Below are 72,089 nucleotides of genomic sequence, written 5' to 3' on the forward strand. Positions count from 1 at the left end.
TGATGATTAACCTCCTCGTCTGGCTCAGACTCTGAGAAAGTCAGAGTCACGAGAAGAAGCTTTGATAGAAGGAGGAACATCAGAGGTTGATGCCATTGTGAAGTCTCACCACATATGACAGCTGTTTCACGTCAACCAGCACATAGTGCACATGACTGTCTGATCTGTACTGATGGCTTCATTACTGTATTACACCGTTTTTGCTTTCTGTTTGTAAAAATTGGGGATTTTCATGACACTCTGCTGAAGAAAAGAAAAAAGGGATTAAATATACCCTCTGATAATTTCTTCAACATTGAGGGAGGACTTGGGTTTGGTATCAAAAGAATGAGCCTTTAACAACAGGATGTCCAGATTTCTCCAATCCCGGTGTCCACTTCAACATTTTCAGAAATTTCTGGTAGCTGTTGTTAGTGTATTTTGTGTGGAGCGAATGATCCTATGATTGATATGATCCTGGATTACACAAGGAATAACAGAAAACACTGTGCAACAGCTCTGTTTTTACTGGACAGCTGACAACAGAGAAATTACAGGAAATGAGAGGAAAGAGGCGGGTTCAGATTAATGTGTGTATACGTTCCTTGGGTGAAAATAAACTGTGGAATCCTTCTGTTTCTCCCACTCTCTCTCCATGCACTTTACATGTATCATCTGGTATCAATTAGCTGGTATCAAGAGGCTATTAAGGTTTTGTCATTTAGTAATTTTATTTAGGAATCAGTGCCATTTAAGCACATTATAGATTGTATTAAAGGGCTTTTATAATTTGTGCGCCTTTACAAAATCGGGGTCTTTTAATGTAAGGTAGTTAGGTAGGCCTAAAAAGTGTCCCACTATAACAGTGGTTCCCAACCTTTTTTGGCTCATGACCCAATTTTGACATCACAAATTTCTGGTGACCCCTCAATCAAGATGTGCAAGCTCAGATATTTATATGCTGCATTTTATTTGATCTCGATTTATATTTGAGAAAGTGAAAGTATCGAATATAGTTATTTAAGATTGTCTGTGGTGTTTTTAATCATAATTTAGTTAATAATACTGTAATTAGTTTTAAAAAGTATTTTTATCAGAATTTTTTAATCAATTACTAGACCTTCAGGTGACCCTATTTGAATTCCAGGCGACCCCACATGGGGTCCCGACCCCAAGGTTGAAAAACACTGCACTATAATTACCGCAGTATATCAGTTCTATTGAATTTATTGAGTTATTTCATGAACCTTTAACCATCTGTCCATTACATATGTGAGCAGAAGAAGATTTTACTAGGCCTATTACTTTTTTTAATTTACCAATATTGGCCTGCCTTAATAGAAAATACCTCAACCAACCTGCAGCAGAATGGAGAACAGGTATATTTTACTCCCTTACTTACAAAGAAAGATGCACTTTCACTTCTATTTCATTTGTGTGTTCCTCATTTTATCATGCAGGAAGGGAAGTCAGGGAGTCCTTCAGTTCCCACAGCTATATGTTCCCCCTCTGTTTGACCTACACTGCTCATCAAACTAATGAGTTAAGTAACTCCATAAGATACAGCTTTGATGTTAAAGGGTCATATGGAGGAAGGTTTTCTTTTCTTTGGTCCTGCGAGAGAAGAAGAAGAAGAAGAAGATGAGCTTTCATTTCCACATTTTCAACAGTATTTGATCTAAAAGTGAGAAGAGGGCAATATACCAAGCATGATGATACGATGAGTGGATCATCAAAGTACATCAGCCTTTCTCTTCTGTTTTTGAGCTAATCGCCAAGCATGAGATCATTTTAAGCTGCATTTAAATCAGCTGTTACTAGGTTACAGAAGGGTACATTTTACCATGCCAATCAAAGTGGTAGACTTCATTTGCTGTTATAGAATGTGCTACACCTTAAACCACAAAGAAAGGCCAAAAAGATACTTCCAAGGCCATGACATTGTTGTAAAATCCACAGCCCTATGACCATAATCATATTAAGCCTGTGTTTTTTACTTTTTTGTCTTAAATCTGAAGCATGATAAACAAATGTTTAACAAAATGATATCAATCCATGCAAGAGAAAGAGGATGAAAGATGCAGAAGCTGAAAGGGTCTGACACTCTTGGACTTTGCTCAGTCACACCTATTAAAAACAATTATTCCCTTCACTCCCACTCCCTATAACAGCACAAAAATCAACTCTGACCCACTGCTGGATCTTGGCTCCAGAAACGCCCACAGATGAACCTTTCAGCTTTCCTCAGTGAGATACTTGGTCTTAATCTGCATTTCAGAGGGGGATTTCATGCATGGTACCATCATGGGAATTTTCCCAAGACTATTAAAGAATAGACCAACACAGCATCCACCATAGAGGCTCAGTTAGGAAATGGCAGGATGGAATGCACATACATCAATGTAAGCACTTTGTTTGATCCAATTAAAACATGCGAATTCAATATAAATTGACTGCTGTACAGGAAAAATAGTAGTGTATATTGCCATCATAAATTAATAGTTAAACTTGTGACCGTAAAAGTGAGTGCAATTTCCGAAATGATTTATCCCTCATGAGATTTACATGAAAACATCAGACAGAAGTTCCTGCATGGTGAGACTGGTGTGCAGCTGAAGATGTTGGCATGTGTAACAATATCAAAACTTACAAATATTTTTGAGACACTGCCAGGAAGTTGTGTTATGATATTTTATTTCCTCTATCATTCCAATGGAACAAGGGCCGCTGGTCTTCCCCTATAAAATAGCCCAGAAAGAAACACAAAACTACCAAAATGAGACACAAAACAATTACAAACAAAGTCAGTAAGAGACACATAAAGATGCACAGAAAACTCCATTAAAGACCAGATATGACCACAGAGAGACACAAAAAGTCACACAAATACCAGTGAGATGCAAGATGGTGCAAAACAACCACGATCAGATGCAAAATTATAAGACACAACCTGACCACAGCTGACATGAGCGTGTGATTTATAGTTGTTTTGTGTCTCTTCCTGTCTGGGGGCCTCTCACTGAAGAAGGAATTGTGTGAGGCGCCTTTACACATCATGGGCCCATTGTGTCATGGGAACACATAAGGTAGGTCACTGTTAAATGTGACACCAATAGCCAAAATTACCTCTTGGGAATTTTACATTAAAATGTCTTTACCAGTACGTTTAATTAAATGCAGCATATTAACTAGCTCCTTTTGTTTCCATGGTAATATATTGACCTCAGTGTGGGTTGTTTTCCCCTTTCATCAACAGCGGGACGCACGGGGGGCGTGGCTACAATTAAAATCCAGGCTGCGATTGGCGGAGAGCAGAGGTGCACGTGCTCCCGCTCTACGCCAGCCGCCTGGGAGTTTAGAGCCGCACAACAAGCCCGAGCCTCGGTAGCAACAGCGTCCAGAGCGCCGCCGCAACCGTCCTCCAACCGTCCGCTCGTCCTCACAACTACAGTAAACCAAGTACAGCTACTGAACTGCTGAGAGAAACCAGCAGCTATGAAGGAGCAGACGCGTTTTTTCCTTTGGCTGCAACTTTTCACAGCTTGTGCGGTGTTCGTGGTGAACGGTAAGCTGCGTCTTCGTGTTTGTTTACAGTTAAACCCGCCGCCGTTTAAGTTCCCCGGGGCCGTTGCCGTTTGAGTTTGAGTTGAGTTGAGTTGTGGTGGTTTAGCTGTGAAGTGAGCCCCTCACTCACTCCTGTCTCCCCTCTTTTTCACTTGAAATGTATCTGTTCATTCTCTGGACACGTTGTTTACTTTGCTCTGTGATGATTTCATCTCAGCCTGCTGCTCCTCTCTGGCAGCGTCAGTCCATCGCCGGAGTAACGGAGCTGCTGACATTTCTAGGTGCACAAGTTGAAGCGATCCTTGAGTTAAGTGGACAGGACGTGTGGGAATGTGAGGACTGACAACTGGATCGTTGCTTGGCTCTAAATCTGCAACATGTTTAGTCTAGAGACAGAAATGAGGAGAGATATAAAGGTTAAGATACAGTATGCGTGTTTTTGCAGTTCTGTTGGCCACATGATCTAAGTGTTACCTGAGGGCAGTTTTTATGCAGAGGCACGATAACAGAGGCTGGGTTATTATTACTCATGTGTTAACCTCATGGCCATTGGCACTTGGCTTTGTTTGCATCTACATGCATCAAACAAATTTAGGCCGCTGGACAAAGGATAAAGTGGCCTGATTTCCGCCTGCCTTCATTTCTGCTCACAGACCTCAGGGGAAGGCATCTCATGTCACACAAATGTTTTCCGTGGTATGATGATGAATTTTCCAAATGTGAAAATACCCCTGTTCCACTCCTTGCACATTTACAAAGAGGAGAATTCATAACTTCATTCGGCGCTATGTGAAAGACAGATGTGTATTTCATCATGAAATATTTGGACTTTTGACTCTTTTCAGTAGACAGTCGACCTTTGATATTCCCTCCCTGCTTCAGGGATCAATGCACTGCATTCTTTAGGCTTTAACATGTAGAGGCTGTTAGAAAAGTGTTGTTAACTACAGCAGTGGACCTGTGGTTAAAGTCATCTAGGTATTAATCATTGTACTGAATCTGAATGCAGCTTCACATCTCAACGCTGCTTTCAATGTGTAGATCCTAAATGCACTAGGCTACAGGCTGCAGATGCAAGCATGTGACTATGGGCTGCAATCACGGATAATTTTCATCAGTGATTCATCTGCCAATTACTTTAATTAATCATTCAGTCTTTAGATTGCCAGGAAATAGTGGGAAAAGCCTGTTACATTTCCTAATGCCAAATACATTCACTTCATTTTCACAAGACAGAATTTCTTATTCATATTCATACATGGCAATTAACTAATTGATTAGTCAGATAATTGTTTCAGCTCTACATGTTACCTCTGGGTTTTTTAAAATATATAATAAGCAGTCTATACTTCCTTTGCGGGCAAAAATGATGAGTACTACTTTAAAACTGTTCCGCTCAACCTAAATTTCTAGTCTCGCCACATCCTTTTTTAAGACCTGCGTGACAAACAAACTGCTGCGTTTTCCTTCGTGCATCACATGCATAAATGTTTGATAGAGTCCTTTAAATATCTGTTTTTGTTTGAATTGACACTGAAAACATTTGCAGCGCGAGGAGAAGCATAAATCCCAGCATGTTTACTCCCTGAGGCTCAGGGAGGGGACAGTCATGGAGAATAGGTGTGGTTGCCCTGACCACAACGTTGAGTCAGTTTTCCGGATGCACTCGCCAACACAGGCATGCCAGTGAACTTCCACCCACAACACAGCTCACTGAGACCTTTCAGCACAGTCAGGGAGTTTTTTTTATGGAGGGCGGGGGGGGGGGGGGGGGGACTTGTTGCTGCTGTGTCATGCAATATGTCTACAGGACAGAATAAAAGCCAAAAGGAGGAGTTTTTTTTATATACCCCTGTGTTTTACCTGATTCGGCTCACCTTAGCAGTTTGTAGTTCACTTGTCCTATCTGTTAGCGACGGAGAGGAGAGAAGTGGAAAGTGGTGTTCTGTGTCAGGGCTGAGGCTGTCTTTACTCACAAGACCACTTAGGGCAGCTGAGTGAACCAGGGCTAAATATAGACAGATGCTGGGCCAATGGGATGGCAGGAGTGTGTGTGTGTATGTGTATAATTTGTGGATGTAGGCAGGTGCATAGGAACACTAAGGTTTGGTGCAAATTCACTAGTGGGAGTAAGATAGAGCTTAATTGCCAATATATCAAGCAGATATTGGACTGACTTAATCAGGAATTCAATTTCCTGATGATGTGCCTCCTCCACATTTCCACAGCAACGTCAGATCACGCAGTGGCTTTTGCATGTTTTAGTCAGGGTGCCTTTAGGGTGATTTGATGGGTGATTATACTGTGGGCAGATTTGTTCTTCTCATAGCAGGTCTTCAGACTAATGTGTTTCCCTTATCAACAGGTGCCATCTGTGCTTAGCTGCAGAAATGTCAGTGATGTAGGTTTCTAAATCCACCCATTTACATTTGAACCCCGAAGAGGACGAGATTCTAGAAAACAGTGAATATAACAAATCTTGTGGGTTATGTAGGACGGCTGCTGCTCAACCCAGCTCAGGATTAGTAAGACGCTTGAGAATGAGGAGGTCAAACAAAGGATATCCGAACAATTGTGCAATTTTTCACTTTATTGCCAAGCATTCAGTCAATTAGACCTTACATGGGACAACAATGAACGGACAGGCTTAGATCAGGTCACATGGATCATTAGCAGGGTTGGGAGTAACGGCGTTATAATAAATAGACCTACTACTTTTTTCAGTAACAAGTAATCAAAAAAGTTACTTGACTCAAGAAGTACCATCAGAAAATAATACACCTGTTTAAGTGTACGTTATATCATTTTCAGTTCGTCAACTGGTCAGAAAAAAGCTGTGTATCTGGAATTCCTCCACACAGGCAGGCTCTGTGAAGCGCTGTATCACTCCGCCTATCAGCTTTTTCGATCAGCAGCCTGTGTGGAGGAATAGTGAGTGAGTTGGTTAGTTCCAGATAAACGAGGGTTAGGGAGAGAAGTCCAAGTAATTTGACATATTTGAGCAATACATTTAAAAAAAGTAACGCAATAGTGACATTTCCTGGTAATAAATTACATTGATCATGTAGTCATGTGCAAAATAATTTCCCTAGAGGGACAATAAATGTCTAAAGTCTAACTCTGTAACTAACTCAGTTACTTTTTGGGGAAAGTAACTAGTAACTAACTAATTACTTCTTTTAAAGTAACGTTCCCAACACTGATCATTAGCGGTGGTACAGAGCACGCCCATTTAGTTTTAGCTTTGTAGTTCCAGATGCAAGGAAAACAAAATGAAAGCCTAAAAGGATAATAGGGAAAAATGGGGCGGGGGGTGACAAATAACGTGTTGTGGGTTGAAAATGCTGGAATTAGATTAGATATAATTTATCGGTGTCAGATAATGTACTTAACCTATCAGAGTCCGACTTTATAGCCTCACATGAACCAAATGGAAGAGTCTATCTAGACTAGAGCGCTATCACCCTGAGCTCTTGTGTGAGAAAGTTTTGTGAATGTGTGTGTGTGTGCTGTGCTGCTCTCACAATCTGCCGTGGTCCTCCCTTCAGGCGACTGTCTTCTTCAGCACTGATGACTTTATTATTGTTCTTCCCGCTGCGTCCCCCAGGACAGGACGGGCTCTTTTTCCTTCCATCTGAATTTTGAATAGCTTCCTTAATTAATGTTTCATTGCAATATGGAGTGCCTTCTAATTTGGGCTACTTTATTAGCGTCTCTCGACCCACTTTCCAATCTGCCACGTTGAATATTTTACACGCTATCATGGGAGATTAACATTGTGCCAAGGACAAAATCATCATTACTTGAATCCAAGAACAAGATTGTTTACACAATATTTTTGTGTTTATATAAACAGAAACAACTTGGTGACGGTGTTGACATGTAGCCGCGCAACTCCATTCAGTTCACACCGCCGTTGTGACGTGATACTGTACCAGGCTCTGTTGCAGTTACACCTCTTCTGAGTAATGCTTGTTGTTCTGCGGAGGGTGCATGACACTTGAGTGTATTTTTAGCAGCTGGTTATTGTTTTTTTCTTTTTTCTTCCAGCAGCAGCAGCAGCAGCAGATGGCTGTGCTGCTCTGGACCGGCACTTACAGATTACAGAAGGCTCACCTGCAGCTAGAGTCCTGCTGATCTTCATACCGAAAAAGATTTGGGTTATTTCAGGACACGAATAAGCCCAGCCTTGATAAACCTACTAACTGTTACTCATGTCCAGGTCCCCTTGTGCTCACATCCAGTAGTCAGTTGCACAGTTTGGCAGGAGCAGGTCATCAAACTTGATAACCACTCTACAGGCCTCAAGCCTTTTTTATTATGCTTAGTAACCAGTTTTTAAAAAGGACAGTGTGTTCATGTGTGTGTGTGTGTGTGTGTGTCTGACCACATGGGTCTGACCAGTGGCTTGCCTTCTAGCCTATATTCTCCAGTGTGCCACTGTGTGCGTGACAGAAGAGAGGGATGTGTGTGTTCGCAGGCCTCAGGACACAGAACAGTGATGTAACCACACAGACACACACAGTATATTCACATCCATTCATATATTTCCTTTCCTGTGTGCTTCTACAGTCTCTACACACTGAGTGTGTAGAGACTGAGTGAACATACATGGAACAAACCGGCCACATAGTTCAGTCTCCTAAGCTAGTTTCTTCAACTGTCTTAGTCGTTTATGTTCTAATGCTGCTGATCTCCATGTCATCTTTGATAAAAGTAATTGAGAGGTTTTTTTTGCCCATGTCCATGCGCTGTGTGTGTGTGTACTTCCCAGCCTTGCCACCGAATCCTCTCGAAAACGCAGCATCCCGGAGAAATGATTTAGTTTCAGATCAAACTGATTAGATTTCCCTGCTCACTCATGTCAAAGCAATTTTTCCCCCAAAGTGCTTTTTTATCTTTTTAAGCAGAAACTGTCTCTCTAATACGGACCGCAGTGAGTGTCCTTGGACAGTCCACTCCCAGTTCTCGTGTCCTGAAATGCCTCCTCTCAACAAGCGGCCTTAAATGACTTCCTTAGAGAGGAGGCTTATTAAATGTTTTCTGCTTGTCCATTCAGCTGGGATCTAATAAGGTCAGAGGGCAAACGTGTTCAGTCAGATCATCTCAGCAACAACAGGTTAACTTGTAGGACTCCTGTGAGACGTCCACAGGGAACATGTCGTGTTGCCGCCCGTCTGTTTCTAAGAAGTAAACACAGAATCAGCCCTCTGCATACACTTGTCAGTACAGGGTTGTTCTGTTGGTAGAGATGTGTGTACCTCAGACCTCTCTATGACGCAATGAGATAGAATATGTAGATTCAGTGACGCATGCCCTCATATCTGAGGCTCTAGCACATCCACCCTCTTGTTGGCGGGACTGACTGGGGTCAGAATTGTTGTGTGTGCAGGCTTTAAAGGAATAATATGTAGGAATTCCCCCCATCTAGCGGTGCGGTTGCATATCGGAACGTATTCCTGATGTTGCATTCACGTGAAATCGGGCAGAAGTCAGACAGACAACAGACTCTACATGTAACAGGATAAACAAGCATCTATGTAAACAAGTGGTCCGCCAGCACGAGGCAAAACAATACAGGCCTGACAATATGTTGTCATGGTGATGTTGTATTGTTTACCTGACCCACGTTTTACCGTCTTTCTCTCGTCAAGTAAAATGACATCCGGTTGGTTTGCCGACGGCCGTCTGCCTGACTGCACCTGAATGCAACACCAGTGCCTCCGTCCTTCCTCACACTACACATTGGTGACAGTTTTAACAGGCGCTACCTGGAAAACTTTCTCCCCGAGCCGACAGCTCCGGTGAGTTTCCATGGTTACCTACAGTCACGCTGCCACTGAACGTAAAAACATGGCAGCCTCGGTTCGGTGCGTCGCCCACTTATGTGTTTGTAACGACTTGTAACGACTTGAAAGCTTTCATTTGTATGCGGGAGTGATTCGACTTCAGTGAAATACGTATTTATGAAAGCAATATTTGATTTTTGCTAATAAAAAGCCAAATAAGTTACACACTGGGGCTTTAACTGCTCTGTCTTTTAGTCTGGTATTTGAACCTCATTCTTGAGTTTAAGCATCATGGGAAAGGCACAGACCATGACTCATAAGGAGCGAGAAAAACACAATGCTCTGTGGAAATGGCTGGTGAGGCCAAACATAACTCCACATACCTTCCTAATCTGTCACTGCGGTCAAAGTGGGGCACTGTGATGGATACTACATGGGGCATTGGTGTGTGATTTTTAAGTTGGGCGGACATATTTTTAAATAGATCGAACTGTGTTTCTATCATTGAATGATTTATGGCTTTAGAAGTTATTTGGATTTCAGAGAGGCAAAGTTAGTGTGTTTTTATATAATGAAAAAACGAATACAATGTAATAGGTCACATTTAATCAAGTTCAGGCGACATGCCAAGGTCTAAACAGAGTCAATACAGAGGCAGTGAGACCTCTGGACAAACAGCACTGAAGCGTTACGGCCACATTGATGCGTTTCTGGATCACTTATTCCTCACACAGGAAGCTGCATCCGCTTCAAGAGTTGGTTTAAATAACCAAAAGCATTTCTCCCATCTGTGGTTTCCAGCCGTCAGGATAGTTTGGGTTTTGTTGTCCAGGTTGTTAGATACACATCCCGTTAGATTTCCGCTGCTTCGGACGAATGGGTTTTTATGTGTGGTGCTCACAGCATGTAAAAGTGGCGTTTTAAGAATTCAACAGCAACATTTATGTTTCTCTCAACATGTTTTCATGGGGACTATCATATGTTGAATGGAAAGTATTATTCCAATGAAACGTGCACCGGAGATGGGGATTCTGGGAAGAAATGTCACTGTTGAATTTAGAGAGAGACAGTCATCTCATATATGTGGGCTGGATATAACTAAAGGTTTGTTAGGAAATACAAATGTCTCTTTGCCTCTTTTCCTTCTCGTATTTCTCGATAAACTAAACTGAAACTCCCGTCACACATTTCCTCTGGAGCACACATGCTGATGTGGAGCAGTATTTGCCTGTCAGCGGTTCATGTCGATAATGAAGAAGAAGAAGTCTCCGGTTTCCTCTGAAACAGCAGCACAGCTTACCGTTAATGTGGAGAAGAAACCACATAATGACTGTAGGTTTTCTTTAACTGGTGAAAGTCAATGTCAGTGTTAGTCTTAAGTGTGTGTCTCATGGCCTGACCTGATCAAACCATTATATTCTAAGTATACACACTGTAGATGAGGACAGCTCTAAAGGATTGTGCTGTGGTTTTTACTGACAGTCGCGTCTCTCGGGGGGTTTTCATTGAGGCTCTTGTGGTTTGAACGCTGACTCTTCTCTGACCACCTCGACTAATAGATCAATCATTTTATTTCCTCTTTAAACTCAGACAGTCTGACTGAGTTCCTCCTCAGTCAGGGCAGACCACAAGCAGTGCTGGCAAACAGATACATGAAGTGGGGTTTTTCTCCTCTTCCTCTATTTATCAGTATCTTCAACATTGTATATTCGTCATTCAGAGAAGGTCATTTGTTCAACGGTTTATGAAGGAGGTTTCCTGAAGGGAGCAGCCTGCCAGTGGAGGAAAGGAGGCCGTGTTCCTTCCCTTAAGATAAACAGGCAGTAACTTTTGGATAAGGATGTGTTGGCGGCGGTGCCCGGCATGCCTATCGCCTAACAAGCCCGTGAGATGTGAAAGCATTTGAAGGCTGTGACACTGGATGCAGCACTGATAACACTGGACGTCCATGGGAAGTACAGTTCAGAGGATAAACAATCTAAACAGGATGTTGGCAAAGAAGATCTCTGGCTTTCTGCTTCTCCCTCCCCCACAGTGGATAATTAACGGGGGCCTGATTTTTGTACGTTAGTGGTCAAAAATAGAAGTGCGGTCCACTAACTACATTTATTTGTAATATCATTTTTTAAATTCTTAATCTCTCTCAAGACCAATTAGTTTTCCACGATTGGCCAGAGATCATACTGAATAAACCGCTCAGTGCTCAAATTCTTTATTGTTTTAAAGTGGACATATTATGGAAATATCACTTTTTGAAGGCTCTTTAAAGGTTGAATATGGAGAATTACCAGAATACCACCATCTATTGATATTTAACAAATAATAATAATAATTTAGATAAATGAAATGACCTGACTACCCTTGGTCACATGATCCACCTACTGTAGACGTGCCCCTGCCGCTGCGAGAGACGAAAACCCAACAGACACAATGTAACATGAGAATTATTGCTGATTGCATTTTCGCTGTAAAACGGGAGTGCTGGTGTAGTACAACTGGTGGCCCAGTTAGTAGGTTTTGCAGTGGTTTTGGTTTTCGTGCACAATATTAGGTGTATGGTAAGATGACCTGACGAAGTAAACATCCTGTGCATGTGACGGCAACACACCTGTAGCCGCCAGCCGACCACACAGTGTGCTGCTCGAGGGGGAAAAGTATGTCAGGCTTCTTGTTTCTGTTTTTGTATGTCTCTATATATTTTTTTTTACTCTGTCCCTCCGAGGGTCTCTTCACGTGCCTGCTCTGAAGTGCCATTTTCAGATGCATCCCTGTAGTCTCTCACAGACCCACCAGCAACAGTACTAAATCAGCACTTTTCTTTACTGTGATAGTCTAAAAAAAACATTTATCTACTCCCATGGGTATCGTATCTCACTGCTGGTTATTTTTAGCCTGTTTAGCAGACACAGTGGCTCTTAAGCCACCAATTTCACACTTGGGGTCCAACCTCAACTCTCCTAATGATATGTATGAACCCCGTCTCCTCTGTTGTTAAAGGGTTCACCAGTGTTGACCCCCTCCATATTGTAAGTGTCAAAATGAGTATAACGGTATACTTAAAAAGTTAATGTGAGATGTATGGTTCAAACCACACCATGTATAGAACCTTAAGTAGCTATAATGATCATATAGTTTTGAATTTGTAGTATTTATAATTTTATTCGATGTTGCCATAGTTTCCAAAGTGAAAAGGAAAGCCAGTGCATGCCTCTGGATTCTGTTTTTGTTCTTCGTTGCTCACTGCCATGATTCCCCTCGTGCCCAGAGAGCTGCCAGATTGTCAGGCGCTGGCCGTCCAGTGGTGAGGCTTGTGGAAGCATCCAGTGTTTGTGTTGTGTTTACAGTGTAGTGATGGCTTACTCAGCTGTTCAGTCCATAACATCCAACCTGCTGCAAGCTGTTTACTCAGCAGCACAACAAGGGAATGGAAAACTTAATGAAGAAACAATACGTGGTTTTAGTGGATACACTTTTAAAACATTTTTCATTCTTATTGAAAACCTTTAGATAATCAGTTTTAATGCTTAAAAAACGACTACACTAATCTGTTAAAACCACTTTCAAGCTACAATTGCTGCAGTATCTGATTGTCCTCTACCTGTCCTGAAATATGGGCCAGGGAATATCTGATGTTTGTTGATGAGAAGTGCTGAGCTATCAGACATTTATGAATGTGAAAGAAAGACTGCAAACCGCAGCTGAATCAAACAGGGTTCACATGCTCTTTCTTTTTTCCCCCTACCCTATCTCTCTTTGCTCCTGTTATTTAATTTGCCACACTAGAAAACTCAATGGAAGTGGATAAAAAAAAATCAATCAAAAACAAATTTACTCCAGTTAAGTTGATTGAATAGTGTGAGAGATTCTTAGTTGTTGTGCCATCTTTGAAGACAGAAGAGGCTGGATTTCACGGTGTCTGAGACTTGGATCAGAGCCAGGGATGTGTTATATGAACAGAGCTGTGTTAATCACACACAGTCTCTTCTAATGTGGCTGTTTTTGATGAGGAAATATGTATAATAGTTACATTGTGTATGGTGTATATGAAAGAAGGGGTGGGGTAAAAAATTTAGCATATTTTGCATGGCAATATTGTATACGAACACCAAGTATGAATCTGAACAGACTAAGAAGTTCATCCTACTAGAAAAACAGATGTTAACAAAGTTTTCATTTGGAGACATCATTTGCAGTTGAGAAAAGCCAATAAATTGCAATACAGCACAGCATATTGCAATATTTTTAATATCGTAATGATATTGTATTGTGATAGTATTGTATTGTAGAGCATCTGGGGATTCCCACCCCTATCTGAAAGTATGAAGTTCTATGTGAAAGCAACAAGTCTGAATTATCTCTCAAACGGCCGTTCATAGCCACTCACTCTCTCTGCCATGTTCCAGACAGTTGTTGAATTGTTTGTGGTTGACTGACGTGTCCTGTATCCCTCATCCTGTCATCCTCTCCTCTGCCTGCAGCTGATTACTGTGAGGTGAACGTGTGCAGTAACGGTGGAACCTGTGTGACTGGAGCCGGAGTCCCTTTCATCTGCATCTGCCCTGATGGCTTCACTGGAGAAAACTGCAATGAGACTGAGACTGGTACGGCTAGGGTCAACATGAGTCTCAGATCTGAGTTACTTTATATCACTTTGCTGATCAGACAGTGACAATGTACAGGTGTATCTCAATGAATTAGAATATCAATTCAGTTCAGTTCAAATATAGATTACACACAGACTGAAATATTTCATGTCTTTATTTCTTTTAATTGTAATGATTATGGATTACATTTAATGAAAACCCAATATTCAGTATGGCAAAAAATAGAATATAGTAAAAAGTCCACTATTGTAACCTAATGGTGTCACAATCTATAATGGGGAAGACGGCTGACCAGACAGGTGTATTCTCATTTATTGAGATGCACCTACAGGTAATGCAATCACCTACCGGTGCTGATTTGTTAAAGCTCAAAAGTTAAATAGTCAGTTTAAATGAAAGCTAGTTAAACTTTAACAAATAAACATCTAGTCCGTGTTTTTCCTAAATATCAGTGGGTCACCCCTGTCTCTCACCCTATATACGTTTCTGAAAAATAAATATTTATTAGCTGTACAGCAGCACTGCTCAGTCTGTTTAACTTGGCTTTCACCTCCTTCCTCCCATGTGTCTTTTTTATCCCCCTGAAGGGCCCTGCAATCCCAACCCATGCAAGAATGACGCAATCTGCGAGGTGACGGGCCACTCCCGCCGAGGAGATGTGTTCAGCGAGTACGTCTGCAAGTGTCAGCCAGGCTTTGATGGAGTCCACTGTCAGAACAGTAAGTCTCTGCCCCCTCTTCATGCTAGCTAGGATTGCTGTGGAGTTGTGTTTTAGTTAATATTCTGCTTCTGGTCATTTATATTTGGATAATATTCAAGTGTACCATGGAAAGTTGTTCAGGTTTTCTGTGTATTCACACTTCGGCTGACTTTTCATGATCCTGACCCTCCACTGTAAAATCTGTAGTGTTAAAAACATGAGAATTGAAAGAAACTTTTGACAACATTTGTATTTTTTTTTTAATCAAGTGAAATTGTTTGATTGTTTTTTGAGTTGGTACCCTGCATTTGTCTTCAACATTAGAAGAAAACTCTGAACACAGTTTCAGCTATGGTACGTCTTTCCAACTTTTAGCTTTAACAGTGCATCAAATCAAGTGACAGTGCTGCTGATAAACCAGCGTCATTCTTTCACCGAATACAGAAACCCACTCCTAAAGTACAATTAAGTCCCAGTTTAAGTGTCCATCAGGACACACTAACATGGAGACAGCTGCTGTGACTACTCACCACTAGACAGACAGCTGTCAGCCTTATGGGAGCTCCATTCACACGCCACTAAGACCAGGTTGGTTCAGTCAGGGTCAGCCCTGAGAGGGAAGCAACATGTGCTGCGCTCCTCCAACTGCCTCCAGCTGTGCAGACAGGGACAGATGGCTACTGTTTTCCCAAGCAGGCAGATTAACAGTGACCAAGTGTGCACAAAGATCTGATCTGGCAGGAAACAACTGGGACTTTTTGGGAAAAGCCTAAGAGCATTGTGTGTTTGATCATATGTGCCTTTTTATCCTATAGGTGTCCAAGGGGCAGATTTAAGTTTGGAAACAGGTAACAGTAAAACTGGGGTTCGACAAGAGAGTGAATGAAGTGTGTGTGTGTGTGTGTTGTGCTTTGTTCTCTTTTCCGTCTTGGATCCAGGTGCTCTCTGTTCCTTTGGCTGCATGTGGAGGCAGAGGAATTCAACACACACACACACACACACACACACACACACACAGAAAACTGCTGTGGTCAGCACTATCTCTCCTTGTTTCTGAGTCAAGGCCAGAAGCAAAGGCAGCACTGAGATCAGATCAGCTTTAGATCTGTTGCCTTTTTTTTTATCAGTTTAGCCACACTGACAGAAGGATGTCCATTCATACATAAAGACATGTTAAACTCCATCATACCTCCAATCTTAGTCGAACTCTACATTTGTCCCCTGGGCCAGTTTTTTCAAGTTGTTTCAAGTTTGCATCTGATTCTCATTGGCCTCATGAAAGATACAGTTCAAGTTATCCTTTGAGTCAGAGCCCTCTGCAGCGCAGGCATTTAACTAATTAGATAACGCCTCAAGAATAATTAAGAGAGGAATTTATTTGACCGTGATATGAGAACCCCTCTGAGGACTCCCGTCAGGGAGGAGCCTCTCCATTCACAGCTACTGATGACTGTGTTGTGACAGCTTAATTGTCACTAATTTGTGTGCGTGTGTGTGTGTGGGGGGTGAATGAGGATCATGGCGGCCAGCTCCTGTGGTTTGTGTGAAACAGAGGAGGAGATGGACTGTAGAAAAGCAGTGACTGTGGGGAACCTGTGGAAGCTGAACTACCGTCCTCACACTCACTTACCATGTGGAATTTCATAGTGAGACAGATTTGATTTGAAGCACTGGATCAAAAAGTTAATAGTCCTCTCACTGGTCAATTGTTAGGAAACAAAGGAGCCTGTGATTAGAGGATGAACTGGTTTATGATCAGAAAACAACCAAGAGCACAGACAAGTAGGTGTTGTGAAATTGGAGCCAGATGTAGAAATATATGTTGTCCCTACACAAACGACTGCATCCAGAAAAATAAAAATAGAAAATGCCACAGCAAACAAATGGTAGACTACGTGGGGACAGAATAGAGTTGAGAATAGCAGCTTCCTCTCCTTTAATATGTACTGTCAGATGTCAGGAAGAGGTCAAAACCCATGAACCGACATTTTAATCAATCTGTACTTTTATTTCATATGTTTTATTTCATATTTCCACTGACTCAAAGGACTAAAATTCCTCTGAGGAGCAAAAGCCTCTCCACTGGCTTAAAATCTTCATCACGTGTTTGCCGCACATCCCACATAAACAACAGCCACTCGCAGCTCATGATCTCATATACAGACTGTTTAGCATACACATACACACATGGTTTGTCCCTCATGCCAGTGTAGCCAACAGAAAGTGGCGGTCCGTGCTGAGCGCTCGCAAACGTCAGCACCGCTACTGTTGCCGGGCGAAAAAGCGAACACGGAGGCGGAACAATGAAATAAGTCTGCCCTCCTTGACAATGTCACACTCAGTACTCAGGTCTGGCTGCAGCAGTTTCTAACTGTCCTGTCAAATTGGCCTAAAAGCCTTTTATAGGCTGCAGAGAAAGCGTGTGTATGTGTGGGAGGGGGAACCGGGGGTACGGAGATTCAGGGAAGAGAGCAGATGGACGGAAACAGTGAGGGAAGGTGTTTGTCTCATGCTTACAATGTCTAAATCCCAGATTTTCATAACAGATTATGGCAGTTATTTGCTTGGCCAGAGGGTGTGTGTATGAGTGTGCAGCTCTCTGTTGACTTCTCAGCTCCTCCCAGGATGTGGTAGCGTGGGCAGACTTGGCTCCGTGCCCCCTGTGGAGTACATATATAAAAAAATCTGTAATTTACTGTATAGGTCTATTGACTGTTTGTCATAGCCCTGACTAGCCTGCCCCTGACGTGCATTTCCTAGATTACTTCTGTTTGCCTTAGACATCTAACACCTGTCCATTAGGTCAGCTTACCTTGAGTCATGTTATCTTAAGAAACAGTAGCAGCTGTTGACTGTTGTGACTGGAGAGGCTGATCTTCACAGGTAAACAGCAACAGACTAGATTACTAAAGGCTGTAATCTCAGTGAACTTCACTGAACTCCATCACAGGGATATTTGATGATCCACATTAAGATTTGCTAAGAAGTCGATTTCTTGTAGAAATCAAAGTTTAAAATGCCTGCTGAGTTTTAGCACTGCTACTGTACTAGAACAGTATTATCTTAAAGGGATAGGTCAACATTTAGTTAAATTCTCCTATCACCATAATCCCTATAGTCATAGTTATAGGTTCATTACCTTTAATTATCGGTGCATGTTGTTTTGAGATCCACGTGGCAGAGACGCGAGCTGCTCAGTGAACACAATGGAGGTGAATGGTACAGGTCCCCTGTCCCTCATCAAACTTAATAGACAATCCAACAACTGTAATTATGTAACATTACGACACATGAACCAAATACTCAGAACTACTTGCGCTTTTGAAATCACTCCACCTAGCAGCCGTGTCTGGAATGTAGTTCTGGCTACGCATTTGCCCCGAAAACAACTCAATTATTTCATAGTGTGGTGAATGTGCAGGTCACAACTTGTCCACCAGAGCATTTTGGAGTTGTTGGATTGTGTATTTGGTGAGTTTGATGAGGGACAGGGGACGTGTACCATTCACCATTGTGTTCACTGAGCCCTGCAGATCTCAAAACAACATGCACCAATAATGAAATGTAATGAACCTACTCCTATGACGATAGGGATTATGGCGATGGGAGAATCTGCCAAAATGAATAGTAAATTAAGAAGGCTCTTTTTTTTAAATCCTCATTCTACAGTAGTATTTACTCCTTGCTCCTCTTCTTTTGGCCACACTGGGAGTTGAGCACTTTGCCAGAGATCCTCTAGAACCTGCAGTAACCACATTTATATAAATATCTAACCATGAAAAAGGGCAATTACAATTATGTTAACTTCCAAGATTCCCTTTTATTCATCCAAGTCATAGGGGTCAGTGATCCATGTCAGTTAAACACTGGGTCCAATTAATGTCCATTTAAATGGTGAAAACAGCTTTCTTACTGCAGTAGTGAAATCATTAACATATTTAAATGCTTCAGATATCTCAACCTGAAGGACCACAGCTCTCATGTACCAGCGCACAGGATGTGATGTCATCACAGCTAAACCTATTCAGAGGGAGTGCTTAGAAACAGGGCTTTAAATAATATTCTCAGTAAATAGACTCTATGACATCAGACGCTTCAATTCAGAGCTACAGCAGAGTGGCACCCTGGCAGAGATCCGGTTTACAGCTATTCTGGGTCCTGCTGTGGTGCTCCCTGCTCTACTTCTAGTTCATTCCACAGTGCACAGCAAATTACACATCTGGAAACCTTTCAGTCTTTTTTTTCTCCATTTAATAATGCCATTGTGGCTTTTGTCCGCTGACCATTTTGCCTTTAGAGTGCCTCCTAGGTTGTTGTGCCATGGCAACTTTGGCGATAGTGATAATTAGTAATATGTAATTTTCTTGCTTCATGTTGTCATTAGAAAGAAAGTTGAGTCCAAAAGGTGGAAGGTTGATAAAATGTATTCTGTATTTATTTACTCTGTCCGTCCCATATTTAAAGCAGATATCAGCTTCACGGCCGTTTCGGCTAATGCTGCGTTCAAGGCAGGCTTTTGAAACCGTAAGTTACAGCTTCAAGTCACAACTACGACTTGGTAGCGTTCCAGGTAACCCGTAGCTCGTGTTTTTACCATCCTGTTGTCTGTGAAAGTTCCCTATAACGGCCACTCGTAACTTCCGACCCGTGAACTCGTACCAGATCGAACTGGTATGACTTCACAGGAAGGAAAAACACAAAGTACGAGTTTCTTTGAACGCACCATGAGTTAGCAGCCCCCGCCCTTGTCAGGCATCAATTGGTCCTCGTGCTACGTCACCACATTCACGCGCATCCCTTGGCTGCACACACAGCCCTTCATGCCGTTCTCTCTCCTCATTGGATAACACTTGTATCCCACAAGGAAAATTTTCTCCTCGGGTTACAGCAGAGCAGAGTGACGGAGAGACTCGTGTTTAGGCTGAAATACTTCATGTAAGTGATTGCTGACGGAAAATAGGACTATTTAGGACTTATATTAACAAAAACATTCCACTGATATCTGCTTTAAATGAAACTTCTTGTATAGCCTTTCTTAGTTTCACTCTTTAGTTCCCATTTTTGACTTAAAGGGGAATTCCGGCCATTTTTGACCCCTAAATCATTTTCCTGATGGTCACCCAGTGTTGGGGGGAGCAAAAAATGCGACTAAAATTGATGCAGGCAAACCGGAGTTACACCATGGTGAGACGGCACTAGGGATAGTGACAACGCTAACCTATGGGGGCAATTCTTTCAACCACAACAAACACTCAAAAAACAATCAAATATCTATGGTACATGACTGGAATCCTTATGACACACCACTGAACTCATATAGCGTACAGTATAAACAGAATAAATTTGTGCCTAACTCTGAAACGTCCTGGAAAGACATTACTATACGATCACAGAGCGCCTGCTCTCCCCGCCACAGAAACAAACACTTTTTCCTTGTTGCCTGCATCAATTTTAGTCGCGTTTTTTGCTCCCCCCAACACTGGGTGACCATCAGGAAAACGATTTAGGGGTCAAAAATGGCTGGAATTCTCCTTTTAATAGAGAAATGTCATTGTCCAACCATAAAAAACACACAAGGTCTTCTTTAAAAAACATTTTGTGTCCCTTGTGGGCCAGGGCCAAGGTGTCCCACTGTGAGGTTTGTAGAATAGACCATATTCTACCTCAGCAGGTTTGGGCCGACACACGCAGCCTTGTACCTTCATTTAGGCCTGAATCGTGCTGGCTGCAGCACGGATCCTGGACTGAGATCGCTTTACTGATCGCCATACACACTGCCTAGTCGACCTTGGCTCTGCATTGATTAGGGTCTGGTTTCAAATAAGCTGCATGAGATTTGTATTGGCTTTCGCTTCACGCTGAGACAGATATTGACACTGTAAATATTGTGCTAGTGTGCTGTTTCTGTATAGTAGGGTTCACTGGACACAGGCCATGCACATGCTCTGATAAACAAAATCTATATATATATGCGAACAGCGTGCTGATAGCAGATACTGCTGCACATGCAACAGCTAATTAGATGTCTGTTGTTTCTCCATGTTGACATTTTATTTACGAGGTGTTTACACTGAATCATCTGTACGTCTGTCCTGGTTACAGTTGATCAGAGTGTATATACATTTGAGGCATTTGGATCCTGAGCAGTAAACAAAGTGACGAGCCTCTGCAGCGTTGGTGCACCTGTTCCTCTCCCTGTCCCAGAGATGCTGCGTGTCCCCCTACCCCCTCAGATAAATGGATTAGAGCCTGACCTGAAACTGACTGGACTGTATGGTCCTTCTGATGCCCAATCCTCTTACTTGAGAAAGGGCCACCAGCTGACGCACAACAGGACTTGACCAGAGTTTCCATCAGTCTGTTATTAATTACTCATTTAAGTCTATGAGTGATACTGTCTAAAACGTGTGGTTGTGGCCTGTTGTGACATAGTTTATTATAGAGATGGAGCCATTTTGCCCAGTCAGCCTCTAAACTCACCTTGAAGTCTGGATTCAGGGATGGTTAATAAACTACTACTGTCCATGTGCATCTTGCACTACCATTTGCACTACCACCACTGCTGTACATAGGTTGTTTTTATACATTATATTATGTTTTATCTTATTTTAGTTTTATTTATTATTTTATATTCTCTACTGTTTAATTTTAAGGGGAGAAAGAAACAACTTTTCAGTTCTTTTGTGTGTCCTGGAAACAAGGAAAGATGGAGAATTGACAATAAAACATCTTGAATTATGAATCTTAACTCTGCCTACAAAGTTTTAGTCCTCCGTACAGCAGATGAATGATATATCTCTTAAAATATATATATATATATATATATACAGGTAATACTCAGAAAATTAGAATATCGTGAAAACGTTCATTCATTTAAGTAATTCAACTTAAAAGGTGAAATGAATATATTATTTAGACTCATAACAGGCATTGCAAGATATTTCAAGCTTTTATTTGTTAGAATTTTGATTATTATGGCTTACAGCTTATGAAAACCCCAAAATCAGAATCTCAAAAAATTTGAATATCGTGAAAAAGTTCAATGTTGTAGCTCAAATTGTCAGCCAATTAATCCAAAACACCTGCAAAGGGTTCCTGAGCCTTTAAAAGCTCTCTGTCTGGTTCAGTACAGTTCGCAATCATGGGGAAGTGAATGAACTTTTTCACGATATTCTAATTTTCTGAGTATTACCTGTATATGTATATATATATATATATATATATCTTAAAACAACTGTCTTTATTTCACTGTAAGAAGTAATTATGTGCAAAAACAACTTTTAATGTCACATCTTTATCCACCAGCAGGTCACTAAACACACATTTTAATACCAGCTAGTGTGATACTATATTCATTCTTTGTTGTCTGTTATATATTCAATGCCTGTTACCTGATTTGATTTTAATCCTTAAAAAGTTCGATTTAGGTGCAAATAGCTCTAAAACCAGGCCTTGACACACTGTCCCAGTAAAACCTGAAGATGTTCCAGTGAATGTATCAGATCTGGATACAGACCCAGGTAGCCGCTGTCAAACGGTGCCACAGTAGTAAATTCACTGAGCTTATTTATTTACAACGTGACGAGAGCTTGGTGTTGAAAATCTTCAGCTGCTGTTGCTGTTAGAAATAGTCTATTTTAGGTAATTTAGTGTGAGCTCCCAGAGCCAGATGTGTCACTACTGTGTGCGGACCTCATTATCCAGATTGTGTGGAAGCGCATCTCAGAATTACTGTACTCCTCATGTGTCCGTGTGAAAATGGATGTTTAGACACAGAGCTATTTATAGAACGAGCATGTGGGTAGGGAGATAGTGCCATGTGTGTGTTTGTTGGGTAGAAAAAATCACATCGGCGTGTCCAAAGCTTCAAAGATGGACTGAAATTCCCCTTTTGCTATGCAGTCATCTGTATATCAAGCTAAACAGGAAAGTCGCTCCTGGGGTGTGTGTGTGTGTGTGTTGTTGTTGAATTTGTTCAGTGTAGGTTTAGTCACATTGACAGATGAAAAGCAGTTTTAGTTTATTCCTGTTTCTTTCTGCAGCCGGCTCCTCTCACACAGACTGAGCTGGACAGATAGTGTTGGGCGCCATCAAGAGGAAGTACAAAGAATTACAACAAGATTAAACAGACATTAGACGTGCATGGTCCTTCATCATAACCAACTCATCGTTAAACTAACATGATACATTTAAACACATTTACCACCTGGTATCCAGATCTTCTGTTCTGATGCTGTTGGGTCTTTGTCTCATTTTACTGTCTAATGTGAAGTAACAGTCTCCAGCCCTCTCTCTGCCGCAGGTCCAGTTGGCATGGCTTCAGCTAGGGATGCACCGATCTGATATCGGCCCAGGTGTTGACTAAATATCTAGATCAGGTCTCGGATAATGGGACTGATCCATCATGCCAATCTGTTCACTTCAATTCTATGTTTGTGACTCGTGCTACATCAGGTGTCAGCAGCAGGAGCAGCATGACGGTAGACAACCAACATAGAGCAATAAGGGTTTACAAAGTCAGGAAAGTAATGTTAAAGTCAAGTGATGCCTTCAATGTCTTCCACATGGCATGGTATACAGCAGTGTTTTTCAACCTTGGGGTCGCAACCCCACATGGGGTCGTCTGGAATTCAAATGGGGTCGCCTGAAATGTCTAGTAATTGATAAAAAAAAATCTAATCCTGATAAAAATATAGTTTTAACTAATTATTCTTTTTACAATTATGATTAAAAACACCACACACAATCTTAAACAACTGTATTCTATAATTTCACTTTCTCAAATATCAATCGAGTTCAAATTAAATGCAGCAGATAAAAATATCTGCAGTGGCGCATCTTGATTGACGGCCGCGATCATGTGACTGCACAAGTGGCCGCTTGGGATACTGTAGACTGTGATACTTTTCATCTTTCAAACATCACTCTGCTGCGGTGACTCTTTATTCTAATTCATTGTTTGAGAGATTGTTTGTTCAGTATTAATTTTCAGCCTTGTAAATACATGCTTGCCTAACTGTACATGTATATCCTGATCAGGAAAAATAAAATATCACTTTATGCACTAATCTGGCTACTCTGTATTTGCAACACAGTGTAACAAACAATAAATTCTAGAAAAAAAACTTCTCTAGTGCTGCCAGAAAGTTGTGATGTCAAAATGGGGTCACGAGCCAAAAAAGGTTGGGAACTACTGGTATACCGTTTATTAATTCAACAGTGGTATGGGATCGGTATCGAGTATTGGCCGATACACTAAGCCCAGGTGTCGGTGTTGGCAATGGGACGGAAAAAGCTGGATCGGTGCATCCCTAGCTTCAACTAACCTCAGTGTGAAACACCTCAAGAAACCTCATTGTTTAGTTCTCAGGCATGATGTGTGATCCTCACTCACACTTATAACGGCAATCTAACCTCCAGGACAGGCTGATTGACGTTGACCAGTGAGCTACAGGAAGTCATCATGTTGGTTTGTCTTTCTGCAGACGTCAACGACTGTGCCGGCCAGCCGTGTCAGAACGGGGGCACCTGCAGGGACCTGGATGGAGATTTCAAATGCAACTGCCCTTCCCCTTATGTGGGCAAACTATGCCAACTGCGTAAGTGTACCGGGCCAGCACCCCACTGTAGCGTGCGCTCACACACGGGCCAGATAGCTAAAAACAACCATAATGGATCAGTTCGTCCTCTCGAGACTGGAGTTCTAAAGTACTTAATAGTGTATAGGGCTCCAACAATATGAGACTACTTTCTCCTTGGCTTGAATGGGAAATTAGATGTTTAAACCCCCTCAGGAAAGTTTATTGAATAAATGAAGTGATGTGCTATTACCGGTGTCATACATAGTAATTGAAGGAAGACATTTAAGGTGATGGGTTTGGGAGAGCGGCCAAGCTGCTGTGTTTTAGGATGATCAATAAGCAGCGAGTGCCTGGGTCCAAATGAAGAATCAATACTTTATTCAATGAAGCTGATTCAGGGCTCTGCATTCGTAATGACTTAATGGTTTACACAGCACAATTTAGCAGGTTTAGCACAGACCGGAGATTTGAGCGAATGCACATTAGATGATGACTTTCTTTGTCTTGAGTATCAGTTCAGGATTTCATGATGTAGGTAACTATGTTTTTACATAAACCTACATAAACAAACTCAGGTTTCTTGAAGGTTCTGATTTGCATCACAGTCAGAGATCTCGTTCTAATTTTAAGAGTCTGTCTCCCCACCCTCTCCTCTGCAGGCTGTATTTCTCTGCTGGGTATGGAGGGAGGGGGCATCGCTGAGTCCCAGATCTCTGCCTCATCAGTCCGCTACAGCCTCCTGGGCCTGCAGCGCTGGGGCTCTGAGCTCTCCCGCCTTAACCACAAGGGACTGGTGAACGCCTGGAGTGCTGCTGCACATGACAGAAACCCATGGATAGAGGTGAGATCAGTGTTATATTTGATAAGTCCAAAATGAATGAAGCCAATTGAAGCCGGGTTTACATTCAGTAGGTACTGTACATTTGGATCTTTTTACATTCTGCATTTTATTTTATTTTTTGCTGTTTTGAAAACCTAACCAATTGTTACCTTGCCTTGATTTAACGACACTTTCAGATATTTCAGTTGATCATTTGAATAGAAGATCTCTTTAAAAAGAAACTTAATGAACTCATGAATGTTATTTTTTCCACATCTTCAGATCAACATGCAGAGGAAAATGCGTTTCACAGGCATTGTGACTCAGGGTGCCAGTCGCATGGGAACAGCTGAGTTCATTAAGGCCTTCAAGGTGGCCTCCAGCCTGGACGGAAAGACCTACACCATGTACAGAACAGAGGGCCAGAGAAAGGACCAAGTGAGAGACACATCAGTTCACCGACTGCTGCACAACAGAGCACAGAACAGCCCACAGCCCTTCACTTACTGAAATATGTGGCAGTCAAAACACATCCGTGTCAATTCAGAAACCACAACACCATACAGGTGCATCTCAATAAGTTAGAATATAATGGAAAATTTAATTTAGTTCAATTCAGATTCATTACATTGAATTATTTCATGTCTTTATTTCTTTACATTTAATGAAAACCCAAATTCTGAATCTCAAATAGTTAGAATATAGTGAAACGGTTCACTATTGTAACCTAATGGTGTCACACTGGTCAGCTGATTAACTCCAAACACCTGCAAAGTTTTCCTGAACCTTTAACCTTTAGTCAGGTTCAGTAGATCCACTATCACAGAGAAGACAGCTCCATCTGTTCTACTTTATTGAAATGCACCTGCATATTCAAATATAGAAATGAAAAGAGATAGATATGAACCACTAGAGGGAGCAGTGGATTTCTACACCACCAAACCCACTATAAGATTGTGTGAAATACATTCTTTTCTTCTTTGAGATAAACAGCCAAGGAAAAAAAATGTAAATATATGTTTGATGTTGAACACAATCTCCCACTTACCACTTCTTCTCTTGTAGGTGTTCGTGGGAAACGTAGACAATGACGGCACAAAGACCAACCTGTTCGACCCTCCGATCATCGCCCAGTACATCCGCATCGTCCCTGTGGTGTGTCGCAAGGCCTGCACCCTGCGCATGGAGCTGGTGGGCTGCGAGCTAAACGGTATACTCACGCAGAACATACTCACCCAGCATGCACATCCACAAACGGTTGGTTTTCAGTGCAGAGATGTCCATTAGGTACTGATACAAGGTGGTATCACCATAAAACTTATTGAGAGCTACAAGAAGGGAAACAACATATTTTTTCCCTGCATTCACCTCATGTTTCCTCACTAATTGTTTTCAGTCCTTCACTCAGCGACTGATCACATTTCAAAGGATGTTACTCAGAGGATTTCACTACCCAGTAACTTTGAACACAGATGCAGAATGTGTCATGACTCAATTCCATGATGATCCCTCAATCTCTCATCAGAACCATATGATCACATCTTGCTATAATGCAAACATGTCTACACAGATGCTAATGACTCTGAGGTTTTTGTCGCCCAGCAGGCAAACAAAGTACTGGCTTCTTTTAAACAGCCTGTATTGTAACAAATGTCTGTTGATTTTGTTGGTCTTTTTTATCATAAAGCCAGTGTGGCCTCGTTACACCGTTAAATGTCCATCTCTCTTGATGGTTGTCTCGTTTATCAGATCACCGTCTGTCTCTCTCTCACTGGCTTTGCTTCCCTGTTTGTGCATGGCTGTAAAATTTGCTATATTTGCAGCTTGTTGCAGCTTGTTCACCAGCATGAGAAACAACAGTCTGCTCAGAGAGAGAAGTACATTTGCTTTAATGCAAAAGTTTGTTTCTTGGAAGCCATAGGTCACTATTTCAAACTCACTCAACTCCATTGCATTGAGTGAATCAAGCGAAGTGTAAAATGACGTAATGAGAATGAGAGCAGATGTTGTAGAAACAGCGACTCCACACAGCAAAGTTTGCAGCTTTCACCCTCTGTTCCTGATCTGCATGCTCAGCTGCTTCATGGAGCCACACCCATTAAAAAGCCTTTTACAGCCTTTATAACCTAAACAGTGATCTCCACTTTCTACTTTCTGCTCCAGGGATTTAGTTTGTATTGAAAATACAGTATAACATGTCATAGAGAGTAATGAGAATAAATGATCACAGCATTATCAGTCACCACATGTACTCATCTAAACCTAAAGCTGCATGTTTGTGGCTCCGCCCGCTCTATCTGCTCATGTCGTCCTGCACCATCATCATCATCATCATCTCCGGGTGTCTGTCTGCTGCTTCACATCACTGGCTGGCCTGGGCCGCTTCCTGCCCATCCCCTGTCTATCATACTTTCTCTCTCTTTCTTCCCATTCGTCTTTTCTCTGTCTCTTCTTCTGTCCCTCTGCCTGGTCTCACCTCCACAGTGTATTCAAATACTTCAGGTTGTTCAGAGCCGATGGGCATGAAGTCCCGACTGGTGTCGAACCGCCAGATCGCGGCGTCCAGCACCTTCCGCACCTGGGGCATCGAGGCCTTTACCTGGCACCCTCACTACGCCCGGCTGGACAAACAAGGCAAGACCAACGCCTGGACCGCCGCCACCACCAACCGATCTGAGTGGCTTCAGGTAGGGGGGGGACAAGACAGAGCTTCATCATGCTGTTTTTGAGTTTCCCCGTCTCTGCTTTTGTACAATGAAGCTGTTTCTACGTCCTCAGGTGGACCTCCTGTCGCCCAAGAAGATCACAGGAATCATCACACAGGGGGCCAAAGACTTTGGCTCCATCCAGTTTGTCATGGCCTTCAAGGTAGCTCACAGTGATGATGGACAGACCTGGACCATTGTGAAGGATGACACCACAAAGACGGACAAGGTCAGTTCAGTTCAGGCACAGGAAACATGGCCTGTCAAAAACACTTAAAGGGATAGTTCAACATTTTGACAAATTCACCCATTGCCATAATCCCTATAGTTTTAGGAGTAGGTTCATTACCTTTAATTATCGATGCAAACTGTTTTTAGATCAGCAGGGCAAAGGCGTGAGCTGCTCAGCTAACGCAATGGAAACATAGCCTATGGTACTTTCTATTTTCCCTCATCAAACTCATCAAATACACAATCCAACAACTCCAAAACACTTTCATAGACAAGTTGTGACCTGCACATTCACCAAGCTATGAAATAATAAAGTATAATTGTGTAACATTACGACACATGAAGCAAATACTCAGAACTACTTGCGCTTTTGAAGTCACTCCGCCCAGCAGCCGTATCTGGAATGTAGTTTCGGTTACACATTTGCCTCGAAAACAACTCTGTCTCGTAACGTTTCATTATTATCTCATAGCGTGGTGAATGTGCAGGTCACAACTTGCCCACCAGAGCGTTTTGGAGTTGTTGGATTGTGTATTTTATTTTATTTTTTTTAAGTACATTTTTGCCTTTATTTGATAGCACATAGTGAGATAGACAGGAAAGGGGGAGGCAGAGAGAGGGGGAATGACATGCAGGAAAGGTCTGCCCGACGCAGGATTCGAACCGGGGACGCCTGCGTTGAGGACTGTAGCCTCTACATGGGGCGGCCGCCTTAACCACTGCGCCACGCACCACCACGTTGGATTGCGTATTTGATGAGTTTGATGAGGGAAAGGCGAAAATACTCCATGCCACGCAGAGCTCACGTCTCTGCCCCACCGATCTCAAAACAGCTTGCACTGACAATTAGAGGTAATGAATCTACCCCTAAAACTATAGGGATTATGGCAATAGGTGCATTTGCCAAAATGTTGAACTATCCCTTTAAAGCATGAAACTGATTTAATCTCTGTGGAAATAACACAGATATAAAAGGGTATATAAAAGAGAATATACAAATAACAGAGTTGCTGCAAGGCATAAGAGACATGAGTTTCATGAGAGCATTTTAAACACACCTGATAGGAAAATGCAGAATGAGATCAGAGGCATCTACTCTACTAGATAAAACATTATAATAACAATGATTTTAGAATATTAAAATGTGGTATAAAGACTTTTTCCGATGGTTGTTTGCTTCATGTCAAAGCGATGAAGTGACAGTGAAGCCTGTATGTGATCTTCTTGTCTACACACGTGGAACCAATCATGGTGTCACTGGGCCTGATTACTCTTCTGTGTGCATTCATTCAGAATGCATCCGAAAAACTCCCTGCCAGATGTTTGCATGAGCACAACCAAATGAAGTCATTAAATCAAGGATGTGCAACATTGATATTGTTTGTTGTGACTTAGTCGGGTCGAGTTTATGTCCTCAGTCTGTATTTTATCCAGTAATGTCAGCATTGTTAATGACGTTGTACTAATTGCTAAAACACTTTTTACATGTTTTTGTTTGTCTTTGTTAAGTCCGTTTCTGTTTTCAAACTTGAGAACATGTGGAAAAAAACTCCCTCAAGAGTTTGCATCCTTATATATTAGTTCCAGATAGTCGTTTTGTCAGTCATCTGACATGCAAAGGAGATAATTGCTGAGAATATCCACATTTTGCGGTCAGACATATTTGTCTGTATTTAGCTCGCACACCAGTTTGTTTTGTAGCCCGTGGACATACATACACGGCACGGCAAGATGACGAAGAAAGAGCAAACTAGTAAACAAGCTGTCGATCGAGGAAGGGTTGAACCGTTTTGATTTTCCGCTCCTCTCTGTCCAGATCTTCCCAGGCAACAGCGACAACAACGTTCACAAAAAGAACATCTTTGAGCCGCCGTTCTACAGCCGATACGTCCGCGTCCTGCCGTGGGAGTGGCACGAGCGCATCACCCTGCGGATGGAGCTCCTGGGCTGTGACGAGTAGCACCACCGAGTCTCTGCCTCCCTCTCTAACCCCCGCCCCCACCACCCTTCCTTCCTCCCTGCCACCTTTTTCCCACCTCCCCCTTCTTCTCCCTCCTGAGCCACACCTGCACTGCCTTGCTCTCAGCCCTAGGGGGCAGCAAACACCAGAGTAGCGCCTCGCCACTCCAACCCACCCACCCGCCCCCCACTCCCCGGCAGGTTGGAGGCGGGAGACGTTACCTCTAACCACTGTCACCAGATCGAGTAAAGCTCACGTGTGTCCCCTCTCTCTCCCTGAAGTGATCGCTCATCTTTTCCACCTGAACCGAACGTGTGATCGCTCGGAGAGGCCACACAGTATCTTCTCTGTAACCAAGCAGAGCTGGGATCAGATTTCTATTCCACCTACCAGCTAAATCAAAGATGGAATATCTCTCATCCTGTGTCAGAGGTCAGGGGTAACAATCCTGCTGCTGTATCAGTTGGTGCTCCCTGGACTCTGATCCCAGATCAGTTCTACCTGATAGTCGAATCTCCAAGACCCACGTCTGGTGATGTACATAAGCTCCACCCAACAGCTTGCACATGCCCTATAACCACACTCCTTGATCTCTCCACAGGACACATATATTATCTTTAGAGGAAACATTGATGCTTTTGGTTGATTATTTTTCTTGTTGAGACAGTTCTTGTGTTTGTTGAGAAAAAATAATAGACTAAAACTCTGAAGATGTCTCTGTGTGTGCTACAGTAATCCCAGTATTTCCCCCCAGTTCATGTTCTCTGTTTGAACTGCTTACGAGGGCACCGCTGAAGGTTAGTTGTATTAACTTTGGTAACACATGTGCTATATGTGTAGTAGCATAACACAAGCGCAAACATCCCACTATCTACAGATCTTTATTTGTACTGAAAACTGTGTTTGAAATTGACGTCCAGCTCGCGAAGTTACATGTAACTCATTTGGCTGCATTCGGCCAAATCAGGGTGAAGTTTTGTGCCAACAACACCCACGGGTTTCTGTTCCTGTGGGTTTACGTAGAAGAAGACAATATGTTGCACTGACACAGACCCACACAGGACAGGAGAGGAATCAGATGCATGAAACCTCCGTCACTGTGGGACACGATGCGGTCAATGAACCGTCAGTCAGGCAGTTTAGCAGCCAAACAGATGTGATCTCAGAGCCAGGGGAGACACCACCATTGACAGACAGGAGGTTGTAAACAAAGAACAAAAAGAGCTTGAGATCATTGTTGTGTGATAGAGAAAAGAGACATTTTATTGCTCTGGAGGAAATGAACAATAGCTGTCGGCTGAGATTTACACAGTCTGCTGCTGTTAGCCGCTCTTATTCATTCACTAGATTATCTCAACTTTGACTGTCATTTGAATTACTCCCCTGATCACAGTGTTTTGACACGTGATAGTTCCTTCAGTATTCATATGTTGGCTGCTGCAGGAGATGTGTGTCAAATTTCACCAAGTGGTTTATTTTAAAAATATATCAGCCTCATGGTCCGTTTCTAGTGGATCAGACACAGGCTTGTTTGAATGAATTGATTTTCAAAGGAAGCTCATGTTGAGATTTTTTCTCTCCGTCTTAATTCTCAGAACAACTTCAGAGCTCAGCGATTAAAATCCATCTGTTCTCGCTGACAGGGTTCTTGAATTGACAGATAGCGATAACAACAGTGTAGAGACTGGCAGTTTAAAATGAATGATGGGCATCTCAGGTCAAAGCAGATCTGCTCCTCATGTACAGCAAATGCTACTGAAATACTATCACTTATTCACTTGGTTATGCTTCTAGATGTGTCCACCCACTTTCACTTTTTTTATGGCACTTTGATGTTTGTGTTTTGATATTTGATATTTGAAAAACCAAAAAAAAACAGTATTGCATATTGAAGAGCAAACCTATTTGAACTTATTCATCGTTACATGTAGAGCAAAGAGAAGAATATACAGTAGACTCACAGTTTCTTTGTTAGACTAAACTGTGTGAGAGGTCAGGGGCAATCCCTTGCTTTGGTTTATCAGTGTTAATATGTGACATGCATATATACAGTACCTTTGTACTGGAATCTGTTCATATATAAGTAGATGTTAATGTTTGCTGCAGATGGTTTTCTTTAGGGTCCAACATTATGCCTCCAGTTGAAAGCTGCGACCCTGCTGATAAGCCTGTTAGAGAGAAACCAAATTAAAGCTGATTGTTACGGTTCCACTGGACACGTCACAAGACCTGCCGTATCATCTGCTTCTGCCGCCCCCGTCACAGTATTCTAAATCTTTCTGCCCCATGAATTATGAATTATGGGCTTGTGCAATATTATGCTGCGTTAGTTTTGATAACAATGAATATTAATTCAAGATCCTTAAAAATGCATGAGGGGATAGCAGTGCCACTGAGAGGCTGATGATGGACGTTGGTGTCAAACACTGTACAATATTAATTATTGTTGCAGACAATTCCAGAGGCAGTCACCCATGTTATCCATGTCTGCATGCATTTTATTGACCAGTTTAAGTTGAACCAATCTGAATTTTATTGATAGCATAGCTTAATTTTTTTTTTCTAGATGTTCATCAACCTTCAAACTATTGTAGATCTCCTGTTTCCCGCTGTTCAGCTTTTATACGATTGATCAAAAAGAACAAAACAAAAAAAAAATCTATGACATTGATGTGGTTTTATGGTATTATATGAGTTTGTTTCTTGCTATAATGACTGTTGACCTCATAGAATTTTGACTGGATTTGAAGCTTTTTTTTTTATTCCAGTATTGTGTTTCTAAGAGGATTCCCTTATGTTTGGCCTTTGTATCTTAAAATGAAAAATAAATAATTAAAACACAGAACAGACTTTTCTTTTTTGTCTGCATTTCTCTGTGTGTCACTGGGTGGAATCTTGAGGGTATGTTATTAATCATAATGCTGAATTCATTGGGAGCTGTTTTCCATTTAAAAAGGTGGGAGATCAAAAGACCAGAAGCTCTGAGGGTCGTTTTCCCTGTTTAGCATTTAAACACCCCAGGGGCCTAATCTCTCTTTATACCACCACGCAATCTTCCCAAGGTATCTTCACCAGAGGACGGCTCGTCCTCTACTTGCTCTCATTGCAGTCTGTAGAGGTCACACTGAAGTGAGGAAATGCCTCCACAATTATATGAAAATACATAGTGACAGTGTGAAAGTTTAACTATTGTCTATCAGCGTATTGTTTGGTTGGATTATTATTGAACACAAAGCATTTAAGACGTCACTTAAAGTGCTCACTTAGTAAATAGCAGCCAATTTTCAATGTTGGACAACTGATAGTATTAGTCTCCATAGTAAACCAGCTGTTTTTGGAGATGTTGGCAGTTGAAGCGACCTAATGACAGCTTTCTCCTGTGTCCCCTCATAAAAGTCTTCACGTCTTCTGAGCAGTGTGAGGAAGAGTAGAGACTGGACTGAACTGACTTAACCCCCCAAATATGGAAGCTGAATTTAATTGGTAAAATGTAGAGATTATTTAGATGCAAGTAGGCTATGTCTTTGTTTTAGAGGCACGATCATTATCGGATTATCAATTATCAGATAGAAAGTAACTAATTACTTCTTACATCTTAAAGCAGCAGTCCTCCCTTCATCCTGAACATGATGTTAAAAACTGAAATGAATGGAATTACATGTGAAAATGTCACCCCTGTCAAAATACAAACACAATTTCAAAAACAATATTGTGTCTCTGAAGTATTCACAACAAAAGCTACTCAAATGAGTCGAATGAAAGTAAATGAATTGACAACTATTGTGAGAATTGATTTGAATTCTTTTATGGATTTAAAGTCAAACTGCCATGCTGTGCTGGTTCAGTCCTCTGGGATGAAAGTGTTTCTTTGTTTTATATGATAACAAATTGAATCTCTTTGAATTACTGATGATCAATTGATCAAAACAAGTATTGTTTGGAGAATTCACATTGGGATTCTGGGAAATTGTTTAAGTATTTTTATTATGGTCAAGATGATGTCATTAAAACCAAGCCAACAACAGGGTCATTAAAAACAAAAACATGTGTAAATTGCATAATTCCTGCCAAAATTTGTCTTGGAAAACAGGAGGAATTTAATCCAACTGACAGCAGAGCCATCGGCTCTGTGCCGGGCTTCTCTCTGTTTGGTTTCCTGGTATGACAGCTGGCCAGGGAAGGATGAAGGATGGAGGCATTGGGCCAAAGCAGGCAGGAAGCTGGAGGCACAGAGACGGGTTCGAAGAGGAAGGATCCGCTCCTGAAAACAACTGCTATTTTAGATCAGGTATGCACAGACCACATCTCCAGGGACGTGATCTCAAAGAAAGCAAGACCTGTTTGTCTCTGCTCAAATAAAAGTTCTGAGCCAGTCGGTTTGACACATGATGAGTGGCTTCTACAGGGTGATGTTCATAATCATACCGTCTATTTGGCATTATGTCTGTTTTAATTGGGGCAGTGTGTTAGAAAAAGATGGGAAATTGTAGTGTTCATTTGTTATTACAGCTCATTTAAACTTGAATCTTTTAATCAGCCTGAAAAGTGTCACCCTGAGCCCAGCAGTTCACGCTGGTGTCAGTCTTTTATTGAAGTCTTCCTCTCTAATCAGTTCAGTCACATTGAAGCCACTCTCACACACACCTTTTGTGACTAACCATCCCTTTCTATGAGGCGTCTCTGCTAATGGCAGTGTGTGGCTGCACACACTGACATGATCAACTGCTCGGCTCTTGAGTCAAACCACGCAAACGTAAACACACTCATCTCTTCCTCTTTCATGTCGTCTTCTCTGGACTGCAGGGGGAAAAAGCTCTGCTCACCTTTCTGGTTCCTGAATGTTGCTGCGTTGCAGAAATTACACCCCTCCACCAACTACTGTCACCACGCAGTTCACAGGGGCTGCTGGTATTTGGGGCCCCAGGCCAAAACCTTTCATCTGGGGCTTTGGGAAGAGCACAGATCTGGTCTCTTCAAACACACTGGATAGATAATGGCTTAGAGACACACGGGGAGGGGAAGCGGCTGAGAGCCGGGGCTTCAGCTGCTGACACACACTGAGGGAGGTCTCAGGCTTTTAGAAGCTTGATAACAAACGATACTGCCTCTTAACATTAAATTAGGTTTAATATAATGTAGGGATGCTGTACTGAAATTCATGAAAATTAGATCGGTTGCAGACTAGGCAGCATTCTGTCTTGTAAGAGCTTTATAAAAACTTTTTTGAAGACAGCTGAAAATCTGTAGCCATAACATGATGAGCTCAGATCTCAGCTGTGAGGCTTCACTGGTGGTGTTTTTATTTCAGCCTGACTGACATATGTTCAGTTATTGGATGATTGCTATGATATCTTGTGCATTCATGGTCCACAGAGGATAAACTGTCCTGATGGAGGTCAGGGTTACAAAGGATTTCTAAGAAATTTTATGGTGTTCATGTTCTTGTCAAAATTTATTTAAATTTTCTTTCTTTTTTTCATATAACACCTCCATCAGATCAATGTTTAAATGTGTCCAATTCTTCAGTTCTCCGGTTGTTGTGAGTGTGTTACAAAGTTACTGTATCATCATCCTCACAAAGCCACTACTGTGACTTTTAGTAGGTTGGTGTTCCAAACTTGAAAATATAAATCCCAGGAGACAAAGCAATCCATTTTTTTTAACCCCATATGAATATTTTCATCGCTAATGAAGACAATACAGGAAGGTGGTGAGGGCAAGGTGGCAGCTTTATTTGTATAGCCCATTTTTACAAACAGTTCTTTGAAAAACTTCCAAGAAAACCCTTTTAACAGAGAAAAACCGGAGAAACCTCAGGGTGAGACACAGAGGAGGGATCCCTCAGCCAGACGTTCAATAGATGTTGTATACAGACAAAAAAAAAAAAACAGTTTATAACACAGAATATGGGAAAACATGGTTAACACGAGCTGATGAAGGCAGCTTCTGGGGGGCAGTGGGGAAGGAAGTGAGTGGAAGTGAAACGTTTACTGAAACAATAAGCTCTGGTCTATGATATTCAGTGTAACCGACAAGGAATAAAGATGCTAACATTAATCACCAAATCTTTAACCAGAGATGGGTCAATGATTCATTTTTAACCCCTTTTTGCGGAAAATACCGTATGTTTTTATTTTATGACCTTGTTCAGTGCATCATCTTCATCATCTGCATTTCTTCACCCTCTGAAGCTCCGTGTAGGACCAGTGGTTCCATCAGACTTCACAGTCAGCAGGAAGGGAGGAGGAGAATGGAGACTGACATCTTTGGCTGTTAGCAGTGATCAGGATCAGGATCTGGGATTTCTGCCATTAGATCATTATCATTATTACATGTTTATTTTTGACATTATTGTGACATTGATGTGGACAGACTGTTTTCTTTGTTCACATAAACTCAAACTGAGGTTCAAATTCCTCTGTAACAGAAAGTCAGCTTTGATGAGGGTTTGTGCTTCTTCCGTCACACTAAGCCACTGCATGGCTGTTTGCACGTTAGCTTTGGTCTGCTGGTCCATCCATCACATTAACCCAGATGGTTCTTATCTAAACAGCTACTGGATGGATTGTCTACAGATATTTATGATCTCCAGGGGAATAAGAAAACTAACTCAAGTGATTCCTTTTCTTTTACTCTCTGGCACTATAGTGAATTGCTTTTTAGAGGTCATCAAAGACATGGTAGTCTAGTGTAGATATCGTAGTCCCAGATGATGAATCCTTCTGATTTCAGGGATCCTCTGACCTTCCTTTAGTGCTTTTACAAAGTGAACTTTCACTGTTTGAAGTAAAATGTTATTATAACTATTGATCGGGCTGTTTGCACCCCTCAGGATAAACTGTCATCAGTGTGTTAGCATTAAAGCAGAAGTAAGCGATCCGGTCGTTTTGGCTAACTGCCTGTCAGCAGATGGAGTTAGCAGTCCCCGCCCTCGTCCCTGCGTCACCACATTCACACGCATCCCTTGGCTGCACACACAGAGAGGACCGCCCCTTTATGCCGTTCTCTCTTCTCATTGGATAAATGTTGTAGGATACAAGGAAAGTTTTCTCCTCGGCTTACAGCAGAGCAGAGTGACTGACAAACCCATGTTTCGGACCAAACACTCAATCATGTAAGTGATTGCTGTCGGAAGATATAACTATTTAAGACTTATATTAACACAAACATTCCGCTTACTTCTGCTTTAACACACTGATGACAGACTGGTGTTACATACATGTTGCTTAGCTCAGAGCTGTTGATTGACTATATCATTACACTGGAATAATATTTCAGAGTAGAATATCAGCCTGTAGTCATGGTAATCTTTGATTTCACCACTGACAGCAATAAAACGAATAGGCCTACCTGAATTTCCTGATTATCATTCAGGGGTTGGGAGCAACTATTTTCTCAATTTTCCCAAACCCACCACCACCATAGCACCCCGACCCCTCTTCTGAATCAGTGGTGGTCTTGGGTTTCTGCTAAGTCAGCTGGTTGTCAATCAAGCTGCTAGACAAATATCAGTGGCAGCATAGGGGCTGGCCGCAGAGAAAAGCATTGCGTGCAGGATTCTGAGAAGTTTTGGACTCTCTAATTTGGGTTCTGTGGCTCCTCGTGGGATGGCAGTGTCCTGTCAGACAATAACATCCAGAGTAGAGCATTTAGAGGTTCACAATGTATCGGTGTCAGGAGGGCAGCTTCCATCTGCACTGTAATAGCCAGCCATCACTCAGATATTGGGGCGGTGGCACAGGAGCAGCAGATTTTCAGGGGTCCCAGTGGAAAAGTGGAATTGCTCTTGTTTTCCACCACAGCTGCTATTTCTTCAGCTAGTGACTGAAATATGAGTTGGTGTGGCAATATTTGCTGTGTTACTTGAGGCCCTGGCAAAACAGGGGTTTGGATTATGCTCTGTCAGCCTCTACATACCAGCAGTAGCACAGAGGCTGGCAGCCCAAAACAACACTGCTTAAAAAAAAAAAAAAGACAAGAGTTTTGCAAATAAATCATAAAATAATTAAATAAGTTATTTGGGCCAATAAAACATGCAGCTTCTCTTAGATACAGCTCCTCTAACACATGCATGGGATTGCATGTGTTAGATAAAATCTCTGCTCAAAGCTTAAAATGGCAAACACAAGTATTTTTGGCTAATACAGTAATATCCCTCATTTACATTTTACAAGGTCAGGAGATCAGAGTTAAGTCGTCATCCAGACACAGGGCTGTAAAAAGGACCTGCGTTGTTAACCGTTGGTGAGGATTTTTCCTTAGAATAGACACAAACCTTTTAAATTTGCCATATGAAAGAAAATGTTCCCATAAAACTAAAGCATGGTGAAGTTGTTTACTTACATTTAGGATCAGCAGCGTGTTGTACGAGTATAGCTGCAGGCTCTGTAATGCAGACACATGTGCGTCTGCTCCAGCTGAAAGATGTTGACCAGATGTTTGGTGGCTGAGATGAGGTCACGTAGGGGAACAGAGGGCTGAACTGACCACCCATTCATTTTCAACAGGTTACATGTGTGTGTGTGTTAGATGGGCTGATGTGGCATTAGCTCAGGTCTATCATTTCTACACTGTTTGATTTTAGGTTGGAGAACAAGCAGTATTCATTAAAGGGATATTTCAACATTTTGGCAAATTCGCCCATTGCCATAATCCCTATAGTCATAGCAGTAGTTTCATTACCTTTAATTGTTGGTGCAAGATGTTTTTAGATCGGCAGGGCAGAGATGCCAGCTGCTCAGCTAACACTACAGGCATGTGGTATTTCCGGCTTTCCCTCATCAAACTCATCAAATAGGCCTACACAATCCAACAACTCCAAAACACAAGTTGTGGCCTGCACATTCACCAAAAAAAAAAAACTGGTCTTTTGGCTCCTCCTTCCCATCTCCCACCTCCCCATTTACCCCATATTCCACCTCAATACCTCCAGGTTACAGGTGATTACAAACAGCTGGGACTTCCTGCTCAGCCACTAACTCAGTGAGGTTTGGGAAGTTTTGTAATTGCAATGCATCTAGGGAAGAATCCCTCATCTTTCTCTTTGAAAGTAAAGCTTGGCTTACCATAAACAGTTTTGCAGTTTTCAGGAACATACTTTTACTGTTATCATGAAAATCCAGAATATAGATTTAATAATTAGAACAGAATACACTCATTACATGTATGGGGCAGGTGGCTCAACTTACCCCAGAGCTATACTGACTTTATTATCCCCCACAGCTAAAATGGTGCACTTTCCCTTTCTCATAGCTTATATATAGCTACAACATGTATAAAACAAATATAATTATCTCTTTTGGTCAAGACTAAATTCACTTTTCAGAGCAAAAAATTATTTTTTGGACATAAAAATCAAACCATGTGGTTCTTATCGTCACAGACTCCATGAAAGGATGCCTTTCTCCCAAATAGCCAACTTGGTCATGCTCAATTTTTCTTATGGTTTCCTAGCAACAAGGGGTACAACTTGCCCCTACGCTCAATTTACCCCAGTCCCCCCTATTGATAACTCTAATATTATCCCTTATTGATAAAAGTGATGCTGTTCCAACCATCCCCGGTCTGTGCAGCTCATGTTCACATGTTCTCCTCATATTGCTTCATGAACTGTGGAGCTTCCATTACTGGACTCTGTAGGATCATTTTACTTTTTAGTGCTGGCTCTGATAGATCCTCCTCGGCTCGTGCATGATCGCGTCATGTCGGGGTTCCGCTCTCTTCAGAAGGTGGTGGTGGGGTGGGAGTGTGTGTGTGGGGGGGATGCCTAGTCTCGTGAGTCGTGACGTCGCCACGCGCTGCCCTGAACGCGCGGTGCGGTGCGGTGAGCGCAGACACACAGAGAGGATGAGGAGGAGATGAGGTGAAGACACGCAGAGCGGAGAAGTGTTTATCTGGGAGTCCGGTTCCGTTTCATCACTTCAGCCTTTTGTTCCACCGAGGACAGACGTTTGAGCTTCCAGCAGCAGGAGGAGCAGGAGGAGGAGGAGGCTCACAGCTCATGTGCGACTTCATCTAACAGAACCGGTGTCATCCAGGTAAAGAGAAAGCTGAGGGGGGTTCATCAAACTCTATAGATCAACCTGAAACTGTCACAGTCACCGGCTCAGTGACACGTTTCGGTCGCTGGGATGAGGCTCAGAGAGAGGAGGACGTTTCTGACCGAAGTTTACAGTCAGTCTGCTGCAGGCAGCCTGGGATGTACCGGCTCATCCGAGTGCACAGCTTTAATAGACTGGATGAGGAAAGATGATTTTCATTCCAAAATGTAATTAACAGGTCATTTAATGCGGTAAATTAATAATCACAGCTCTCCACACAGCGTTTGTAATTAGCCTTAATAATCAGGTTATTAATAACTGGTCTGCTTTGTAATCAGAGCAGCACAGACATAGGACGGGTTTACTTTATTAGATCATTGTCACTTTCAACTTTATATTTGTTTTTTGTTTTTGTTTTATCTTCTTGCTGCATGTTCTTCTCTGGATCTGGATTCTGTAATAAAGTCCATCTATCTATCTATCTATCTATCTATCTATCTATCTATCTATCTATCTATCTATCTATCTATCTATCTATCTATCTATCTATCTATCTATCTATCTATATGCAGGCACTTCTGTGATTTCACAGTGTCTGGTATTTATGACAGTTGTGAGAGGAGGGGGCTGAAAGGAGTTTTTTTTTCCTTTTTCTTCCCCTGCAGAGGACAGAGTGATGCTCAGTCTGCTGCGCCCCCTCCTGGCCGTCTGCCTGCAGCTGCAGCTGGCCGGCGGTCAGGGCAGGTTCCCCGGGTACAACAACGGCTTTCACTACCAGGACATCAGCAACGGCAATGGTAACGGAGAGAGTAAGTCGACTCTCTCTTTTCTCTTCCATGTGAATGTATGTGTGTGTATCTGAGGTGTCTCTCTCTCTCTCTCTCTCTCTCTCTCTCTCTCTCTCTCTCTCTCTCTCTCTCTCTCTCTCTGTGTTTGGGGTGAGAGCTTCATGCATGTGTTGTGTATATGATAACACAGCTGGCTCTGAAGTCACCTGGATGGGCAGGAAGTCAGTTATAATTCATGGATTTCAGCCAGTCAACGGGTTCTAAACACAAACTCACTAGTGATTGATGTGGTTTCTTTTCCCATTGGCCCATGTGTGTCAGTGTGTGTGTGTGCGCAGCATGTTGCCCCAAGCCTAAAATATCAATTTGTCCAAACAGACTCTTTGAGACTTTGTAGTTAGCTCAGGGATGTTTATGGTACTGCAAAACTCCAAAGTCTTTATTGTAAATAGTTAAGAAGGTGGCAGAGTTGACCTCAAAGGACTTTCACTCTGTGTTTGATTCTGAGTTTCATTCTAGTTGAAGTTAATTCATATCAGAAGAGTAGGCCTACTCATTATCATCATTATCAATATGTAAAACTGACACATCTCATTAGAGCATTCATATTTAATTCACACGGAGTCACAGCTGTCTCACTGTTCAGTGCTGAGGAATAAATGAGACCCTACTGTCATAGATAATAAACTAACTTTTTCCCGACCAGCTGATGCATTGTAAATCTTTACTATGGTACTCTTGAACTAGTATATTATTTTGAGACAGGACTTCTCGTAGGTGGTGAAAATACGCTGATTAATGGTCCCTCATTGACAACAGTGCCTGTGCCTATGTCTCGGTGTAGCGCGATGCTTTGGTGTTTCTCAGTGGGGGGGAGCAGAGACCTTTGTACTGCATCCAGTGTACTGAATGGGCATTTGTAGCTCATACAACCCCACTTCAAAAAGCTGAACTATCCCTTTAAGGTGGCCATCAGGTTATTTTTGATATTCTTTCAAAACTCTCATCAGTCTCTCATTAAATAATGTCTGTGAACAATCCTAAATGTATTAACATTCATTAGTAGCTACTGAAATTAATACATGGCCACTGTTTCATAGCAACAGGACAGTCACAGATGGGCTTCTTTTAAATACCTGACGAAAAATATTGTTTGCACAGTTGCACTTCATCATGCAACATTTAAGGCCCTCACTGTGCATTGATACGCTTTTGTTCCTGCTTCTTTGTTTTTGTTTCTGTGCCTAAAAAGCTTTTTGCTGGCGATGTTGTGCACAAAGAAGTCTGTCGTTGTTGAAAGTATTATTTTTTCCCTCACAAGGTCCCCGGATCTGTCTCACCCTTTGCAACAGATCTAATTTACTGTGACTCAGTAGTGAATTACATATGAATGCTTATGTTTGCATCCAATGAGCTCTGGCAGTTTTACATATTGATAACCCATGTAGCCTACTAATCAGCATGTAGAATGAGTAGGATTACTGTTCTGATATGAAGTAACTTACTTTCTACTGCATCTAGTGTACTTAATGGGCATTTGTAGCTCATACAACCCCACTTAAAAAAAAGCTGAACTATCCCTTTAATGTGATGAGCCATGTCCAATAACTCCACCTAGTTTGGAGCAATTCATTTCAATGTGCGATCCCGCTGACAAACAAACAAAGGGCTAATTTGGATACAGTAACTAGTGTAGAAAAAGGAGAGACCAAAAATAGAACCATTTCTTCTGTGTGCTGAATATTCACTGTACAGTGGTGAAAATATTCAACTTCCTTTTCATACAGCACAGAATACACAGAGCGTTTTTGCCTCAGTCAACAATGTAAATAATCCCATCAATGCTAAATAAAGAGAGTACAGTTAAGAGTCTCCAGACTAAAACATCAAGCTGTGTTACTGCTCCATGTGTTTATGCCTTTCCTAGTCTATTTCAATGGGGTCCGTCTCCACGTGGAATCCCCAGAGCACTCGGTGTCGGCCACCAGGGGGAGCAGTGTGACTCTGCCCTGCCATTACCACTATGAGCCTGAGCTCAACACACCACGCAGGACCCGGGTCAAGTGGTCCTGGTTGCCCGCCAACACCATCACTGCGCCTTCTTCTCCTGAAGCCTTCATGGAAACTGAGGTCATGGTCGCCATGGGCAACCGTCACCGCAGCTACGGCAGCTTCCGGGGCCGTGTTCGCCTGAGGCGCTCAGCACCAGGGGACATGTCTCTGGTGATCAATGAGCTGCAGCTCAATGACACAGGACGGTATCGCTGTGAGGTGATCGACGGCCTGGAGGACGAGAGTGTGACTGTGGATCTGGAGCTGCGAGGTGAGGAATGTGTGTGTGTGAGGTGGAGGTCAGAGGTGTCAGCTGAAGTCTTACTATATGTGTTACTATATTTTGGAAGTTTCCCTGACATACTGTGTGGGAAGTGCTGGATCAAGGTGGGATCATTTTTGGCACGGTGGCACATTTCTGTTACAGTGGGTGCACTCGCTAAAACAATCGATGCATCACTGACTTTGAAACAACAAATTCCTTTCTCTAAAAAGCTAATTTATTTTTAAAATCTGCATTCTTCACATCCATGTTTCCTCACCAGTGGCCTTCCTCCCTGCCTACCACCTGTGAAATGCACAACACTACATGAAAACAAAGTGCCCACTCGTAAAAATCATTGCTCTCTCTACTACTAGTAGAAATTGGAAACTCCCCAAGACAGAGGAAAACTGCTAGAAATGGTTTAAAAGGAAATTTCAACATTTTGGCAAATTTGCCCATTGCCATAATCCCAATAGTTTTAGATCTAGGTTCATTACCTTTAATTGTCGGTGCAAGCTGTTTTTAGATCGGCGGGGCAGAGACGTGAGCTCTGCACGGCGCACAGTATCTTTGCCTTTCCCTCATCAAACTCATCAAATACACAATCCAGCAACTCCAAAACGCTCTCATAGACAAGTTGTGACCTGCACATTCGCCATGCTATGAAAGAATAACGTATAATTATTTAACATATTACAACATATGAAGCAAATACTCACAACTACCTTTTGAAATCACGCCCAGCAGCCATGTCTGAAATGTAGTTTCGGTTAAGCCTCGAAAACAACTACGTCTCGTAACGTTCCATTATTATTTTTTAGCGTGGTGAATGTGCAGGTCACAACTTGTACGAGAGAGCGTTTTGGAGTTGTTGGATTGTGTATTTGATGAGTTTGATGAGGGAAAGGCGGGAATTTCATATGCCTCCGCAGCGTTATCTGAGCAGCTTGTATCTCTACCCCACCGATCTAAAAACAGCTTGCATAGACAATTAAAGGTAACAAACCTACCCCTAAGACTATAGGGATTATGGCAATGGGTGAATTTACCAAAATGTTGAAATATCCCTTTAATCAAGTATCAGTGACCAGTGTGTGCAAAATGCTTGAACATTCACATTGTGTAGATTTTCATTTAATCACTTTTAGTTTATATTGAGCTTTTGTGTTGTGAAATCTCATCATATAGAGTGCTTTTGCCAGCTGAGTGACCGCATGTTTCCATCGGAGCAAATATTCAACCTTCATTTATCATATGAAAACATATCAGTTATAAACTGTGGTGATGAAAGGTTATGTTATGTCAATGATATGCTCAAACATGTTTAATGAAAAAAAAGAATCCCTGCAGCCATTCTTTATAATATTTATATTTACTTCCTGAAAACACCTTTACCTTTCAGTATGTGAATAGAATCATCACTTGTCCGTTCGATTTTTCACATTCAGACTCAAGACTGAATATCAAATAAAACAAAGTGTAATAAATTACTGCTCATTCATGTTCAGGTGTGGTGTTCCCCTACTACTCTGGAGAAGGACGCTACCATTTTAACTTCTTTGGGGCCCAACAAGCCTGTCAGGATCAGGATGCCACCCTGGCTACGTTTGAGCAGCTGTTTGCAGCCTGGGAGGAGGGGCTGGACTGGTGTAACGCTGGCTGGTTGGCTGACGGCACAGTGCAGTATCCAATCACGGCGCCCCGTGCAGGCTGTGGGGGCGTGGATTTAGCGCCTGGTTTGCGTAGTTACGGGCAAAGACATCGCCTCCTCCACAGCTATGATGCTTTCTGCTTCTCCGCCTCTGTCAAGGGTCAGTATAAGAACGTCAGTTCAGTTCAAGCTGTTTTTAGATCGGCGGGGCTTCAAACTCATCAAATACACAATCCAACAACTCCAAAACGCTCTGGTGGACAAGCTGTGACCTGCACATTCACCACACTATGAAATAATATACTTGGATGTTACGAGAAGGAGTTGTTTTCGAGGTAAATGCGTAGCCGGAACTACATTCCAGATACAGCTGCTTGGCAGAGTATTTGCTTCAGGTGTCGTAATGTTACATAGGGTAATTATATACGTTATTATTTCATAGCGTGGCGAATGTGCAAGTTGTAACCTGTCCACCAGAGTGTTTTGGAGTTGTTGGATTGTGTATTTATTTAGTTTGATGAGGGAAACGTGGAAATACCGTGCGCCTCCGTTGCATTAGTTGAGCAGTTCACGTCTCTGCCCCGCCGATCTAAAAACAGCTTGCACTGGCAATTAAAGGTAATGAACCCACTCTTATACTACAGGGATTATGGCAATAGGCAAATTTTTGCCAAAATGTTGAAATATCCCTTTAAAGTGATAGCTGTATGACTGACCTGACAGTGTCTTTATCCATGATTCTCTCCTGTCTTAGGGACTGTCTACTTCCTGAAGCACCCAACCAAGCTCAACTTCACCGAGGCCATCCAGGCTTGTGCCAGTGATGGAAGTCAGATAGCTAAAGTAGGCCAGCTGTACGCCGCCTGGAGGCTGATGGGGTTGGACCGCTGTGACGCCGGCTGGTTGGCTGATGGGAGCGTCCGTTATCCTATCACAAAAGCCCGGGCCAACTGTGGTCCGCCTGAACCGGGGGTGCGTAGTTTTGGGTTCCCCCCTCTCTCCCTAAAGTTTGGTGTCTACTGTTACCGTTAGATGCCGTGACTCAACGTGACTCAAAACAAACCTTTCTAACAGCACACTGGGCCACAGCTCTGGCCGGGAAGTTAGCGTTAGCTGCAACCTGGATGCAAATGAACTGTTAGCTAGTTTGTTCATTTCTGAGCTGTTGGATGAATCAATCTCCACCTCCGTAAGACTGTAACTCATGTCTCAGTATTGAACTACACTACTGTTCAACAACTGTTTTTGCTCTACTACATGGTCAGAAGTATGTGGACAGTGCACAAATGTCACTCATGTAATTGCATATATTTATCTCCTTTAAAAACCAGAGGGCATTGATATACCGCTAAACAGCCTCCACACCTGTGGCACCTTGTTGTTGGGTGCTCCGGCCTGGCTCACAGCTTATCTCAAAAGGTTTGATGAGGCTGAGGTCAGGGCTCTGTGCAGGCCATTCAAGTTCTTACACAAGAAAAATTGCAAAACCATTTGTATCTTAATTCTGTGTAAGGGAGTATTGTCAGAAAGAACCTTCCCCAAAGTGTTGCAAAACACAACGCACGCCACAGTCTAAAATAACTGTTTTTGGTTTACTATTAAAGTCACTCCAAATTTAACCATTTCAGACAAAACGTACATGTTAGTATATGGACAGTGATGTCCACACACTAGTGTGCTTCAGGGAGCCTGAAGGTTAGTATCACACTGGTTCTCTTGATAAAAAGTCAATGGTATTTTTTCTATTAGATTTTAGACTAAGACCCCCCCCCCCCCCCCCCCCCCCCCTAAAAAAAAAAAAGAAAAGAAAAGAAAAGAAGAAGAAGCTGTTTGACAAACAAAAGTTTGTAGCACTGGCCTCGAGCTTGTAACAAAATCAGGCATTTATTTCAGGCATCTAGTCAATCACATTCAAAAAACCCATTGACTTTAGCAACAAGGAAACCGGGCGTACAAAAATGCAAACTTCTCCCCTGAGTTTTATTCATTCCTGTAGTACTCCATTGGCTGATATGTTACTTTGCAACCACAACAACTAAAGGCAAAGCAGAAATATCTTCCCATGAGATCTAATCAAACTCTTTTTGACTTTTATTGGCTTTGATTTGATTTGATCACTACCACCACTGACCTGCAGTAACAGATGATTAATTTTACACCTCATGAGGGTTTTCAGACAGGAAAATCCTCTCCATGCTCAAAATAATCCACTGCTATCTGGTCACACCGCAGTCCTTCCCCCCTCACCTGTATTTATTCAGACAAGTGGAGAATGTTTCTCTTGACTTTCTCGTCAGCTCTTTCTTGTTGGTCCATGATTGCACACTTACTAACTGTATTGTTTACTTCCACAACAGACTATTTCTGTCTTTCCAACACTGTGAAATATACTGTCTTTGGTCATCTCCTGAAATGTTTGTGTATACCATCTTATAAAATGTAATGTATCTCTTCTTCATTTTTCTAAGGGTGAGTAATGGAGAGAGCAGAAGTTATGAGTGATTCTGAGTATTATTGTAATATTTAAACTACTTTGTTTACATCCATTGTGGAAGAAGAACCTGTTTTTCATTACACACATGTAGCTTTTTCATTATATACTATGTCCTGCATTTGTACTATTTTCTACAAATTAATAAAAACACTACTGTTTAAAGATGTTTTTTATCTGATTTACATTTTTTATGGAAGAAATTAGGTGATTAAAAAAATGTCCAGTTTCCAAGTAAGTCCAAACAACTTCATGCAAATCCCCTGTGTGTATTTGTGTGAATAACTTCACCGAACAGCTCAGAGTGACCATATGCAACTGTTAGAGATCTCAATCTTGATATTATGATTATGATTAAGACATGTGCAGGATAAGATTAGAAGGTCTGTGGGACTCATTATCATGCAATGATGCAACACAGCTGGAAAGACCAGGAGAGCAGGTGGAGATTCAACCCATACCAATGTGCGCTATCCCATAAGGGTGAAATTTGTCATGCAGATGGCTGCCATGGCCTCCGGCCGCATACTGTAGGTGAAACTGAGACTGAACTGCACGTCCCAGGAGGAAGAGCCTCACTTCCAATTTGCAATGCACTGTGCCAGACTTTCACTTTACAGGCATATTAGATGTTTCGTTTTCAAAATGTTCTCAGTAACTTGGTACACAACATGTTTGCATAACTTCACCCAATGGGCCTTTTAGTTTAGTACACAGGTAATACTGTTTGTATTGCCCCTGGAAGGCCGTGAGCCTGCATCACTGCACAAACAATAGTTGGATGGGTGAGTATATCACATAACATCATAATCTGGACAGTAATCTTTAATAATGTGTTACAATTTACAAGCTCTTCTGTGTTTCTATGATTTTCTGTGTAAATGCAAAGTTTTCATCTACAAATCTACCAATGTGGAAGTGGAAGTGGAAAGTGGCACAGATATCCAATTGAGTTCAGGTTCCTCGGAGGCAGAACTTAAAGGAGAGGTGCCGTTTTTTACAACCTGGACCTAATTTCTGGCATAAAATACTGTCGTTTACTCACCCATATAACTTTGGTGTCAGTAGGAGTCCTTCAGATGATATTTAGATCCATTCGAGAGCCACATATATCCATATAGTGGGAGTGATGGGGCACTGAATTGCAGCCTCTAAATGACGTATTATCTGCCACAAAACTCCTAATGACACCAAAGTTATATGGGTGAGTAAGAAATAAGACCCAAATTGTTAAAAAAAAAAAACAGCACTTCTTCTTTAAACCTTAGGCCACGTTCAGACCACACAATTTTTTGTCTTTCACGATGGTTATCGTGTCAGATTAGATCAGTGGTTCCCAACCTTTTTTGGCTCATGACCCCATTTTGACATCACAAATTTCTGGTGACCCCTCAATCAAGATGTGCAAGCTCAGATATTTATATGCTGCATTTTATTTGATCTCAATTTATATTCGAGAAAGTGAAAGTATCGAATATAGTTATTTAAGATTGTCTGTGGTGTTTTTAATCATAATTTAGTTGATAATACTGTAATTAGTTTTAAAAAGTTTTTTTATCCAAATTTTTTAATCAATTAGCCTACTAGACCTTCAGGCGACCCTATTTGAATTCCAGGCGACCCCACATGGGGTCCCGACCCCAAGGTTGAAAAACACTGGATTAGATTATCACAGGGGCATACATTCTTGCAGTGTCTTGGTCGGGAGACTGGCAACACTACAAGTATGACCCCGACCAATCATCGATCACGACCCTGCTCGAGTTCAACGGCCAATGCGTCAGAGCTCTCTGTCATCCTATTGGTCAACATCAAGGTTCAAGTCATAGGAGATGTCAGACTAGACGAATAGATTCAAAAAAATTTAACATGCTAAAATCGCTGTCCGTCAATTATGTTACACTACGCGTCTGTTCATCGCTCCTGACGTTCATAATCGGGCCAGACGCTGGAAATTTGTCGGCCACAACTAAATCATGTGAAAATTGAATTCATGTAGTCTGATCCTGCCTTTACTTTGTTATTTAGTCTTTGCTCCTCGATGCAAGACTTTCCAGCAATAACCTTTGTATTGCCGACCTCGTCTTGGACTTTCCCGCCTCGTCATGGCCTCAGTAATCACTCGGCCTTTTGCCCCCGACCATGAGTACTGCCTCAGCGTTCCTGTGTGTGTCAGCCTGTTCCCTAGACTATTTGGTGTTCAGAAACCAGAAACCTTTTTGCTTTGCACTATTAGTCAGAAACTGTGAATTCCTGCCTGCTTTGTCCTGCATTCCACTGAAGTCAACAATAAAAGTCATCTCCAATTTTACCAGCCTGAGATTAGGCTGCATACACACACCCACAAATTAAGAGAAACTGTATAAAACCTTTAAAAAAAAAAAAAAAAAAATTTAAGACAGTGTAGAAGACACTGGTCACCGCAGGGCCTGGACCATGGACCACCTTCATATCAACCCAGGTCGTAGGTGTGGTTAGGCAAGGGGTGATGAAGACAAGGCAAGTTTATCTGTATGGCCCATTTTTACAGTTTGTCTCAAAGGGCTTTACACAGCATCATAACAACATCCTCTCTGACCTTAGACCCTCACATCCACTGAGGATAAACTCCCAAGGAAAAAACAGGAGAAACCTCAGAGTTAGCAACAGAGGAGGGATGCCTCACCCAGGATGGACGTAGGTGCAATAGATGTTGTGTACAGACAAGAAAACTGTTTATGACATGAAAAATGGGGATTGTTCAGTCAAGAGGAGCCTATGAAGGCAGCTTCTATAGTGAGCAGGCTGGGTCATAGTGAGAGCAGGCCAGCTTAATGGAAATACTTGTTAGCATGGCAGGCTGGTTTATAAGCAGGGAGGGCAGGCTGGTTTGGGCTGCAGCAGAGGAAAGGAGGTGATGCAGGCGGCGGTTGGTGCAGAAGCATGGAGCTCTGGAGACTGAGAAATCTGTGGAAAACACAGATTACAACAGCACTGGAAAAAACTGACTACACTTGAGTAGATATGCTCAGTTCATTTCCCACACATTGAACATGCTCTGAAGTCTATGCTTTCAGACACAGCCTACATTTTGTTTCATTTCATTTTATTTGAACAGTTGAGCAAATCATAGATCTGAGCACTGATTGGGAGACTTACAACTTTGCACTTCCCAAGTTTTTGGAAAGTGGAAATATTGACTTGATGTTGGCACTACTTTTAATTTAAAATTCTATTTCTACCTCAGTGGGTAAATGAGGCAGCAAGTCAGCACTAAAAACACACAAAAAAAAGAGAGAAAAGAATTAGAGATAGTTAAAGTAAAATGCAGGAGAGCCGCATCTCATCAGACTTTGCGGCTGCGGCCGTTACTTCAACTTATTTGATGCCATTTTTGTTGTAGACGTTGTTGTTTGGTGATGTTTTTCTTCTTCTACTTCCATTTCGTCTTTGCTTGGATGCATATTATCTAATTTGTGAATTAATTTCTTGTAACAAGGGGTAGACGATATAAGTTTGCTTCTTTCTGCCCCCTTTCATTCAAGAGTTACAGTATTGTCATTTTTTTATGAGTTTTATTTTTGTTTTTATGCTCGATAAATGAATGAAATAGATAAATAAACTAAACTAAACTTTGCGAAGATACTTACTGTGCATGGTGATGTGATGTTAGTTGGGCTGACAGAGCAGTCTACACACAACACCATCCCAAGGGTCATGGCGAAAACCTAATAATTGGTTATAGATGTATAACTTTAAATATTTTCTCAGATTTTTTTCTCAGAATACATTTCTTTAAAGCCGCTGCTGGATGTGCTCACAGGCTGCCACAGTGACACTCAGTGTTGGGTCAGGAATGCCGGGGCAGAGAGGTGAGATGGGTGAATGACCCATACAGAACAGCCACTGTATGTAAAGCTAACACACGCCGCTCTGTCTGGACATGATGCACTTTTAGATGAGTGGACTCGAACACGCTGCTACGCCCTCCTGCATCCGGGTGCAAACAGAGCTGCCAGTGATTATATGGCCAACAGCTTTTATAAACACATCCTATTTACACCTGCTGGCCAAACATGAGTACACAACACATACACATACACAGATTCACACATCAGATTCATGCAGAGGTATGTACAGTGTGACTGCACAAACACACCACATAGATGCATATAAACATGCAACCACATATTCTGGGCCACTCTCTCCCTGACACACACACCCATACACAAACACACACACAGCAGATCTGTTTGCAGCCACTGCAGTGATGAAGGTAGTCGCTGTGGAGGCTCATGAAGGAGCTATTTAAGGTGTGTTTTTTCACAGTTGGGCTCCACAGGAAGGTAAAAACAAACTAAATGGCAGGTTTGTTCCTCTGACTCTGAGAGTTCACCTCAGATTTAACTGCAGCAGGTAAAGAAACTGAGAGAAGTGCAATTTTCATATGAGTCCTAGTGCAATAACAGAGTGTAAGTCAATAACTAGTCAAGACAGATGATTCCAAGATTTATTTGGTACAGCACAGTACAAGTTTACTGTATGTTCACATCAGGATTCGGGATCTGAACAAAGTCACAACAGACATGTTGTCTGTGTGCAGCGTTATATGGTTTGGTTTAAAGATATCTCAGATTGTTGAAGAAGCACCTGATCACAAACACTGATGGAGACCCTCACTGTTATAGAGCTTTCCCTTCAACTACCCTCATGATCACTCAAATGTTGAGTGTCAAAAAAACTACAGCAATTTGACTTTTAATTAATCTATTTACTTGTAAACATACAATTCTTTCAGCAATCTTTGTGATGCTCATTCATCGACTTTGATATCTTTGTTGTATCTTTGCTGGATTGTGTGTGTGTCCGTGAAACGACCAGTGTTAGTTCTGCTACAAGTCTGATGATCTGCTGTGTTGAGGCTAATCTTGACCTTAAAGGGTCATGGTCGACATTTTATTACCTACTCCCCCTCCACTTCAACCCCTCCATTTCCTTCCCCATCATAAAAAAAAAATCCACAGCCTTCACAGCTTCCTTTCCTTACAATCATGTTTTTTTTTCTCAAATACATCTCTGTTGATAAGACCCTGTCACATGACACACAGCCTGAAACCTCCACAAAAAAGGCTGGAAAAGAAAAATCCATTTGTCTCCTTGTACAGGCTACCGTTGCCCATTTTATAGGAAACTCAGAACTGCAACTTAACAGTTAATTAAAGTAACAAATAAACAAAACAGGTTGACGATGAATTAATCAAACAATTAGATTGTCTGCTAAGTTATTAACAGATCATGCCGTTCAGAGAATTGTGAGAATACCTTCGGTGAGAAGCTCATCATTCCTCTCAGAAAAAAGCAGAATCCCACATGGGACAGTGCTGACAGAGATCACTGAGGAGTCACAAGTATAATCCCCACCTGGAAACTGGATGCGCATGATTGTTGCATCATTAAATGTTGTTGATGAGGTGGAGTTCTTCACCGCCCTGCAGGCCTCTCCTGGCCTGGTCAGTGTTATACTGTAGATCTCACTTGCTAACTGTCAGCTGTAGAGGAGGATTTTTTTCATTCTTATTTTTATTCATTTATTTATTATATTGTTTAAGGTGCACTGGATTCATATGATGAGCACAGATGTAACTAAAGACTCCCAAAAGTGCATGAGTGCTGACTATTTCAATCCAGGTTTGTTGTAGTGACTTTAAACACATCATGAACTTGGATTTCTATTCATCATCAAAGGGAACAGCACAATCGATTCAGTATATCTGACACTGTTGTGCTGCTGTTGCACAGTGGTTCTCAAACCTGACGGTTGTGACAAGTCTTTTCCTGGTAGATGGTTAAAAACCATTGATTTTCTTCTGCATTTTGCTCTGATTTGTGCTTTTATGCAACATCGAGTCACTTTAAGCCTAAAGGACTAAAAAGGATAATTCAAGTCAAACCCAACTTTACCACTCCCCATAGGTGAAAGTGGAAACATACTCATTGCTGTCATTTAAAGAGTCACAACCAAAAAGCTTGAGAATCATTGTCTTTGCTGATAATGCAAGTGTGTTTGTTCACCAGTCTGAAGCGCACAGTCTGAGACTGAATAAAAGAAATAAAAAAAAATGCAATGAAACACGGATCTAGAAAAACATCCTAAAAAATAGCAAAAGTCTATGTACCAATGTGTTTGACTTCAGAGAATCCAGCTGCAATCGAAAACACTCTTCTTGGACTGTTTTGGACTTTGTGTGTCACTCTTATGTTGCTGTTTGACGGTTTTTAATTGACATTACTTTGTGTGCAGTGCTGGCAACTGACTGTAGAAAATGTCAACTTGTGCATGTGAGATAATTCTGGATCACAGCTATAAATTAGACGCTATAAATACATAGAAAACCTGCCTTCAGAAGGTGCAGAGTGTCACTCAAAGGTCCAAAACATCAGTCAGGTCCACTACCACTGTCTAAATGTGCTTTAGTATGTGTATATACATGAGAGGGAATGTTATCTTTTTGGTCGGGCATTTGCATTGGTGTCCATGCTTCTTTACAAGAGGGGTCCTTCTGTGGCTCTCTGTTGTATGTCCTTTCAGTCCTGCTCAGAGCAGCTTCCTCTGTTCCCGTTGGCTGCTCACCCCTTTATATCTTCTCCTGAGGGATCTTTTGTGTAGCCTGGTACTGTTGGCGCCGGCTGGAGGAGAAAAAGGTACGCATACTGATGATATCAGGTAAACATGAGTAGCCAACGGACTTACAAATCACGCTGAAGTGAGTGGCATGGCTAAATGGTTCATTTCAGGAGCTGCCACCGGCTCTTCATCAGTGAAGTGTCGAAATGTTAGCTCTGCAGTGGCCGTGTCCAATCTGAGGCTGATGCACAAGGTATACAACCAGTATTTGTCTTGGTTTAAAGACTAAAGTGTGTTGTAATTTGGCTTTGCTCTACATCTCTGATGTTTTGGCTGAATGACAGTAAAGATAATCTTCAATCTTGAACTGAGCTACAATGTCCAAGAGTCGAACTAGAAGCCTTTGTTTCATGAGATTCCACTCCCACTGTTATTTCTCTATCAAAGTCATAAATACATAAAGCCCAATAAAGCAGACCTTACCACTGAACCACATGGGTAACAGGAGTGTTGCTCTAGTTATACCTACCAGGTTTTGATTTATTGTTGAGGTTCTCATTCCACCTCCACACAGTATTGTAACACACTCCTCAAAAAAAGTTAAGAAATGTTTTGTTGATAAGTCACCTTACAATGAGGTACAACTTGTTAGGATTGTGCATTCATGGAATGAGCAACACAGCTAAACGTGTAGGTAGCGCCCCCCCAAAAATGTGCCAAAATCCCCAAAACAGAACTTCTCATCATTGAAAGCGCTACCCAAACATTTAGCTTTGTTGCTCATTCCACGGATGCACGATCCTTACAAGTTGTGCCTCGTTGTAAAGGTGACTAATCAGGCTTTCCAACAATATCAAATACAACGCCAATTGGTTTTATTAAAGGGGAGAAATGATTGGCTGAAAAAACGTTCACCAACTTTTTTTGAAGAGTGTCTTCTGGATTCCTCACAGTGTGAGTTTTACATTCAGAGTGATAGCACATACTTATACTGCAGTATTACTGAAGGTCTGAGGTCACTTCAGTTTTGGCTGTTTTTACTTTGGCCTACATACTGCTGTTTTAAGATACCGTCATGATTACTAAATGGATTCCCTTGGAGGCTCACCTTCTGTACATTCCACTTGCGGCTCTCCCCACTGTCCATCTGGCATACAGCGTATGACGGGCAGATGGCGCTGTGCGTACCCGGCGTCACATTGGTAGCGGACTATAGAGTTGACGGGGTAGAGCTCTCTGGTGTTGCCCATCGGCCGGCCATGTTCCACCTCTGGGGGGGCTCCGCACGTAACTGAAAAGCCAAGTGATGGTTACAGAATTTGTCTTGATAGAGATTCGTGTTTGTCCCATGATCTCCTTACTTAGCTTCCACACTGGCTTGCTGTACAGTAAAGCTTTCAGTAACACACCCTCCGATTCCAATAAACCTACCTGGTCCGGTCTTACAGGTGAAGGGAAGGTGGTAGTTGCAGGGTACATCATTCCACTGTCCACCCTCATGCCAGATCATCACCACACAGTCCTCCTCAGAGTCAAAGTAGTTATCTGGCTGGTTGGGCCTCCAGTTCTCAAAGGTCTGATGGGAGCATTACATATAATGACAATTATACATTTCAAGATTACAACAACACTCAGCAGTAGATGCAGAGAAAAGCAGTGAACCTAAGACAGCAGGTTTAGTGCACAGCTGAGGAGATAATGGCCATCAGTCTACAACTGAACTCACCAAAGGACTTCTGTCTGTCCAACGGAACTCATTCTGCACATCTTTGTCATTAAGTCCAATCCACTGGTAGTCCTGGCCATTGGCTGTAGTGCAGAGAGAAAGAGATCTTAGCTTTGAAACTGATTAAACAAGGATAGGATCTTTAAACAGCCTCCCACCCATAATCAGCCTTCAAACTGAAAGGCTTGACTTGTTGGGGTGAAATTAGCCTTTGGAACTGACAACTTTCTCAATATGTATGACATACAGTAACTGAAAAAAAAAATGATGAGAAGAAATATATACATGGACAAACTAACCAGGACACAAAGTCTTGTGTATCTGCAGAATCACGCACGCACTGTAGCAATGTCAAAAGTAATAGCCAGAAATTGAGTCATCTATTTGATGGATTTGCACTGAAGTTAAAAAGAAACCTCTTGCATTCAGTAATGCGTAAGTGTCAGTAATGTCATTGGATCTTGACAGAAACACATTTCATAGACTAAAGCAACCTACAATCAATGTATTTATAAAAGGCGATTGTAGTGTTATTGATATAATGGTAACATTAGTTTTCATGATCAAAATCAAACATCAATCATCTAAATCTTACAGAAGAAGAAACATCTTTATCCGACATTAGGCTTCTTTTCTCAAGCTAAACTCAGACAATAAGACGAACTGTCGCAGATAGAGTTTGTCAGCAGGTGGGTGTGTAATGTTGGGTGGGTGTGGCTCTGTTCTAACGGTGAGAGTTGAGAAATGAGAATTTACAGAGGAGGACCAGTCAGGAAGCATCATAGTGGTCTAATATTCAAATGAGCTATTTTTAAGTAAGTTGGTGGAAGTGAGTGTAATTTGATAAGAGCTTTGGTTATTCTTGCATTTTATAGATAAGAGGTTATAAAATGTCCTCTCAGCAGCAGCGATCCATCTGATTAATTTCTGTCCAAAAGCTGCTCTGTGATGTTACAGCTGTAGAATGTGAACGGCATGTATTTTTATGGCAGATGAATGATTGTCTATTTATGACAAAATAGTTCAGTGGCCCACAGGGAATTTTCCTGAACCTCCCAATTGGCCACTCTGGGCCTGTCCTCATGGGCAGGAAAGGACTGATAATGACGCATTTACCATAATAATAATGGTAACAACTGTAGCTTCAAAATACTAAAAAGAATTAAAACCTCTTCAGTTTTGTTGAGGTTCGACTAGTACTAGAACAAAATCAGGCGTCAGTGCAGACTTCTAATTTTCCATTAGTTACTCACAGTTGACAAAGTTCTGCTCCTCCTGGGAGCTGATGCTGACCAAGTGAGCGTTGACCTCCTGACAGCGCTGTTCAGCGTCAGCCCAGGTGTATCTCTCCGCAAAGTGAAGGTAGCAGTTGCCCATGAACTCCAACCAGCCTTCACCGCAGCCCTGCACCGCTGCACAGCAAATATACACAACAAAGCACACAGTTAGGTGGTTATATGGTACAATATCTGCAGTATATCACCTGTCAACTCGTTTTGCAGTTACGTGTGCCGATTGTTGTAGTTTGGTGACTCACGTGTCAAGCAGTCTTCACCAGTGAAGCCGTTGGGGCACTGACATACGGCGAGCTCTCCCTGCACAGAGCAGGATCCGGAACCACAGGGGTTTGGACTACAAGGATCTGCAGAGACTAACAACAGAGAAACTTTAGTTTGAACAGGTCATCCGGGTTATCATAAGTGCATGATACAGTATGATAATGGAGGAATAGAAAAATCCAACCACATACTCTCTGCTACGTCCGGCTCCTCCACAACAGCAGGGGTTGCTAATGACATTGACGGTGTTGTGGTTGGGCTGGTGTAGGCTGTGTCGGGAGTCACGACGATGGTGTGACCTTCTTGTTCTTCCTCACCGAGTCCAAGACTCTTGATGTACTCTGAGTAAGTCATGGTAGATCCAGGTGGCAGGGCGACTGAAAGCCTCTCAACGGTCGCTTCTCCACTGCCTGAGATATGTAAGCTTTGCTCTAAGGTGCCACTGAATTCATGGTGGATTCCCGAGCCACTTCCTGCCCCGCTGACCTCCACCACCCCACGGCCCTGCTGAGGGTGGATCTCCTGGGACGGTACGGTCACCTCAATCATCTCCTCGTCTGTTACGAAGATGACATCACCGCGTTGCTGGAAAGAGTCTCCGGAGGCAGAACCACTGCCTGATACACCAGATGGGAAACCACTGGGGAAGCCACTATGGAACCCTGATCCAAAAGGACGATATCCAGACACCTCCTGCTCACCGGATGGCTGCACTGTCAGGTCAAAGCCACTGTGGTCAATAAAAGAGATGCCGGAAAATTCACCGGAGCCTGATCCTGATCCTGATCCAGACCCAGACATATGTCCTGATGTACTTGATTCAATTGTCTCGATGCCTTCCTTGTCCAACAACTGCTCATGAGGTTCCCTGTGGGTTTTTGGCACCTCCACCATCTTCCCATCCACCATGATGATCATGAATTCTCCACTACCACTGATGTCTCCACTTCCACTTGCAAAACCTGATCCTGATGCTGATCCTGATCCTGATACCCCAAAGCCAGAATGTCCTCCATGAATCTCCTCCCCGGATCCAGAAACACTACCCAGTTCTCCAGATCCAGAGATGTCGGTGCTGCCCCCTTCGGCCTCCTGGGGAGCTCCAGAGGCAGATCCGTCTCCTGAGAGGATGTCTGTGCGTCCACTGAAGGTAATCTCCAGTCCTGAACCAGATACGTCTCCACTGGCACTGGTACCAGAGACGTCTCCACTGGCGCTGGAACCAGAGGCATCACCACTGGAGGTGCTAGACTCTCCTGACAAGTCCCCACTGGCTGAATGATCAGCTGAACCAGAGCCTGACACATCCACAGGGGCTGGTGTTGTAGTGGGTTGCACTGGGGGAAAGACTGAGAAGGTGAAAACATCAGACACTGAATTTTGTTAAATATTGTTTAGCAAAATGAAATATTGTGTTTAGTTTGAGAGGAACATTTGGCCCAACCTTTAAATTGATAGTTTATAGGTTGTTAATAGCTGGATTTATCAGTGTTAAAGGTAAAATAAGTAACTTTTCTGCATTAAAAGTCTAGAAATGACTAGCTTTACATATGTGAGCTGTGTACTTGCATTATCCCAAATGTTTTGGGGCAATTTTCAAACTATTAGTCCATGATTTTGGTGGTAGGAATGGCCCACTTGTCCCCTTTGCATTTGAGTTCACTTTAATATCTGCCAAAATTGACTTTTTTTTCCAGTTTAACCTTTGAAGTTTTTAGCTATGAACAGGATGTCTGGATTTTAAATCAGAGAAATGAGCAAACATTAGGGGCAGATTGGTCTTTGTTCCATCAAGTTTGTTACTAAGATGTTGATTAATTACTTTTTTTTTTTTTTTTAACAAATCAAGTTCAGCCTTTTTATGGAAGCCAAGTGTGACTTGTACTTCAAGACTATGGCATTAGAAAGTCTGATTAATAATATTATCATGGCCACTGGGCAAACACCCTTGCTGATGATTGTAAGCTGTTAAAGGGATAGTTCAACATTTTGGCAAATTGGCCCATTGCCATAATTGCTATAGTCATAGCAGTAGGTTCGTTACCTTTAATTGTAGGTGTAAGCCATTTTTAGTACAGCGGAGCGCAGCAGCAGGCTGCTCAGAGCTACGCTATGGAGGCTAAGGGAATTTCTTGGTTTCCCTCATCAAACTCATCAAATACAAAATCCCAAAACTCCACAGCGCTTTTGTAGACAAGTTGTGAGCTGCACAACCACCACGCTATGAGATAATGACGGAACGACACGAAACGGAGCCGTTTTCGAGGTAAATTCATACAAAACCGCTGATGCGCGTTGCGTTCAGGGACAGTTTTTCAGCAAGCAGTCTCCGTATTTACCCTGTATTTACCTCGAAAACGGCTCCGTTTCGTATCGTTCCGTCATTATCTCATAGCGTGGTGGTTGTGCAGGTCACAACTTGTCTACAAAAGCGCTGTGGAGTTTTGGGATGTTGAATTTGATGAGTTTAATGAGGGAAACCAAGAAATTCCATTAGCCTCCATAGCGTAGCTCTGAGCAGCCAGCTGCTGCGCTCCGCCGTACTGAAAATAGCTTACACCTACAATTAAAGGTAATGAACCTACTGCTATGACTATAGCGATTATGGCAATGGGCCAATTTGCCAAAATGTTGAACTATCCCTTTAACAAGGAAAACAGACTAGGACAGTTTTCATTCAGACAGCTGTTTCTTACCAGGAGGAGGAATATGGTGAATTGTGATGGTTGTCTTGTTGATGAACTCCTCTATTTCAGTGATATTTACACTGGTCTCAGTTTCATTGTAGACAACAGTAGGTTGAACTGAAACAAAACAAAACACAACATGTAATATTTAACAACTCACTGTCAGTTTCACACTGGAAATATTACAGCTGGACAACCAGACAAACAGATTCCATGCAGCTATCTTACCAGGGGGAACAACATGATCAATTGTCACTGTTGTCTTGTTGATAACGTCCACAGTCACTACTGTCAGATCCACACTGGTTTCATTTTCAGAGTGGACAAGTGGGATTCCAGCTGAAAAAATGAATTGACAATTGACAAAATGACTGATTAGTTCAAACAGATTCTGTTTGATAGAGTAAATTTAATAACATGGTATTTCAAAATAGAGTTTTACATTTCATTACGTGCAGTTGTTGCTGACATTTGTCTGATGTATCTCAGCAGCCTTGTTTAACACTATGATTGTGGATAGTACTATTGAAGTTCATCTGTAATCTTTCCCCTAGCAGAAATACCTAATATTGTTGAGAATCTCTTGAATTTTATATAGGCTAACATATGATTTAACTGTAGCTAAAGCTGAAAGTATGAAAAGCATTAAAGCCTTGAATGCACCTTAACTGAATAATGTCCTACCTTTGAAGCAGTATGCATCGTAGCGTGAGTGTTCGTCTGGGAATCCGGTCTGGTTGGGGAAGGCGTAGATGATGTGAACGCCCACCAGACCACCTCCACAGTGAGACCTGGGGGTTGTGATGGGGTAGCGGACACTGCGGTCCATCAGCCAGCCTGGACGGCACTTGTCAAATCCTTGGTTCCAGGCGGCATACAGCTGCCCAGTGGTGGCCAGGGTGGTGTTCAGTTTCTGACAGTGCTGCACAGCCTCCTCGTAAGAGAAGCTGTCGTAGTCACTGGTGAAGAAGACCTCACCTGAGAACATACAGTACATGAGCATTCATAGAAGCTCAGAGCAGTACATATACAGTACTCATACAGCACATACACATCGATTGGTAACACTTTACTTGAATAGGTATTCATAAGATTGACATAAAACTGTCATAACCATGACATAACAGCTGTCATAAACATCAATGAATACTTATGACAGCTGTCGTTAGGTGTCATTCGGTAAGTTATGTCACTTTTGATGCAAAGTTGACATTGTTTGAGATGTCCTTGTTATGAGAACTTGACATAATTTTTAAAGTTTGGCAATTAGGTCTGCTATGACAGTTTAAATTGTCTTTATGTCAAGTTGTCAGAACAAAAACATCTCAAACAATGTCAACTTTGCATTAAAAGTGACATAACTTACCGAATGACACTTAACGACAGCTGCCATAAGTATTCATTGATGTTTATGACAGCTGTTATGTCATGGTTATGACAGTGTTATGTCAATCTTATGAATACCTATTCAAGTAAAGTGTTACCTCGAATCGATTTAAATGCAAGTTGACAGGACATATGAATTTAAAATCATGTTATTCAGGGTGTGAGAAGGTTCATGCTCCTCACCTTGCAGACGTTCCACATAACAGAATACATCGTATTGTTCGCTGGCTGGCCTTAGGCCATAGGACCTGACTCCTGGAAGGTATGGCAGGTTACCTGCACAGTTATCTCTGGGTGACACAATTGGATACCTGATCATGAGAAAAGATGAAGATAAAGAACATTAAGGCTTAGATTTGCTGTACTGTATACCCCCTCAGGGACTAGCTTTGATACGAAAAATGAAACCTTCTCCACCCAGTGTTCTAGATATTATTCGCTGCCATTTGTACATGTAGATGAGACTATCCTGACCTGACAGACTGGTCACGTAGCCACCCGGCGTCACATTGGTGCAGACCTTTCTCAAAGGCGGCCTGCAGCTGCTGGGGGCTGGCAATTACTGCCCCAATGCTTTGGCAGGCCTGCTGAGCCTCTACGAAGGTCAGGGTGTACCGGCCGGTGATGGGTCGGTAATGGAACACCAAACCTGGGAAAAGAGGGTGGGAAGGAAAAAGGTGTTCTTACAGTGATTTTTTTAAGATAAACTTTATTGGTTCAATCTGATTTTCTTTCCTTCTTATGCACTTTCCTGATGCAGATTGCGATATATTCAGTTTGAACATCTTGAAGTCATTTATTTTCTGCCCAGTGGTAAAGCACCATTAGTATGGCCACGGACAGTAATGACGGGGATAAACAAGCCATGAGCATGTGTGAGAGGACTTGTGGATGTGGTAGTATTCCAGCAAATTCAACTTCCTGACGTTGTTTTTTTCCCTTTTCAGTTATCCAAGCAGATTCCCAAAAGAATCAACTGTAGCTGTTTTACCAACCGAGCCATGGGCTTTTTGCAGTTCTGTCCTTTTACTGCACTGCACTAAAATTTGTTTTCAAAATGTAAAAAAAAAATACATATCCCAAATGATTTTGTTTCAATCAAATATATAATCCTCCACTTCTTACCTGTGGGAGCCATGGCAGCATCTATGCCTGTCAAATCAAGCCCAGGCTCTCGTACAACAGGAGTCACTTTAGTGTATGTGTCTGTCACGCTGGGTGGGACGGGCAGCGGGGAGAGGGTGGCCACTTCCCCACCCCTGATCTCTTCACCCCCAGGTGAGGGTGTGAGGCCTGGGTATGCCCCAGGGGCAGGTGTCATGCGGATGATGTCAGGGAAAGGGGTGGTTCTAGCAGGGACAACATCTTCATCCTCACCAGCTGAGGAAACCAGAGTCACACATGTTACAGCCTTATTAGTCAGTACACCATCACTAAACAGCTGTTTTATAGATGGATAGATATAGATATACAGTAGATAGATAGATAGATAGATAGATAGATAGATAGATAGATAGATAGATAGATAGATAGATAGATAGATAGATAGATAGATAGATAGATAGATAGATAGATAGATAGATAGATAGATAGATAGATACTGTAGATAGATAGATAGATAGATAGATAGATAGATAGATAGATAGATAGATAGATAGATAGATAGATAGATAGATAGATAGATAGATAGATAGATAGATAGATAGATAGATAGATAGATAGATAGATAGATAGATAGAATATAGATAGACATTCTTTTAACCCCACATTCAAACTGTTCCATAGTTTAATTCCACAGTTAGGAACACAAAAGCTCCTTCTTGTTGTGCGTATATTCTGGATTTTGAAATTAAATATTCCCCTTAAATTGTAATCCCCTTCCCTTTCAATGAATAATTTTAGAATTTTTTTATCACAAACTCCAATGAAGGATTTACCTCGGAAGCAGATGGCATCATAGCGAGAGTCTGGGTAGGGGTATCCTGTCTGGTTGGTGTGCAGGTAGACAGTTCTCACTCCCAGAAGCCCTCCTCCACACTGAGGCCTGGCGATGTTAATAGGGTAGCGCACGCTCCTGTCCGCCAGCCAGCCGGCGTTACACACATCCATGCCGCCCTTCCAGGCCAGGTACAGCTCTCCAGTGGTAGCAAGCCGGGCACCGAGTTTGGCGCACTGATCTCCAGCTTCATAGAAAGAAAACTTCTCCACAGACATGGAGTAGAAGACTCTGCCTGAGAGGAGGGAGGAGGGAAACGAACACTTTTACACAACAGGAAACAGAGGTGTTTGTGCAGTGTAAAGAGGTCATGTGGGTCAGGTAGCTTTTGCTGCTCCCCTCGGGTGTACCTGGCATCTTTTCAGCAAAACAGTAGACATCGTAGGTCTCGTTGACATCTCTCACTCCATAGGTTCTCACGCCTGGGAAGTTCTCTTTGTCGCCATAGCAACGCTCACGGGGCTCATGGATGGGGTACCTTGAGAAGAAGGTGAAGTAGGTGAGTGTGAATTTCTTTGATGGAATCCTGTCCATTATGGCTCTATGTAAATAAGCAGTTTGGAGGTTGAACATGGTGGATGGATGAACTCTACCTCACAGTTTGATCAGAGAGCCAACCAGCATCACACTGGTGGTATCCGTCATCGTAGGCAGCCTGCAGCTGGGCTGGAGTGGCAATGGTGGCACTGTTCTGGATGCAAGCAGCCTTGGCCTTCTCAAATGTCAGGGTGTAGCGGGTGGAGATGGCTCGGTAGTGGAACACAATACCTGTGAGATACAGAGAAGCACAAGAGGATGTGATGAAGTAGCTTTCCCTTTACCAAAATTCTCACAACTTTGTATTTTGTGGTTACGTTTTTAACTTCTAACCAAAAACAGTCAGAAAGGTGAGAGGTTTAATTCTGCATCCAGTTGAGTGGTTGGATGAACTTTCAGAAAATCCTGCTAGGAGTTTCCACCTTAATGACTGTGTTACAGTATATTATGGATTGGGCAGAACATAGAAAATTCGTCATTGATTGACATTGCTTTATTCAGAAAACGAATTGGAATTTCCTACAAGACATAGTTAAAAACATTGAAGATTTATTTGGAGACGTAAAAGTACAAATGATAAAAACTTAGTTGTTTTATTTTGTAGTAAATTAAACTTGTCAGCATTATAGTTCTGTGCCATACCCTGAACCTGGACCTCCACGGAGTCGTAGTTATCTTCAATGCCGTGTATCACCTCACAGCGGTAGGAGCCAGAATCTTTGGACCTCAGCTCAGTTATCTCCAAGGTGGCATCAGTGGGCACCAGGGGGTAGTTGACCATGGTCACTCTGTCCAAATACTCCGTCTCTACCTGAACTTTTCCTTCTGAGGCCACCAGGATGGTGGAGGCTTTCTCCTTGGTGACATAGGACCATTTGATGCGGTGGGAGAGCGGGGCAATCGTTGGGGCTCCGGGGTCATTGACAGTGTTGTCCTGGAAGTAACACGGTATCACTACCTTGCTTCCCAGGAGAGGACGGAGAGGCATCTCCATAGGGATGCTGACACGCAGTGTGCCATCCATGTCTGAGGACAAGACATTGATTTGTAAGAATTTGTAATTGTTAATGGAGCTACAACGTAATGTTTAGTACAGATATGCTGCTGTTATATTCTTCTGAGCTATTGGCTGTGACATGGCCAATAGAAGTGGAAATGGGCTTTTGCAGGACTGTATGGCCTTTGTGATACTGCACTTATGGCAAAAGTACCAGACAAGGCATGATCAGTTAGTTAGTTAGTTCAAAACTGATTCTTAAATCTAAATGTGAAAATCTTTCTATTGTTTTTAAGAATTGAGGCCTATGTACTATATATTATCTATTATTCCAGAGGCCTTCATTACCCTGCATTGCTGCTTGTTGAGGGGATAATAACAAACTATATAAGGCAAAAGCTAAGAGCAACTAAGCCAATACATCAAGTGCATATTGAATTACTTTTAAACAGATAGTGGGTTACACCTGGCTGAAATTACAGGACTGATTGACATGAATGTGCTATAGGTTAAGATACTGTAAGTCTCTCACTATCTTCACGTAGTCACAGTTTCCAGATGTTTTGGAGACAGGTTTTTAATTTCCGTAAATGTAAGAGCCATAATGTGTGGAGGGCAATTAAGTTAGATATGTTCATAATTTATATTTTCAGTCTTTGAGTAGTAGTTTGGATGAGAGCTGTGCCAGGAATGAGAGCACAAAGTTTTTTCTGCCGTGTGATGGATGTAATTGAATTTTTTGAAAAGGATTATATCTCATTTTTCATTCCCGTGAGAACCGTTCCTACAGCTCATTAGTGGCTTTTGACACTTAGAAGGTAAGCCACAACAACAGTGAAGAAAAAACTTAAGTTAAGAAAAATCAGATGCAACGAGTGCTCATCATGTAATTTTCCAAAACTCACCATCATGATCGTCAAATGATATTGTTGCCGTGATGAAGGGCAAGGACACACACAGTAGAAGCAAGGGGGTCATCGTTACCTGGAAAATACACAGCAATAGAAGTTGTCAAGTTTGATTTCCATCGTTAATGATAAAAGAAACAGGCAAAGCTTGAAGCTACAGAAAGTTATTAGTATAAGCTATTTATTATCAGTAGGCTAAACTGACCACAGTCATATATAAACAGTGGGTGTTAAATAACTAAAGTAAAACTGTACAAACTCTCTAACCTCTCTTTACTAGAAATGAACAGTGAAGTAAGTGTTAGAGTGAATGAGTGGTTTATTCATTGTAATTTCCTCCATCTCTGTATGCCACTGTGTTTTTTTCCAAACTCCTGTACACCTACATTCATATGCCATGTTATCCAGGATATACAGTGCATTTGCTCATTACGTCACTCTCTTTAGCCAAGTGGAAACAGAAACGTCATGAGCCCCTGGTATCATTTGGAAATACCATGCATGCTGACGGAGGAATGAAAGCCCCCTCTGTCTCTGAGCACAGGAAATGTCTTTGGTGCTAAAATAAGTTCAGGCACAGAATGGGAATGGGTATGATTCATTCATCTTAAATGCTTTTCCATTAAGAATATGAACTTTGGAGTGAGGCTCTTTTTCCCACAGCTTACTAACTGTACTTGTGTTTTCTGTTTGTCTGTGTTTCTGTTTCTTGAGTGTGAACATGTGTGTCTTTGTCTCTTTGTCTACATTTACAAAGTCCTTTATGTGCAGGGATATCGAATACATTTGTACAACTGTACAAAATACGAATACACATATTTGTATTTATAATAGAGCATATAAATCAATCAGGGCATGTGATAGGGTTAAAAAAAAGTGTGATGAAATTAAAATGTCTTTGCCCTTTTTGACACGTTAGCTGGGTACCTAAGGGACGTTGACTTGTCATCTGACACTTTTATTTGAGAGTTTTGACTTGATTTAGCTATAGCCATAGTTGTGTTTAAAGACAAGAGGTTTTAATGTTCCTTTTGAGTAGCGCTACGTCTTCAGGGCAGATTGGAGGCAAAAGTGAGTCGCTAGAAAGAGATGAGACACCCCAGGTCACTTCAGCAGAAGAAAAGATGTGATAGAGCTGGAAACAGCTCTTGGTGAGTAAAGGAATGAAGTTTGATGCTGAACTTCCAAAGTTTCCTCAGCTGTTAATGCTAACGTTAGCTATGTAGCAATAACAATTTAGTACTTTATCCATAGTGTGGGCATTGTGCATTACTTTTCTTTTAGCAGCATCATGAGGTCAAACTTGACATATTTTGTACAATACTTTAGTTGATTGCCAAATGCTAAATAATAATGCCAAATAATGATTAATGGATTCAATATTAATACCAAATACAAGTTAGTTAGGACAGGAGGAAGTAAGGTATCAACATCAAACTGGGCTCATATATAATGGCTAAATGCTGTGATACTGTAGTTTCTCTTCACTATCATAACACAACTACATCATTTATGATCAACTGGCAGCTTCCATCCACACACATGTGTCTCAGTATCACAACTCCACATCAGTCAAACTCTGATTACCACACTGCTTCATTTCTCTCCACTTTTCACAGTTGTGATGCAGACCACTCAAACGTGCAGTCTTCACTGAACATCCATTGTGCTGCGTTATAAGACTCCTGGACAGGCTGTAGAAAAAAGCTCACGGCTCATTCCCCACAGCCACACAGAGACATTTACAGCCCATAAACCTGAAGCTCGTGGTCACCATGTGTTTGTATTGGCTGAACCAAGGTTGACAACTTGGTGGTAAAACACATCAATCACCTGATCAATCAATAAATCAAGCTATATGTATACAGTATATATACAGGAAGTGAAGTTGAATATGCATTACAGATGACTAAGAAGCTGATATTAAGAATATAAGCTGATATCAACTTGGATTTACACTATAGAAATGCATGATAACTATGTGTAGACTCATTCATGTCTGTGCGTATTATGAGTGTGTGTGTCTGTGTATGAGTGTGTGGGCTGCAGGCATTCTCAGAGTTCCACACACAGTACAGTAGGACTAATATTTGCCCTGCTGTCTAAGATTTGCCTGAGAGTGACTGCTGGCCCAGTTTGGGCGGAAACACAAAATACCTCACAGTATGTGTAGACAAATGGAGAAATCCACTCTGGAATAATCACACATTGTTCTTCTCTTGTTATCAGTTGTGATGCTCAGTCATGACAGGTTGCAACTCAGATATGTTTTGTTATTTTTAGTATTTTGGGAGAGATTCTTGACTTTTGGCCTTTCGGCTTTATCTATTTTATTGGGTTTATTCCCAGCTTTTTCCACCCGGGTGTTATAGACCACTTCCTTTTGGATGAATGTTTAAAGTTGGTGCAAAATGAATCCATCTCCATTAATGATCACCAGCTGGACAGTCGTGCTTTTGTTGACCTTCCCCGATTTAACGGTTCACCTGACCCCATCTCACACCACACCCAAACCACAATCATCATTGAAGTGGGTGTGGTCAGAGGTACAACAGACTCCCACCCTTCAACCAGAGCTACTGCTTCTCAGCCTGCTGAGGTACTCATTCTGCAAAAAAATAGTGTTTTTTCACTTTTACCTGTGTAAATGTAAAGGTTATGCATATATCTGTGTTTTTCCATAAAACAGCATAGGCCTCTCAGAAATGGACAGACAGCAATAAAACTCTACTCAGACTCTCACAATACAGAAACACAGAAAATGCCAGCAAAACCCTTCCCCCTGTTCCTCTCAACCAAGCCAACCAAAACCTTCTCACTACTTTCTATCCAATTATTGAGCAGATCCCCGGCCTCATTTTAATGCATCATTTAAACTGTGGCCATTTCATAATGTGCACCAGCATTCGTGAGCAAGCCACGCCAGGGCAGGTCAAGCCAATCAGCCCCCTCTCTCCACAGTGTGCCCATTCAGTCGGTGGGATGGTCGCTGCTCCCCCGTTCAGCCACTGTGGTATGTTCCGCTCCCAGCTGAGGTGGAGGGCAATAAGGCTAAGTCTGTTCCAGCAACGGACAGGCGCTGGGTCTTGGGGGGTGGGGGGGTGGGGGTGGGGTGCAACCCTGCCAAGGTAAACACACGGCGGGCATCCAGGAGAGGCTCACCACCTTCACCCCCCCCCACCTCCCCCACCCACTCCACCCACTCTCCTCCAACCCTCCAGAGTCCCTCAGCAGCAGAACAGAGTGGACATTGATACGCATACACACCCAGAAACACAGACCGACACTCATAGATCACGATGGGGATGTGTGGGAGCGCACGTCCGATGCCCCCTGGTAAAGAAAGCGTGTGTGTGTACATATGTCAGTATTGACACACACTGTAAGGCCTGTGTTTGAGAACACACACAGACTCTTGTACAGTCGGGTGTGGATGGAGGGGGAAAAAATCATATTCACAGGTGCTTATAGGTGTATTACTACATGTCCTCGTACTCAGCGGTGTAAGATCAGAGACAGATCATGTGCACATTAGTCACTTCAATGTGATTTTTTATGCGTTTTTTCATGTTTGACACCTGAGATAATTATAATTCACAACGTGCCCTCACACAGCCTAGTGTTACCATAGTAACGCAATGTCACTCACTTAACAGAAGTTTCCAATTGTTTTCCCAAAAATCAAACACTGCTTTGAGCTGTGCAGCTTCTCCACTCAGAATAAATGTGTTTCCTCTTCAACCATTTGCAACCTCCAAGAACTCAGGATCCAACACCAACATGGACAATGTAGCTATATGTTAGAGCTTGTGTGAGAGGAGGCCGGTCCATGTCTATGGTTCAATGCTAAGACTGCAGTATGTGATATATAAAGTGATGTGAAGTCACCTGTCAACAAGTGATGCTGCACATTTTAGCATTTTATTTCATGATGCCTGGGTTCTACATGTGTTGGTATGCCTACTACATTTTGCTACCATTTAAGGGGTTGTAGGATGAATGGGAACGGTCATGAGACAGTCATGAAAATATGAAAAACTAAAATATATAAGGTTACGTTTTTCAAATTTTACTTCATCCTTTTCCTTTTCTTTCTAATCACTGGATAATTCTGTTTTTGTCATGAGTACACATTGCTCTTGGTCAAATTGACCAATAAATAGGAAAAAAGCTCTGATTATTGAAAAAAGCTGGCAACATGCTCCTCAGTTACCTCATACAAACACACAATTCAGACACTGAGAAACTTTAGATTTATCACTAATGTGATAGAGTTTCATACAGGCTACCCTCCATCCAGAGGAGCCATCCAGAATCCAAACTGACCGTATAGATATAAGATTTATTTCCACATTCAACAATTAATTCAAACAACTTCCTGCTCTTAAAACACCTATTTTAACCACATTTGAAAACAACATAGATATTGCCAATAATTTTCCCAATAAGGTTTTAAACTGCTTTGAAATTAAACTATCAAATCAAACTGTTAACAGAAGCTGATTCCTCTAACAACTCACTAAAATTGTCTTAGGAAAGCTCAGGCACCGACCTCACAGACCTCAAGGGAATAGCTTATCATTCACCTTCCCAGAACAGAACTGTTCGATATTGAAAAAGAAATTTCCACAAGTTACCTTTTGTTTTGACATCTGAGTACCTGAATCAATACCTGTCCCCAAGCAGAGGATGAAGAAGAATCAGAGTATCCTCTAAAACCCCATTCACAGTATTCCTTATTAGTGGCTCCGATGATGATGAGTGGAAAACGTACCGTTGATGCTCCAAAGCTCCCAGTGCCAGCGACTCCAGGGGCCTCTCACTCCTGCCTGTGTAGGAGAGCAGAAAGAAGCTTTATTCAAACTCCACCACATTTAGATGCTGGAAGGAGAGAGGGAGGGAAAGGAAGAGCAAGAGAGAGGGGAGAGAGAGAGAGAGAGAGAGAGAGAGAGAGAGAGAGAGAGAGAGAGAGAGAGAGAGAGAGAGAGAGAGAGAGAGAGAGAGAGAGAGAGAGAGAGAGAGAGAGAGAGATGTGGTCCTGCCAGTTAGTGAGGTCATACCAACAGCCTTGAATATCAAAGCTGAAACACAGAATCAGACAGAACCTGGAGCTGAAGAAAGGATCAAATTATCACATTGTTTCTGCAGTTATCTGTCAAACTGGTTTGAATGGAGGTTGATTCTGCTGTTCACAGAGGATGTAAACTATACAAAATGTATCTGAGCATTCCACCAGAGCTTTAAGATCTGTCTCAAGTGGAGATTGTAATATTCCTAAGCGTACTCTGCCTTTGCTCAATCTGCCTTTTCTTTTAAATCTGTCAAATCATGGAACAATCTTCCAACTAATCTGAAACTTTGTACAAACTTCAATGTTTTCTCCCGGGAAGTCAAACAATGGATCCTAAGAAATTAGTCATGTCAGCATTAATCATGAGCCTAAATTATTTTTAACCTTGGCAAAGTGTAAAGTATTTTAATAACTGTATGTTTCTTTCTGATATGAAATATATGGCCTATGTCCTGAGTGTTTGTGATGTGTGAGAGGGTGTATGTGTATGAATGTTTAGAACGCTATGTAAATTGATAATTCTTACCTTTCTATTGTTTTTACTTACCTGCCCAGGGACTACGGATGGAAAGTAGCTAGTAAGCTAAATCCGGTATACAAGGCATCTCTTCTCATCTCGAGACTAATGTTATTTTGTACATTGTCCCTGATACAAATACACTTATTAAACTAAAAATACTGTTCCAAAAGTTTCAAGAGGAGATTTGTTCCAAATAAGCAAATTATTTTATATTAGGCTAAATATCAGTAAACCTGTTCACTTCCTGTTTGATGACTCAGTTGGGGGATAAACTTCATGTTACTGTGGAGGTGTTTGCCCCAAACACATCCACACACAGGAGGGACTGAGGTGATTCATCAGCACACTCATTACTACCGCTGCTAATGGGATAGGTGTTGTTAAGGAGAAAGTGATTTCCAGAATGGCTAACTCACTGGTCTCTGATTGTATCATTTTTCTGCCTCTGCCTCCAACAACAGCCCGATCCGGAGGCATATTGTACTTACAGTCGGTTGTCCATCAATCAGTTGTTCCGTCGGTTCTGTTTCTTCTTCTGGCCTTGTGAATGTAATATCTATGGATATCTGAGGAATCCCTACACATTTGGTGCAAATAGTACTGAGACCCAAGGAGGAGGTGATTAGAGTTTGGTGGTCAGAAGTCATTGGTCATGGTCATTGGTCGGTGAGACCATACAAAACTCTTCACACAGCAATTACAACACAACTTTACACAAATGGTGAATATGTTTATGTGTATAAACTGCATAAAGCTAAATCTGGTGCAACCATCTTTTCATTTGTTGCAAATGGTTAATGTTATTGCACATTGTCCCTTGATAAATTAAAGCAGAAGTAAGCGATCCAGTCGTAAGCGATCCAGTCGTTTTGGCTAGT

General features: G+C 42.0%; 3 protein-coding genes across 4 annotated transcripts; 2 read left to right on the forward strand and 1 right to left on the reverse strand.

The window, feature by feature from the left end:
- The first annotated feature begins 3,394 nt into the window (after window positions 1-3,394).
- Window positions 3,395-32,764, forward strand: mfge8b (milk fat globule EGF and factor V/VIII domain containing b). 2 transcript variants are annotated; one of them, XM_083974128.1, is made up of 11 exons: window positions 3,395-3,544; window positions 13,811-13,933; window positions 14,524-14,655; window positions 15,452-15,484; window positions 24,122-24,235; window positions 24,877-25,058; window positions 25,320-25,475; window positions 26,103-26,247; window positions 27,540-27,724; window positions 27,816-27,971; window positions 29,790-32,764. In XM_083974128.1, exons 1-11 carry the CDS (start codon window positions 3,475-3,477, stop codon window positions 29,931-29,933), a joined length of 1,440 nt encoding a protein of 479 aa, XP_083830254.1. In that variant the 5' UTR covers window positions 3,395-3,474; the 3' UTR covers window positions 29,934-32,764. The 2 variants fall into 2 exon arrangements, with proteins under 2 accessions (XP_083830254.1, XP_083830255.1); XM_083974129.1 differs by lacking the exon at window positions 15,452-15,484.
- Window positions 32,765-39,957: 7,193 nt separating this feature from the next.
- On the forward strand, window positions 39,958-45,761 carry hapln3 (hyaluronan and proteoglycan link protein 3; the record flags this gene model as incomplete). Its single annotated transcript, XM_083974533.1, has 5 exons — window positions 39,958-39,970; window positions 40,639-40,782; window positions 42,689-43,084; window positions 44,587-44,889; window positions 45,484-45,761. The coding sequence occupies exons 2-5, from the start codon at window positions 40,650-40,652 to the stop codon at window positions 45,759-45,761; spliced, it is 1,110 nt and encodes a 369-aa protein (XP_083830659.1). The 5' UTR covers window positions 39,958-39,970; window positions 40,639-40,649.
- An 8,033-nt stretch (window positions 45,762-53,794) lies between these two features.
- On the reverse strand, window positions 53,795-65,690 carry acanb (aggrecan b; the record flags this gene model as incomplete). The annotated part of the gene is made up of 18 exons (XM_083973481.1): window positions 53,795-53,886; window positions 54,933-55,115; window positions 55,256-55,400; window positions 55,551-55,669; window positions 56,804-56,962; window positions 57,088-57,192; window positions 57,301-58,425; window positions 59,806-59,913; window positions 60,025-60,135; window positions 60,481-60,774; window positions 61,366-61,493; window positions 61,657-61,831; window positions 62,308-62,562; window positions 63,120-63,413; window positions 63,529-63,656; window positions 63,772-63,946; window positions 64,358-64,741; window positions 65,618-65,690. 18 exons carry the CDS (start codon window positions 65,688-65,690, stop codon window positions 53,795-53,797), a joined length of 4,053 nt encoding a protein of 1,350 aa, XP_083829607.1.
- Window positions 65,691-72,089: the final 6,399 nt, after the last annotated feature.

Source organism: Trachurus trachurus, assembly GCF_905171665.1.
Source record: "Trachurus trachurus genome assembly, chromosome: 6".
Lineage (NCBI taxonomy): Eukaryota > Metazoa > Chordata > Actinopteri > Carangiformes > Carangidae > Trachurus > Trachurus trachurus.

Bases quoted from the DNA above. Each gene is read 5' to 3' on its own strand.
- mfge8b (XM_083974128.1), top strand. From the start codon at position 3,475: ATGAAGGAGCAGACGCGTTTTTTCCTTTGGCTGCAACTTTTCACAGCT. The intron at 3,545-13,810 runs GTAAGCTGCGTC...CTCTGCCTGCAG, and splicing joins TGCGGTGTTCGTGGTGAACG to CTGATTACTGTGAGGTGAAC. The intron at 27,972-29,789 runs GTCAGTTCAGTT...CTCTCTGTCCAG, and splicing joins ACACCACAAAGACGGACAAG to ATCTTCCCAGGCAACAGCGA.